This window comes from Notechis scutatus, chromosome 8 (assembly GCF_049901735.1).
Source record: "Notechis scutatus isolate UNSWTSFEM ecotype Mainland chromosome 8, rNotScu1.2, whole genome shotgun sequence".
In the NCBI taxonomy this organism is placed as follows: domain Eukaryota; kingdom Metazoa; phylum Chordata; class Lepidosauria; order Squamata; family Elapidae; genus Notechis; species Notechis scutatus.
The window spans coordinates 10,753,581-10,825,419 of record NC_142016.1 but is presented as its reverse complement, the minus strand read 5'-3'; the positions used below and the strand labels follow the sequence as shown (position 1 = coordinate 10,825,419).

Below are 71,839 nucleotides of genomic sequence, written 5' to 3'. Positions count from 1 at the left end.
AAAACCAACCGAAGTTCAAAGTCCACACAGAGCTTCAAGGATTAATCTGAATGGAACGAACTACTTTGCTTCCTGCGAAGGTTTCTTCACCTTTGCCTGTCCTTTATATCTTATGGGAGGGGCAATCACCTCCCAGCCTTACTCCCGAGTTGCCCCTTTTGTCTTAGCTGCTCTTGCCTTCTAGCAGCTCTGTGCATAAGCGCACTAGGAACAGGCTCCCCTTATTCCTCGGCCTCACTGCTGCCAGACTCCAGGGGCTCCGGAGGCAGCACCCCACTCCCAGATAGTCCTGGCCCCATCTCTGCATCAGACGCAGGAAACTCGTCCGAGTCCACCCCAGACTCCTGGACTGGTCTCCATTCTTCCCCACTGTCCAATTCCTCTGCAGTCTGCACAGGCTGCCGGCAAATCACAGCAGGTTGTCCCAAAGGTGATTTTCCAAAAGACAACTGGACTTCCTTGGCTTTTTCCTTGAAAACGTTTTGCTTCTGATCCAAGAAGTTTCTTCAGTTCTTCTTCAGTTCTCAGATGAACTGAAGAAGCCTCTTGGATGAGAAGCGAAACGTTTTCAAGGAAAAAGCCAAGGAAGTCCAGTTGCCTTTTGGAAAAAGCATTTGGGGGACAGGCATCCAACTCTTTACCCAATCGGATTGATTTCTAGTCGCACTTCAGTACAGGTTGTCCTCGACGTACGACCCCAAGTGAGCCCAGGTTGGGTGTGTGGAACTTGCTGCTTGACGTCCTGGCTAGGCACAAACAAGGAAGCAGCCTGAAACACTTTGAGTCAAGGACTCCTTGTGTTCGTCAGCCTGCCATTGCACTGTTTATTTTTGGGCATGACGGATTTGTAGCTCTTTTCTAGAACGGCCCCAATAAAGCTTTTCTTTGTTTAAAGGTGAGGCTCAGGTTTGGAGTGCGGCTACTGTAATTTAAAACTCCGGTCAAGCCCACAGAAACCCAACTATACTACAGCAGTTTGATCCTCTTTTAAGGACGGGATCTGGGGGCAGACACCCCTCCTCACTCCTCACCCACCCCAAGTGCAGCCCTTCCAGAACAGCCTCTCCCACAATCAGCTCTTTTTCTAAGCTGCTTTTTAAAAAGGTCAATTGTGGGATGCTGTTGCCAGTCAAAGAATGAATACTGGTAGGCCTCGATTTACAACAGTTCATTGAGTGACCAAAGTTACAGCAGCACAGAAAAAAAGTGACTTCTGGCCGTTTTTCACACTTACGACTGTTGTAGCATCTCCATAGTCAACAAGATCAAAATTCGGATGCCTGGCAATGGATTCGTGTTTATGATGGCTGCAGTGTGGCTCCAGGGATCATGGGATCCCCCTTTGCGACCTTTTGACAAGCAGTCAACGGGGAAACCAGATTCACTTAACAACGGTGTTACTAATTTAACAGCTGCAGTGATTTGCTTAATAACTGTGACCACGGAGCAAAACTCACTTAGCAAATGTTTCACTCGGCAACTTTTAACACCTGGGAACTCCACTCCCACAATTCCCCAGCCAGCAACAAGGGTCGTAAGGTCAGATTGGTCCCGTGGGTGACTTTATGACCATCATGACATAACCATTATGGGGTAAGCTCCATTATAGTCATAAATCAAGGACTACCTGCGGTGGATAAGGCAGGGGAACAACACTTACCAATGTTGCCAACTTTAAGATGTGTGGACTTCCAACTCCCAGAATTCCTCAGCCAACATGATGGTTAATATCACGACCTCAAATCCAGGCTGCACGATGCAAGCAGATCGGATTCCACTTGGCTCTGCACCAGAGATGGTATTCAGCAGGTTCTGACCAGTTCTGGAGACCTGGTAGCGGAAATTTTGAGTAGTTCAGAGAACCGGCAAATGCCACCTCCCTGCCAACCCCATCTATTCTCTGCCTCCCAAGTCCCAGCTGATTGGCTGGGTCTTCTTTGGTTGCCCTGCACAGGAGAACGGAGCTGGAAAGCAGGTTAGTGGGACGGGGAGGGAATGGGTATTTTGCAGTATCCTTCCCCTGCTATGCCCACCAATCCATGCCACGCCCACTGAGCCACGCCCACAGAACCGGTAGTAAAAAAATTTGAATCCCACCACTGCTCTGCACCTATTGATTAAGCAGCCACAGAGTCCAACACTGATACCTCTCGGGTCCCTCCTCAGCCAGCACAGATTCTTTAGCCAACACGGATGCCAAGAAGCAGAGGAACCAATCTCCTGACTTGTGCATCTTTTTTTTTTTTTATAAAATTTTATTAATTTTCAATAAACAAACATACACAAACAAAACACAAAACTTGAAAACATAAAACTTCTTTTTGGAAAGCGGCTTAGTCCCGGGTTACATCTTTTTGTACAGACATAAATCAAATTCATGCTCACTTTGTATACCATTTCATATCTTACTTACCATTCTATATTTTCTATATGGCTTCTCCCCTCTTTTCACTCTCTTAATTCTATTTTATTTATTTCATCTCGATTTAAATCATTATACTTGTATCTTTTGTCCGTTCTGTTTCAATTATCTATTTATCTTTTCTCTTTAACACAAAATTTCTCCTGCAATCACTGATTGAAGTATGACGCTTTTATATCTTTCCCCAAAATTTAACACTTAAAATAATCCATTCTGATTCTGCTTAGTACATTCTAAAGCTACATACTACATTTTAAAATAAGAAAATAATAAGTTGTGCATCTTACACCCCCATCAAAGTAAGAGCATTGTGAACAAGCAGTAAGATGCTGATTGTGCAAGCAAGCCCAATGCCTCCTTACTGGCAACCGCTGAGCCTTTCATAAAATCCTCCTTCGTTTCGACCTTGGTGTTGTGGTTCGCCAGCAGCAGGTGCAGACGGTTGAGGTCTCGGAGAGTAAGGACTCAGATGAGGGACCTGCGTGTGATACAGGGATGGGGCCAGGACCATCAGGGAGTGGAATGCTGCCTTCGGAGATTGTGGAGGCTGGCAGCAGTGATGAAGAGGCCCCCGAGGAGCCTGTGCCCAGTGCGCGTGCATGCAGGGCTACTCGAAGGAAAGAGCAGCTGCAGCAGCTCGGGCGACTCTGAGTAAGGCTGCAAGGTGATGGCCCCTCCCATAAGGGATAAACGCCAGCTGAGAAACCAGAGTTCTTTGCAGGAAGCAAAGACGTTTTTGCACTCAAGCCTTGTGGACGTTCGAAGTATTTTGGTTGGTGTTCGGAGACTCTTTATGTTTAAAATCTTTCTTAGTAACTTTATCTAGTGTTCTTGGCAGCCTTGCACCACCTTGACAGGCTCATTCTTATCAGAGACAATTAATTTGAAACAGCCTTTTAACTGTGAAGGAACGGAATTCATAAAGAATCATTAAAAGGTTTTTCTGTTACCTCTGTTTCGTATTTGTTTCCTTGGAACAAGGTTTGGGTCAGAACACTGTTCAGAACGCGTGTTCCTGACCGAGACTCTGGCTCATCCCTCCCTACTGTATTAGGGTGACATTTGACTGAAGCAGCCTTTCTCAACCTTAGCAGCGTTAAGATGTGTGAACTTCAACTCCCAGAATTCCCCCAGCCAGTATGTGGAAAGTTAATAGAACAAACAGTTATCTGAATGTTCTTTATTGGTTCCTTGGACACACAAGGAATTTGTCTCTGGTGCCAAAACTCTCAGTACACATGCAACAAAATAATAAAATCATAAAACACCAATAGGAGAAAGTAGTAGGAAGGATGAGAAGGACAATAGTAATACAGCTCTACTATATGATTAAATATCACTAGGCATAAGACAGTGCTGGGGGGATTACTCATGAAGTCACATGGAGTTGATTTTGATTCGAAGGAGAATCAAAGTGGTCACGGTGATGGTCTCCAGAAGCTGCTTTCAGAAGCTGCTGATGCTTCAGGTGATGTACTAGTAATTACGCTGGTTCTTATAGTAATAGCAATAGCACTTAGACTTATATACCGCTTCACAGTGCTTTCCAGCCCTCTGTAAGCGGTTTACAGCAGGGGTGGGATTCTACCAGTTCGCACCTATTCACTAGAACCTGTTGTTAACATTCTAAGCAGTTCGGAGAACTGTTGTTAGAAAGAAATTACTGGTCTAATCCTGTAAGAGGCAGGAAGGAAACATTCTGGTGTTGCTTACAGAAACTGCCTCTCCGTTAATCCTTATTACATTCTTGGCAGGACTAGACTTCCTGTCTCAGGAACGTCTCTGGAGTTTTCCCCCTCCTTTGCTGGTCCTTTGCTTGTGTGGAGTGACCATTCAAAGTTACAATGGCACTGAAAAAGTGACTTATGGCCATTTCTCACACTTACGACTGTTGCAGCATCCCCACAGTCACGAGAGGCCAGGCGAGGAGATGCGTGCCTCGATGTGAGTGATATCCCCATCTTCAAAAGGGAGACCCAAGCCTAGTTGAAAATTACAGACCAATCTCCTTATGCTCGTCACCTGTAAAGTCATGGAATCAATTATTAACAAAATCAATTAACCAATCCATCATCCTCCACTTAGAGACAAACAACCTACTCTCCAATAAACAATTTGGTTTCAGAAAAAACTATCCTGTAATCTGCAACTCTTACACTGCAAAAACATGGACGACACAACTCGACCAGGGCAAAGCAATAGACGCAATCTACATAGACTTCTGTAAAGCCTTTGATTCAGTGGTACATGACAAACTACTCCTAAAAATAAAATCCTATGGTATCTCTGGACAACTGAATAACTGGATAGAAGCATTCCTGGCAAACAGATAACAAATGGTCAAAATTGTGAGCGTCCTATCAAATTCTGTACCTGTCAATAGTGGTGTCCCCCAAGGCAGTGTTCTAGGACCAACTCTCTTCATACTCTACATAAATGACCTCTGTGATCATATTAAGAGCAATTGCGTTCTTTCGCTGATGATGTAAAGCTGTTCAATACCACAGACAATACTGCTACCCTACAAAAAGATCTTGACTATGTATCAGAATGGTCAAACAAATGGCAACTTCAAATCTCAACAAATAAATGCTCTGTCTTACATATTGGCAAAAAAATCAGAAAATAAAATACAAGCTGAATAGTCAAGATCTTGTTGATGACCCAAGCTCTGTAAAGGACCTTGGAATACTCACCTCTAATGATCTAAGTGCTAGAGCCCACTGCAACTACATAGCCAAAAAGGCATTAAGAGTTGTTAACCTAATCCTACGTAGCTTTTTCTCTGGTAATATCACACTACTAACCAGAGCATACAAAACATTTGCTAGACCAATACTCGAATACAGTTCATCAGTCTGGAACCCACATTACGTATCTGATATTAGCACAATTGAGAAAGTCCAGAAATATTTCACAAGAAGAGTTCTCCACTCCTCTACTCGTTGTAGAATACCTTATGCCACCAGACTTGAAATTCTAGAACTAGAAAACCTTGAATTATGCCGTCTTCGGTCTGATTTAAGCATGGTATATAAAATCATACATTGCAATGTCCTACCTGTCAATGAATACTTCAGCTTCAACCATAACAACACAAGAGCACACAATAGATACAAACTCAAAGTTAACCGCACCAAACTTGATTGCAGGAAATACGACTTCAGCAATAGAGTGGTCAATGTCTGGAATACTCTACCCGACTCTGTAGTTTCTTCCCCAAACCCCAAAAATTTTAACCTTAGACTGTCTACTATTGACCTCACCCCTTTCCTAAGAGGTCTGTAGGGGGTGTGCATAAAGCGCACCAACGTGCCTACCGTCCCTGTCCTATTGTTTCTCTTATTCTTCTTTTATTTTTCTTATATGTACCCATTTCATGTATTCACAACTATGTATACACTTATACTTATTATCTTGTAAACAATTGGCAAATCAAATAAATAAATAAAAATAAATATTGAGTTGGCCACACCCAGCCAATAACATGACCACCAAGCCATGACCACCCAGTCACATGACCACCAAGCCACGCCCACCTCCTAAGCCATGCCCACAGAAGTAGTTGTTAAAAATTTGAATCCCGCCCCTGGTTTACAGAGTGAACATTAGTGGTGGTTTGCTACCAGTTCTGCCCGGTTCTGCCAAGCCGGTAGCAGCGATGATCTGCAGAGACCAAACAGGTTCTTCCTTGCTGTTCTGCTGTGAAGCACAGTTGGTTTGTGCGGCGCAGAAGAGTGTTGCGCAGCAGCTACTGAAGCAACTGGGAGAGTAGCAGGAAGTGAGGTGGAATGCCTCTCTGCCTACGCAAGGTGTGTGTTTGGCGTGCGCATGCACACAAAGCATGTGCGCACGCGCAAAGTGCTCCCACCAAGCCACGCCCACCAAACCGGTGGTCAAAGTTTTAGAATCCCACCAATGGTCAACCTATTTCCCCCAACAATCTGGGTCCTCATTTCACCGACCTCGGAAGGATGGAAGGCTGAGTCAACCTTGAGCCGGTAAGAATCAAACTGCCTAACTGGTAGTCAGCAGAAGTAGCCTGCTGTACCGCACGCTAACCACTGTGCCATATTAATATTACCATTATACTGGTAACAATGGAGTGGTGCGATGGTCTACAGGTGGGTCTCTTGCCTCACAATCAATAGGCTGTGAGTTCGATCCTAGGTGGAGGCAAATATTTCTCTCTCTCGGCACAATGAGAATATACCTGCTGAACAAAACTCTGCATTGGTGACAGGAAGGGCATCCGGCCATTAAAAACACTCTGCTAGCTCCATTCAGTTACCCAGACTCCACCCCGCAAGGGATTATGGGGTCGTTAAAGGAAGATGGTGATTATATTGGTAACAATCTTTGCTTGCTTGCTTGCTTGCTTGCTTGCTTGCTTGCTTGCTTGCTTGCTTGCTTGCTTGCTTGCTTGCTTGCACCAGGTCCTTGTAAGAAAGACCTTCACAAGTCTTTCCTTCTGCAGGACAAATTGTCCTGATGATGTATAGAGGCTGTCATGGGAACACATCACAGACTCCTTTCCCCCCACCAAGCTCAACTGGGAAAGCCTAATAAATACGTGAAAAGCTACCGAGGCTGATTTAATCAGGAGCAAAACAGAGAGACGGCTACACTGGGATCGGCTGTTGAGCGAGAGAAGTCATTTATTTATTTTTCTGCGCAGAAGAGAAAGACAAGGCCTTGGACCCAAATCTGCAACATTTTCAATCATCTCTTTTTCCCTGCCCCGCAATTCCCCTTTCCCGGGCACTAAGCTCATTTCAGTCTGCCAGCTTTTACGGCTGTGGGGATGATCTATGGAGGGACAGCCATCCCTTCGGTCTGCGCCAACCACATCGATACTCCCAGCCAAGGCATAAAAAGGAGGGAAAGCTCTACTTTGGGAAAGAAACAATAACAGGAAGATATTATATGGGATGGGATTTATTCTGTCAATGGTTAAATAATGAAAATGGAAGTTAGAAATAGGTTGCTGCTAGGTCCCCTAATCCCAAAAAAGGTTCTCTAGGGTGACTGAAAGCCAATCAACTTCAGATGGGGCAAAATGGCCTTGGTGAACCGTTTTCTACCCCAGTGAATAGTTGATAGTTTGGAATAATGACTTAATGTTTCTTTCGGTGGAACCCTGGGGTCTTCTCTGTCTCTGGTTTGGATTGAGACGGCAATAGCACTTAGACTTATACACCACTTCATTGTGCTTTATAGCCCTCTCTGAGCTGTTTACAAATTCACCTATTGCCGCCTCTGCACGCCCCATTTTTGGCTTCCGCATCCACTTTTCGGCCTCCGCACACCCCATTTTCCGCCCGTTCCGATCCCCGCCACCCAGAACAGGCTGAAAATGGGGTCCCCAGGGGCCAAAAATGGGTTGTGCGGAGGCCGGAAACGGGGTGCACAGAGGCGGCAATAGGCGATGGCAATCCCAGCAGCCTGAAACAGCTGATCGTCTGGAGGCTGATCCAAGCGACAATCACCTGCTCGTGCTAAATCAGGCTGTGATGAAGCTGACCAGGCTGTTTGCTGCAAGGAGGCAAATTGCTGGGAGGCAGAGGCAATTTTTGTTCTTATTTTCCTCCCCAAAAGCTAGGTGCTGTTGTGGTTCGTCAGCAGCAGGTGCAGAGGACTGAGATCTTGGAGAGCGAGGACTCAGATGAGGGACCTGCATGTGATGCAGGGATGGGGCCAGGACCATCAGGGAGTGGAATGCTGCCTTTGGAGATTGTGGAGGCTGGCAGTGATGAAGAGGTCCCCGAGGAGCCTGTGCCCAGTGCGTGTGCACACAGGGCTGCTCGAAGGAAAGAGCAGCTGCAGCAGCATGGGCGACTCGGGAGTAAGGCTGCAAGGTAATGACCCCACCCTGAGAAGATAAAAGCCAGCTGAGAAACCGGAGTTCTTTGCAGGAAGCAAAGAAGTTTTTGCACTCAAGCCTTGTGGACGTTTGGACTCTCTTAGTTTGTGTTTGGAGATTCTGTGTTTGAAATATTTTTAATAACTTTATCTTGTGTTCTTGGCAGCCTTTCACCACCTTGGCAAGGCTCGTTCTTATCAGAGACAATTAATTTGAAACAGACTTTTAACCGTGAAGGAACGGAATTCATAAAGAATCATTAAAAGGTTTTTCTGTTACCTCTGTTTCGTGTTTGTTTCCTTGGAACAAGGTTTGGGTCAGAACAGGTGCGTCTTATACTTCGAGGTGTCTTATACTCCAAAAAATACGTTAATTAAGATTGAAAGTTTCTCCTCCTTTCCCAAACAATCAGTCACATGGTCCAATCAAGGTGTCCGGTTTCCTGGTAACTTCACACCTCCTCCCTCTGGCCACCTGTGGGAATGACCTTGGTTCACAGGAGAAAGTATTTTGTTTTGACTACAAAACCCCAGCTATTCCTATTCCCCCCTCCCTATCTCTAGCTCCAGTGTGCCAACACTGAAACTTCAAAAGGGCTTCGGTCAGGCCAGCTTCAAGGTTGACACTATAGGGTCCTGAGGGAGTCTCTAATGCTGGGAAAGATGGATGGAAAGAGAAGGGGATAATCAGCAGTGAGGGGGATTGTCTTGGTTTCACTGGTGAAGGATGCATCACCCATCACCAATGCATGGGTGCCCCATTGGAAGACCTGAAGGCAGGGGCGGGTTGCTGAGGGATTCAGGAGAGCCCCTAGCTAAGATTCTGTGCACCCAAATCCCACTCCTGGCTGGCCCCACCCCTACCCTCCCAGGAGTCCCCATAAGGCCCATTTTGGATGCAGATAAGTGCAGGGCATGCGCGGAGGCTCTGGGAAGGCGAAAAACAGGCCTCCAGGAAGTTCGGAAAGGCCGGGAATGGGTCCATTTCCGGCTTTTAGAGAGCCTCCGGAGCCCAGGGTGGCCGTTTTCGGTCACTTGGAGGCTAAAGGAAAGCCTTCGGAACCTGAGGAGGGCAAAAAGGTAACACCCACCCACCCTGCCGTGGTGCAGGAGGCCGACTAGGCCACGCCCACCACAGCCACGCCCATGCAGCAACTGGGCAGAGAACCCTTTGCTACAATTTTTGAAGCCCACCCCTGCCTCAATGGTCAGGTTAGGGAGAGAGAGTCATGGAGAAAAAAATGTTTCTGTGTGGTTACTAAGAGCTGACACTGACTTAACAGCACATGGTCATGCTGGGAAGAGAATTCTCTGTCCTCACCAGACCTCTGTTTTTCTTTCTGTCTCCGTGAGGCTGACTGGAGAAAGAAACTCAAATGCCCGGAACCATAGTGAGCAGAAAAACAAGGGGAAACGACAGCCAATGATTTATTTTTATTATTCTGAAAAGGTCAGAAAAAAAGTGAATGTTTAGGTGGGAAAGTCAAGGTTGGAGGAGAATAATTGATGGTGGTAGTCATCCGAAATGGCCAGAACAGCCCAGGTCACTATTGAGTGGGTTTTCAATAGGAAGTAAAATACTTTTAAGAATGAAAAGGTGGCAGTCTGTAAGTACTTCCGATTCATTTTAGATCTGATCCTTTGAAATCAACAGGGGAAATGATTCATGAGTCTTGAGTCTTTCCATGGATCTAGTCTACTTAGAACTACATTTCTGATGGATCTAGTCTACTTACAACTACATTTTGATCCAATTTGGGGCTGCATTGGTAACACAGGTAGTCCTCGACTTACAACAGTTCATTTAGTGATCGTTCAAAGTTACAACAGCACTGAAAAAATGACTTGTGACTATTTTTCACACTTACAACCCTTATGGCAGCCGCGTGATCATGGGATCAGAATTCAGATGCTTGCCAACTTGTGCATACTTACGACCGTTGCAGTGTCCCAAGGTCATGTATTCCCCTTTTGTGGCCACCTGACAAGCCAAATCAATGGGGAAGCCAGATTCACTTAAACAACCGGGTTTCTAACTTATCAACTGTGGCAAGAAAAGGTCATAAAATGGGATAAAACTCACTTAACAAATGTCTCATTTTTATTTATTTTATTTAGTATTGTGTATTTTATAATACCTCATAACCTAATAAAATGTATTTTTTTAAAAACCCAAATGTCTCATTTAATAACAGAAATTTTGGGCTCAGTTGTGGTTGTAAGTAGAGGTGGCCCAGTGGTTAGAGTGCAGTACTGCAGGCTACTTCTGCTGCCTGTTGGCTGCTTGCAATTCGGCAGTTCAAATCCCACCAGGGTCAAGGTTGACTCATCCTTCCATCCTTCTGAGGTGGGTAAAATGAGGACCCAGATTGTTGGGGGCAATATGCTGACTCTGTAAACCGCTTAGAGGGGGCTGTTAAGCACAGTAAAGCGGTATATAAGTCTAAGTGCTATTGCTATTCCCTGTACATGCTTTGCTTAGCCACTGTGGAAGACACTGGTACAGAAACTTGCTGAAAATCTACTAATTATACCGCTTTTATTCTTGCAAAACAAACTACACAAGATAGTTTGTCAAGAATCCAGGGAATGTGTCTTAAGTGTGAAGTCTCTTTGTTAGTGTTTGATTCCAGTTCTTCAACTGCAGGCACATTCTTTCATGAGGGTTAGTTAAAGTCATTTCATTTCATTCCTTTGTTTAATGTACACCCACACAAAAACCATACTCTGGGGAATGTGCGGTAGAAGGAAAAACTCAGGCCAAATTTGCATGACACAGCCACCAAGCAAACTTACTTTAGCCACAAGACTTTTGGCAACTCCTTTCAAAGTTTATTTTCCAACAGCCAATGACTACCACTGCAGTGGTGGGATTCAAAAATTTTACTACCGGTTCTGTGGACGTGGCTTGGGCATGGCGTGGCTTGGTGGGGGTGGCTTGGTGAGCCTGGCAGGGGAGGGTTACTGCAAAATCCCTATTCCCTCCCCACCCCACTAACCCACTTTCCAGCTCCGTTCTCCTGTTCAGGGCAACCAAAGAAGACCCAGCCAATCAGCTGGGACTCGGGAGGCAGAGAATAGTTGGGGGCGGGGCCAATCAGAGGTGGTTCTCCGAACTACTCAAAATTTCTGCTACCGGTTCTCCAGAACTGGTCCGAACCTGCTGAATATCACCTCCATTATTTTATTTATTATCCTTTTAAGATTCTGAAATCAGCCCTTAAAACAGTTAAATGGAACAGTGAAAGACTAAATATAATCAATAAAATACAACGCTGCTCCTTTTAACTAGGAAAAGCGGAATTTATTTGTAATGGAAATTTCCAACACCACCCAACTCAAAAGCAACTCTCGAGATACCAGTTAAAAATGAAAGCATAGTATGTTGAGCTTAAAAAAGAGAGATGATAATAGGGAGATACCACAAACTAACCCAACCAGGGGTGGGATTCAAATTTTTTAACAACGGGTTCTGTGGGCGTGGCTTAGTTGGTGGGCATGGCTTGGTGGTCATGTGACTGGGTGGACGTGGCTTGGTGGTCATGTTATTGGCTGGGTGTGGCCAACTCAATATCACTCACATCAAGGCACGCATCTCCTCACCTGGCCTCTCATGACTGTGGGGATGCTGCAACAGTCGTAAGTGTGAAAAATGGTCATAAGTCACTTTTTTCAGTGCCATTGTAACTTTGAATGGTCACTCCACACAAGCAAAGTACAGCAAAGGAGGGGAAAAAAACTCCAGAGAGGTTCCTGAGACAGGAAGTCTAGTCCTGCCAAGAATGTAATAAGGGTCAATGGAGAGGCAGTTTCTGTAAGCAACACCAGAATGTTTCCTTCCTGCCTTCCTTACAGGATTAGGCCAGTAATTTCTTCTAACAACCGGTTCTCCGAACTGCTTAGAATGTTAACAACCTGTTCTAGCGAATAGGTGCGAACTGGAAGAATACCATCCCTGCTGGCACTTTGAGATGTTGGAAAAACCACGGCATTGCAAACAATGGGTTCATTTAACAACTGTGGCATTCACTTAATGACCACCCAAAAAATTCTAAAATTTTACAATTGTTACAACTTACAACCGTTATGGGCAGACTTCATTCCAGTCGTAACTCGAGGACTACCTATATAGGCAATCAAATTATGGTTGGTTGTGCCTGTTTCTCATGAATTTGCCCTTAATCTACTGCCATGTGTATTTCAATGCAATAAGCCAAAACCTATAGTTTACTGAACGAGCCACAAGAGCAAAGTTCGTAGACTTTCCCTAAGTAGAATTTTTTCCATTTAAGAAAAAAAGGCAGATTAAAAGAGGCATGAGAGATGTGAAAAATAGTTATGTCTAGTCCCAATTTCAATGTGATAGAAAATGTTTTAGAAGATAATTTTAGTAAGATTTTCAAGGATAAATATATTTCCGTCCATATTTAATGGCAGGGTGGCTATACAGCAAAGGTGAACGTTTTGTTAACATTATACAACTGACATTTCTAATAGATTGAATTATATCTGTGCTTTAATTAAACCCAAATCGAGTTTCTGCCATGGAGCTATTTCAGTTTGCAAATGTGGACAGCCAAGGATTCTTCAGAGCGGTGGAACACTCTATAACAATGACAGCAAAAGAAAAATAATAATCAGCAATAGCACCATCTGTCATCTCTAATGATAAAAAAAAAAAAGCCTCCAAGGGCCAAAGCAGAACTTGGAAAGAAAAGATAAAATACCCTAAGGAGGTGAGGCGGAAGAAATGAAAAACATGGAACACAGAAAAGCTTTTTTTTCCAAAGGGACATAGGAAAACGTTCAGGCACTTTTGGTATGGCCTTAACAATTGTATCCTTGCAGGATATACGTTTTATAAATAAGTAAGGGGAGAGTTTCCTTCCTCTTTTACAATACCAGAAAACGGAGCCAAGATGGTGAGCAGTGCAAGGTTCGGGTCCCTGAAAAGGAATCCTTTCACCCAGTGCATAATTGAACAGTCGGCCTTGGGAGAACTGACTGTTGTGTCTCGCCGGCAGCATGTGCGGATGGCTGAGGTCTCAGAGAGCGAGGACTCAGATGAGGGGCCTGCGTGTGGTGCAGGGATGGGGCCAGGACCATCAGGGAGTGGAATGCTGCCTTCGGAGGTTGTGGAGGCTGGCAGCAGTGATGAAGAGGTCCCCGAGGAGCCTGTGCCCAGGGCGCATGCGCGCAGGGCTGCTCGAAGGAAAGAGCAGCTGCAGCAGCACGGGTGACTCGGAAGTAAGGCTGCAAGGTAATGGCCCCTCCCTTAAGAGATAAAAGCCAGCTGAGAAATCGGAGTTCTTTGCAGGAAGCAAAGAAGTTTTTGCACTGAAGCCTTGTGGATGTTCAGAATATCTTGATTGGTGTTTGGAGACTCTTTGTGTTTGAAATATTTCTTAGTAACTTTATCTAGAGTTCTTGGCAGCCTTGTACCACCTTGGGAAGGCTCGTTCTTATCAGAGACAGTTAGTTTGAAACAGCCTTTTAACTGTGAAGGACCAGAATTCGTAAAGAATCATTTTTTCTGTTTTTCTGTTTCGTGTTTGTTTCCTTGGAACAAGGTTTGGGTCAGAACACCGACCCATGCCATGGCTTCTGGCACAGAACAAGGGGCTGCGGCATACAGGTAGTTCTCGACTTAACAGCCACATTTGAGCCCAACATTTCTGTTGCTAAGCAAGTCGGTTAAGTGAGTTTTGCCCCATTTTACAACTTTTCTTGCCACAGTTGTTAAGCGAATCACTGCAGTTGCTAAGATAGTAACACGGTTGTTAAGTGAATCTGGCTTCCCTGCTGACTTTGCTTGTCAGAAGGTCACAAAATGTGATCTTATAACTCCGGGACATTGCAACCATCATACATGCATGCCAGTTGCCGAGCCTCCTAATTTTGATCACGTGACCCTGAGGATGCTACAATGATCATTAAGTGTGAAAAATGGTCATAAGTCACTTTTTGTGATGACCCAGAGTGTAACACAAAAGTAACAAAACCCAACATGTAACTAAATGCCTCCAACTCGGCCCCACTGTTCAATAATTCTCAGTTGGAGATAAAATGTACTCAAAAATATTCTTCAAAGGAAAGCAATACAGTCCGAACTTAATGAGAAGATAGAGGCGAAATAAAAAACCAAACAGACTACAATGACGAAATTTCCACAACTGGAGAGAGTATTTACCAACTTCAAGGAGATAACAAGGCACAGTCTGTTGGAAGGATGCCAACCGAGATAACTTCAGACCAAAATAAAACACACTTTGTTTCCAGCGTTTGCCAGTACGCGGTATTCAGTTGTCACGCCTGCATCCCATGAAGAGGATCAAGGCCCTCTCCTCCCGAGTAGACCACGCTTTCCCCTGATCCTCTCCTCCCTGCGTGCCCTAGGATGGGTAGGGGATGGGCCTGGGTCCTCCTCTGACTGCTCAGTCGGCCTCTGCCCTTCCCCAGCCTCCTCTACCACCTCTGGAGTCACACTTCCACTCCCTGTCAGCTGTTCCTCCTCTCCCTCAGAATCAGACTCCACCACTTCTTTTCAGCACTATTGTAACCAAACAGTCACTAAATGAAAGGTTGTAACCTGAGGACTACCTGCATGTGGAGTTCTGCACTAAAACAGGGTTTCTCAACTGGTGTGCCACAGAATCCTAGAGTTCTGTGAGAAGTCACTAGAGTTCCTTGGGAGATCCTGAATTATTTTTAAAAAGCAGGGACTGGAAAAAACCCTCCCACCTCAACAATAGGTTGCCCCATGGAGGAGACTGGTGCATCCACGTGCAAGCCCAGTGATGACCAAAGTGTGAACTGAGTGAACAGTGAGCTGACCCGAGGAATGAGAAATGACAGAGAGGAGGGAGGAGTAGCAGGTGGTGAGAAAGAGATGCGGTTGGGACCTCGGTGCCAGGTTTCTCCTTGCTGGCATGTGCCTATTATTCTGCAGCTGCAGCAGTTTTGGGGTCCCCATTTCAGGGACATCAGGAGCCACCCACCAAAGGGAGGAGGAGGTGGAGGAGGAGGAGGAGGAGGAGGAGGAAGAGGAGGAGGAGGCAGCTCAGATGGGAGAAAAGAAAAAGTTTCATTATTTTTAGTTTAAGAACTTTTGAGAAACTCCCAGTCAGCAGGAGGAGGGGTCAAGCAGGGAAGTAGCCTTGAGTCCTTACACAACCACAAGAGACAGGCCTTAAGACACAAACACACACCCAAGTTTTATGGGACCTTATCTGTTTGTTCCCAAGGGAAGGCAGGCAGACTGGGAAGATTCTTGTAATAGAAGAAGATTCTAATATAGTAGCTGATTTAAACCTTCCATGAGTGAATCTGGTTGGTTGTGACTGAAAAGAATGTTGGTAATGCTTACATGTAGGCATACACATGAAACACACAATTTTGTTACTTCCGGCCTGTATTTGAGCCTGAATGTGTCGGGGTTCCCCAAGGCCTGAAAAATATTTCAGGGGCTCCTTCGGCCTCAAAAGTTTGAAAAACACTATTAAATGCTCATGGGCCACCCCACAAGTACTATGGGTTTTTACAGCCAAGAAATCAGTTTCTCTTTTTAAAGTGTGAATCAAAGAGCGCCAGGATTCTCCCGAGACCTTCTCAGAGGTCAGCAAAATCAAAATTATTTGCCCGATATTGAATATATTTCCAAACACTTAGAACAAGGTCGCTCTTCTCATCATTGCTTTCTGTTTATTAAAAAAAAAATACAGGGTTGTTTTCATGAAAAACTATTGATATTAATAATGGGTTTCATACTGTTCTTTTTGCACGATGCGATAAGCATTCTATGGGGGTATCGATTGTAATTTTTCATAATGGTGAATATTGAAAAATTTAACCCCATGCAAACAAAAACTCTTTGGGGATCCTCCATAATTTTTAAAAGGGCTCCCCAGAGCAAAAAAGTTGAAGTGGGACTGGTTTAAATCCGTGGTGTAAATAGGGTATTTTGTTTTTATTTTTAGAATGGAGTCTGTAGTTCTGGTGGGATTGCCTTGCCAGATTATCCTCCCCCCCCCCCCCAGATCCTTTTCCGGGGTTTGTATCCCAAGCTCAGCATCTAAGCCCACTTCCTTTTCCCACAACCCCACATTTATGGTTCGCCCTCCCTTTCAACCGCATCTGAGTTTCCACCCTTTAGCATTTCACCGCTGCTGTGAAGGCTATCATTTGTGATCTGGCAGCCTCAGCCAACTTTGGGGTGTGGGGGGAGCAGAGACAGAGGAGGGCCCCAGGGGTTTCAGGCTCTCGCCAACAGAAACAAGAGGCAAGAAGAAGCCAGCCGTCTTGCAACTCCGGTCTGCTGCTCTGAGCCGCCATTCCAGATTGCTTCAGGTGGTCTACCAGCTGTTGGGGAATTCTGGGAATCCCAGACCTAGAATAGCTGAAGGACATCTGTGGCAGGGGGCTGCTTTAGTCCCTAGCTGTAGAGCTTAGAGCCAAGGTTGGGATGGACTATAAGAGCGGGGAGATCCGTGGAGAAGCATGGAAGCTTCCTGCAAACTTTTGGGCTATGATAGACCTTCTCAGCCCAAGACAGAGGTGGTATTCAGCAGGTTCTGGCCAGTTCTGGAAAACTGGAAATTTTGAGTAGTTCGGAGAACCCGAAAATCCCACCTCTGACTGGCCCTGCCCCCCATCTATTCTCCGCCTCCCGAGTTCCAGCTGATCGGCTGGGTCTTCTTTTGCTGCCCTGCACAGGAGAACGGAGCTGGAAAGCAGGTTAGTGGGGTGGGGAGGAAAGGGGGATTTTGCAGTAACCTTCCCCTGCCACAGCCACCAAGCCACGCCACGCCCACCAAGCCACACCCATAGCTGGCTGGAGAATTCTGGGAGTTGAAGTCCACAAGTCATAAAGCTGCCAAGTTTGGAGAGCTCTGAGCTAGATTGTTCCTTCTTTTCGATACTTATCCACCTAAAGCAAAGCAAGGTACAGCTCATGCGGTAAGAGATTATACGAAGAGATAATTCCCAAAGCTGTTCCCAAAAATTTCGGAGTAGCGCTTGGAAAACATAATTATGGAAAGAGCCTTAAGGTACATTTGGCCCAACCTACCACCTATTCACCCGGCTACAATCTTGTCTGGCATTATCATACCCCTAGTTTGGGTAACGTAATGTCTGCAAGAAAACAGCCAAGCTCAGAGAGCACCAAGGACCCCCTTGTTCATCATTTTTGTCTGCTGTGTATTCACTGGCTGAGTTCATGCGTTATGCTAAGCCACAGTGAGACTCAATTTGATTTAGGCTTATCATGCTATATTAACCCAGTCGCTGTGATTTATACAGGGGTGGGCTTCAAATTTTTTAGCAAGGGGCTCTCTGCCCTAATGACTGGATGGGTAGGCATGGCTGGGTGGTCATGTGACTGGGTGGGTGTGGCCAACTCGACTTCGCTTCTTTGCCCTAATTCCCTAAAAAAAGATAATATACCAAAAAGTTGATTATGATTTTGTTGCATTTAATACTTAAATAGAAGACTGGGTGAAGCCAGGCTTAATAGCAGTGACTGTGAGAGGAATCTTGGAGTCTTAGTGGAATTTCTGGTGAGTTACGTGATTCTTATTATTTGGGAATTAATCCCCTCGGAGGCTAGTGGCTATGTTATCTGATTTTCTCAATGGCTCTCCCTCGCAAGCGCTGAGTGGATTGTTTATCTAGCTTGCAACACTTTTAAGAGGTGTGAAATGATCTTGGCTGAACGCCCAGAAGTTCAATTAAGCCTAATAAGAGCTTTCCCTTGCTGCTTGCCTTTCTGAAGTTATTGGGGTCCTCCGAGCCCTGCAGACTCTTAGCCAGGGGCTCTCCCGAGCCCGTGCGAGCTACCAGCAGCCCACCCCTGGATTTATGCCTGATGATGGGTCATGATTTAGCATCTTGTGAAGCCTCAGCCCATTATGACTTATCGAACAAAATTATGGCTAAACAAACCAGAGCTCAGCCTGGTAGGTAAACCTCCATCTCTAGATGATCTTTGGCCCAATGCAGGTACAGTAACGTGTAAGAAGCATACTCATGATTTATAAAGACAAATAGGCGCTGAGGTCTTTCATTAAGTAGGAGCCTGGATGCACTTTTCCTCCTACAATGGCACAATCGGGACATTTTCCTCTCTTCCTCCCCTCCTATTTATGCCAAAGGAGAATCTGTATTGGCACCGGTGCTAGATTTTCTCCAAAGCCAAAACTGCCAGAGGGAAGGAAAAGTTTAAATGTGTGTTCCATGCTTGCTCTTGCTCTGTTAATTATTCTGCCGCTTTCAAGTTAGTGCAATTAAAAAAGAAAAGAAAGCATTATAAAGATGAAATTTGGACCCTCAGATAAGGCAAGCTGCCCTTTGAACACCTTAAAAGTACCACCTGGAATGTTATATTCAGAGCGTTCTGTGTGTGTACATCGTTCCAATATTTGGGTGTCCTTGTAATTCATCTACAATTTGTACAACATGCTAACCTTGCTGTCGTCGGTTTAGTGTTTCGTGCAAGGACAACATCTGTTGCTGTTGGTCCTGCTATTAATTGTCAAAAGTTGTTTTTTGACTAATGGCTGCTTCAATAGGGCACGTTTTCAGCAAGAAGAATGCCAAAAGGGAGGGTTAAAATAGACTAGAATATTCGTGATTGGCCAAGTGTGATTAAGACACCCAAGGAATTTGTCTCCGGTGAATAAGCTCTCAGCGTAGATACAAACAACAACGTGATAAATCACAGATCATACATCATAAGATAGAAATAACAAGTCATAAGTCATAAGATACTAATGGGAGAAGGTAGTAGGAAAGATGAGAAGATGAGGAAGATGAGAAGGATAATAGCGATACTATCCTACTACATGGGTAAATATCTAATGTATAAGACAATCCTGTGGGAAATTATTATTATCAATTTTAATAATATTATTAATAATAATATATTTATTTGTCAAGCATGTATTAGATTACAGATATAATTAGAACATGAGGGAACACTGTCTCTGTGTCTAGTTGTTTTGGCATGCAGTGCCTTATAATGGTGTTCGAAGGGAGAAGTCCATGGAGTGAGGGGTCTGTTGATATTTTCTCAGTCCTCCTCCTGCCTTGTGCAGCAGAGGTCTCCAACCTTGGCAACTTTAAGATTTGTGGACTTCAACTCCCAGAATTCTCCAGCCAGCATAGCTGGCTGGAGAATTCTGGGAGTTGAAGTCCACAAGTCTTAAAGTTGCCAAGGTTGGAGACCTCTGTTGTGCAGGATTCAGTGGAAGGCACGCTGGTTGCAATTGTTCTTTCTGCAGTCCTAACTATCCCTTTGAAGTCTGTGCTTGTCCTATTTCGCCGCTGCACCAAACCAGACAGTTATAGAGGTACAAATGACATGAAAACGACATGAAAAGAGAGAGAGAAAGAAATACCTCCTTTTATACTTTAATTTAAAAACAAACACAACTAGGGACATCTGGGGAAGAGCAAAGGGTGTGTCAAAAATTCAAGACTGTGGCCAAGACCACACAAAACTATTTTTTTACAAGTGTCACACGCAAAATAGGAACAAGACTTTCAAAAACCTGGTCCCAACTTTGAATGGACCTTTTTGACAGTGCCCTCCAACCCCGTAAATACAGATCGTCCTCGAATTAAGACCATAATTGGGACCAGAACTTTTGCTGTTAAGTGGGGTGGTCATTAAGTGAGTCACACTCAATTTTTTAAAAATATATTTTTATTAATTTTCTTTTGTTACATCGTAAAACATCATGGTATTAACAACGTTCTTGGCATCTACACAGGTTTTTGGTTTAAATATCACAATACATTATATTACATTTGTCTACTACTAAATAATAGCTTTAACTATGATTACTATTCTTATATCTTTATATAATTTACAAAATTTTATTTTACTTTCTTAAGGATTGTTTCATAGTCACACTCAATTTTAATGACTTTTTTTTTGCATTGATTGTTAGGTGAATCACCACGGTTGTTCAGTGAATCACAGGGTCATTAATCAAATCCAACTTTTCCCATTTACTTCGTTGGAAGTGGGTTGGGAAAGTCACAAATGTCACCCTTGTGACTCCAGGATGCTTGAAAACACTGTAAATGTGTTGAATCATGATCATGCGAGTGTGGAGACACGCAACTGTCATAAGCACAAGGACTAGTCATAAGTTGCTTTTTTCAGCACGGTCATAACTTTGAATGGTTGTTAAACAAATGATCACAAGTCAAGGACTACCTATAACTGAGGAATGAAAACATGATTAAGATGCCATTGACTGATCTCTTATTTTTCCAAGACTGTCAAGAAGGGAGAGTTAGCTTTAATATTTTTCAGTTGTGATTACCTCTTAACACCTCAAAATGTAGCACAAGATGTGCATAACTTATCCCCTACACACACACATATACACACACAAACAGAGATCCTAGCTGAATTGCCTTATAAGGACATGCAATGTTTTCCAGCCTGCATTTGGATGCCAGTTTGAAACCTGGAGATCAGCTCTCTTATCTTTTTAATTTCCTGAAATGTCTTCGCTCCCTGCAAGTTCTTACCCACATCAGCTTTTCCACTGCCTTTCTCAAAATTGCTACTGGGTTGTAATTTTTAACATTACTTCATGCACGATGAGTAATCATCACATTAATTGCCTGGCATTGTACATCTTTGAAAAACAATCACACAGATCATTTTGGTTTCATTAGGAAATAAAAACTCACCGGCTGAAATGGAAAAACGAGAGTATGGTATTTGGGTTTTTTCCATGCCACTCCATTCACAGGGGCGTCAATGGGTGAGATGGAGGAAAGGAAGGGAAAACGCACTGAGATTGAAGGCAGGAAGAAGAGATGGGCAGCTCGCCTGTGAAAGGAGTTGGCTAATGAAGATCTAGAGATGTTCTCCAAGGGAACACAGACAGGCCAAAAAGGCATTAAGATGGATCCTGTTGACGGTGGAGGAACTCAAAGGACAAGATCAGAGAAAGGGTATCTCAAAATTCACCTGGCTGAGTCGTGGCTTCTTCCAAACGTCGCATAATGGCCCAGCATCAAACCTTGTTTTGACATTCAACAAAACAGAGACGGAGCAGCTGAAAGCTCCGGAAAAGCCCCATAAATACTTGCACGGAAAGGGCCGTTATTCTTTCTGCCTCCCCGTAAATGTCCCAAAAGGAAGGGAGTTGTAATTAACAGCCTGTTCTCCAAAGCAAGGACGGCGTGATTTATTTTTCATAAACTGGTCCCCAGAGGACCTGGCAGCTCTCATTAGTAAACATTAATTTCAGTTTATCCTTCTGCTCTGTTACGGCATTTGTATCCTCATGCTGTGTCTGTTCCAGGCAAGAATCGGACTAGTTGGAAGGGGGGACGACAAGTACAGCTTCTCTCAAAAGGAGTTTCCAGTTATCCAGGGCAGTCTGTTAAGGTGTGATCCAAAACAACAAGGGGCAGCCATGATGGAATCATCAAAAGCTCTGCCTTTTTTTTTATGTGCATCACCTAGAAAACAAATGTAGCTTTGATGGCACCATGGTGGTTTCATCTTTTGGACCATGTCCTGCAGGGAGTACAGGGAAAAAGAGAAAAGAGTCGATTGATTAAAACAAGAAATGAAAAACTTAAGGACTGGATGGGGACCCATCCAAAGGTGATATTCAGCAGGTTCTGAGCAGTTCTGGAGAACCGGAAGCGGAAATTTTGAGTAGTTCGGAGAACCGGCAAATACCACCTCTGACTGGACCCGCCTCCATTTATTCTCTGTCTCCTGAGTCCCAGCTGATCGGTTGGGTCTCCTTTGGTTGCCCTGCACAGGAGAACGGAGCTGGAAAGCAGGTTAGTGGGGTGGGGAGGGAATGGGGACTCTGCAGTAACCTTCCCCCTGGAGTGGGGAGGGAATGGGGATTTTAGAAGTATCCTTCCCTTGCCACACCCACCAAGCCACGCCCACACAACGGGTAGTAAAATAATTTGAATCCCACCACTGGACCCATCATTAAATGTTCCTATGCATTTCTGCTGTTAAAGCCCTTGAGGGGTTTCCATTTGAGGGTCTTATCTTGGGGAAAACAATTCAGATTAAGGTACAGTGCAAAAGGTATCAGTTTTCCTTTTCTGAGAATCCACCCACCCCTGAAAGAAAAAGGAAACGAGGGAAAATTGATGAAGTAACAGAAAGATTTCAAGGGACAAAATAAGTGTCTTATGCAGTACTTTCACTCCATTAAAAAAAATCCCAGTATAAATCAAATAAGAAATTGGGGCCATTTTAGGTTCTGCTCCTGTTCTCTTTTAGACTTCAATCCTTGATCAGTCATTCAAAATCCTGGGCAGCCCTCAAGCCAACTTGGCTGCACCTATCTCAGTTATAGAAATGTGTGCTTTTATGTGTGCATGTATTTTCTTGTTCCAGTTATGTCCTGCAGGTATTGGGGGAAGAAGTACGTGCTTCTCTCTTCAGCCTCTGTTGTATCCTCCCATCCACCCACCAAGATTGGTTAGGCTGAGAGACAGTGGCTGAGTTTCACTATCTCTTGTCTTAGAAATGACAAAGCCGAAACTGATGAATCCTACTAAGCCATGAACTTAGATGAACATACGTTTTACAATTCAAAATGGCTGCTTTTGTACAGCATGAGAGGCAATCCACCTCATGGCTTAGCCTAAATCAGGGGTCTCAAACTCAATTTACCTGGGGGCCGCTGGAGGCAGAGTCTGGGTGAGGCTGGGCCACATAAGGGATTCCACAAAAAATGTTGTTAAAAAAATATCCTCAAATGTTATACTTTCATATCACGGTGGGGGCCACAGCATATCGTCCTGCGGGCTGCAATTGGCCCGCGGGCCGCGAGAATGAGACCTCTGGCCTAAATGAATAAACCGTGACTGACCCTAGACTAGACTGTCCAATGAATCCCCTCCTACTTGTAAGATCACCCTGGAGATAAGTTTAGCACATTTTTTTCCAATCGGTTTCCTCCATTAGTCCAATCTAAGCAGGGTTGCAGCTACATTTGAATTTTTTAGATTTTGAGGGGATGTTATAGAAAGCAGAATGACTCGCCTTTCTGTTCTCTCTCTCTTGTCTTTTGGAAAAGAACTGAAGATAATACTTTTTATGTAATATATAAACATCCTACAGGGTTGCTTCTAATCCCATCCTTGAGGTAGATAATAGATAGATAGATAGATAGATAGATAGATAGATAGATGATAGATAGTAGATGATAGAAAGATAGATATGCAGCCATAGATAGATAGATAGATAGATAGATAGATAGATAGATAGATAGATAGATAGATTTGGATCAGAGTGCTTCTAAGATTGCTTGGACATTCTCTTCATATTTATAATAGGTAAAATATATATCTTAGACTACAAACCAATTCAGCCTGTAATCAGGATGACTGATGTTCATAAGAATTGTAGTTTAGGATTAGGATCCAGATTGGGAAAAATTGATTAGAATATCTCCAGCTTCTTGACAATTCCTAGGAAGTGTTAGGGAAGAGAATTCTCAATAATGCTCCTATCATTAAGCCGATTGTGGTCATTGCTTCCTGTTCAGATGTTCATGGGTGGTAGAACACTCTCGGAGGAGAAAACCATTCTGGTCATGACCTTCCTACCTTCAGAAATGGTCAAAGTTGCTACCCCGTTACCAGAGTTGAAGAAAGGTTTTCATTATCAGCCCAACTGGATTTTCTATACGGAATGGCGGTAGTCCCAACAGGTCAGCCTTCAGAATTTCGTACCAATTTCTTTAGTTTTTTTCATCTTCCGAACTATCTCTTAGAGCAAAGGTGGGCACCTATGGTGACTTTACACCCTGTGGACAGCTCAGGAATTCTAGGGGTTGAAATCCACAGGTGGTAAAGTTGCCATCATTTCTCTTAGAGAAACCTTGTCCACAGAAAGGGAGTGCAAAACTACCAAGCAGAATCTTTTTATATTTCACCCTGGACATGCTCCTGTCTATTTATCCAATGAGTGATAAAGTGAAGGAGGTCAGGATATATAGCTAGACTGAGCCAAGCCCATCAGGAAAGGACCCCAAACAAAAATTCTATCCCAAACATTTGCAGCTTGCAGATGTCAGTGGCATTGGGCATAAACCCCTTTCCCCCCAAAATGGGAATGTGTCCATCTCGGAACAATTTTCTTCTCCTCCGGCTCATTTTGAGCGATTTCTGCCTGTTTGCAGAAAACACGTGAGTTCTTTCCCTCAACAAAGTTCAAAACAGAAGCCCCGCTTAATAAATAAATAAAGGGAGAAAGCGGTTCTATTTAAAAGGTGCCTCTTTCAACATAATCCCATTGTGTATTTAATGAAAATCAGAAGCCGCTGGTGATACAGCTTCAAATGAAAGGGAGAGCCGGTTTTTCTTGCTAATTAAGAGCTTTAATTGTGCTGCTTTGAGATGAGCTCGAAGCATTAAGAACAAAACAGGCTTGAGTTTAAAAGTGAGGCTGCTGCGCTGCCCTTCAGCTGTAGATAATATTAAATAGCTCCGATAGCCATTTGTTTTCTGCTCAGTGAATGTATTTAGGTACAGGTGGTTCTTGACTTACAACCACTTGAGTCCCAAATTCCTGTTGCTTAGCAAGACACTTAAGTGAATTTTGCTCCATTTATAACCTTTCTTGCCATACTTGTTAAGTAAATCACCGAGTTGCTAAATTAGTAATACAATCGTTCAGTGAATCTGGCTTCCCCATTGATTTTGCTTGTCGGGAGTTTGCAAAAAGTGATCACATGACCTCAGGACACTGCAACCATCATAGCAGTGGCAATAGCACTTAGACTTACCATATATGCCGCTTTATAGTGCTTTTACAGCCCTCTCTAAGCGGTTTACAGAGTCAGCCTATTGCCCCCAACAATCATTTTACCTACCTTGGAAGGATGGAAGGCTGAGTGAACCTTGAGCCTGGTGAGATTCAAATTGCCAAATTGCAGTCAGCCAACAGTCAGCAGAAGTAGCCTGTAGTACTGCATTCTAACCACTGCGCCACTGTGGTTCTTTAATGAAGAACCAAGCATCCTAATTTTGTTCACATGACCATGCAGTGGTCGTAAGAGTGAAAAATTGTCCTAAGCAGAAGTGGTATTCAGCAGGTTCTGACCAGTTCTGGAGAACCGGTAGTGGAAATTTTGAGTAAATCGGAGAACCGGTAGTAACCTTCCCCCTGGAGTGGAGTGGGAATGGAGATTTTGCAGTATCCTTCCCCTGCCACGCCCACCAAGCTATGCCACGCCCACCAAGCCACACCCACAGAACCGGTAGTAAAAAAAATTTGAATCCCACCACTGGTCATACGCCACTTTCATCAATGTTGTTGTAACTTCAAATGGTCACTAAATGAATGGTTGTAAGTAGAGGAGTACCTTCTATTCCCCCTTTTGTTATTTTTACATGCTGGTTAGGGAATTCTGGGAGTTGAAGTCCACCCGTTTTAAACTTGTCAAGGCTGAGAAACACCTATCTGGGTAAGCCAAGAATCTTTGAGATCATGGTAGAGATGGAGGGGCTTTAAACATGTTTTTGCCTGTCCACAGGTATCCAGCCGCACCCCACCTTCAAAAGGGGGACAAATGAACTGAATGCCAGTCATGGCAGCTGATGAAAGACAGTAATCTAATAACTTTTAAAAAAATAATGTGGATTTGTGTACCATTTCTGGGCATCAATGCGATGTTTTAGTGCATATGACCAGAAGGGAGGAGCGAGATTCCTTGGTCTCAAAGTGGGAAGTTTTTCAGATTTGTTTTTCTCTGCAGATTCGTCCCATTTTCAAACATTTTGGGCAGTGAGGGGTCCTTAGTGCTCTTTGAGCTGGCTTGTTTTCTTGCAGACATTTCATTACCCAAACTACGTAACATCATCAGTGCTAGTAAGGAGTGCTGTTTGCTGTCATTTATATTCTGGTGCAGAGGTGGTATTCAGCACGTTTTGGCCAGTTCTGGAGAACAGGTAGCAGAAATTTTGAGTAGTTCGGAGAACCGGCAAATCCCACCTCTGACTGGCCCCACCCCCATCTATTCTCCGCCTCCTGAGTCCCAGCTGATTGGCTGGGTCTTCTTTTGTTGCCCTGCACAGGAGAACGGAGCTGGAAAGCAGGTTAGTGCGGTGGGGGGGGAATGGAGATTTTGCAGTATCTTTCCCCTGCCACGCTCACCAAGCCACGGCCACCAAACCACGCCCACAAAACTGGTAGTAAAATTTTTTGAATCCCACCACTGTTCTGTCTGTCTGTCTGTGTGGATGGGAATCTTAGGGATTCTTTGGTTGGGGGCTGTTTACTGATGGCTCTTTGGCAGTTTCTTGATTGGGGTATTGCTTACTGGATTGTTGGTCTGAAGTTGACCTTTGAGTTAATCTATGCTGATCTGGGTGCTGATTGTTGGTGGAGAGGTGCTGGAATCTTTTTTGTTCTCCTTTAGGCTGATTGATTGTCTCTTTTGCATAGTCTATAGATGTTGTTAATGTCTCTAGACGCTATTGAATACCATTTCAACCCTGAGCTACAAAAATTCCCCTTTATTGGTACTTTGGACAGTTTCTCCCCTCCTGCTAAAGTAGGCTCATTTCTGATCTGTTTGCAAAGATAGTTTGCTGACAGATGTCAGAAGCAGATGGACAGAGTGAGGAACGCTTTGATATAGTTGATGTCCAATATCAGATTGCAAAGAATGAAAGCCTTTGGCAGCCGAATGGTTATGGTTAGGGCTCCCCCTGGCGGATTTTAATGTTCTGTTCTGTTCTCAATGTTCTGTTGGCAAAAAAATAAAATAAAAATTAGAACCAGGGCTGGCAGATAGGAATGGTTTAATTCAGTGAGTCACCACTGAATTGGATTCCACCCTGAGTGAGTACATGTTCAAATCTTGCCATTGAAACCTCTCTCTAGTAGTGACTAACTACACTGCTATCGTTTCAGTCTCTCTCTAAGTAATGACTAAGTCAGTGGTGGGATTCAAATTTTTTTTTACTACTGGTTCTGTGGGCATGGCTTGGTGGGCGTGGCAGGGGAAGGTTACTGCAAAATCTTCATTCCCTCCCCATCTCACTAACCTGCTTTCCAGCTCCGTTCTCCTGTGCAGGGCAACCAAAGGAGACCCAGCCGATCACCTAGGGCTGGGGAGGCAGAGAATAGGTGGGGGCGGAGCCGGTCAGAGGTGGTATTTGCTGGTTCTCCAAACTACTCAAAATGTCTGCTACCGGTTCTCCAGAACTGGTCAGAACCTGCTGAAGACCACCACCTCTGGAGTAAGTGCATTCCATCCATCTACACCACGAGGGTCACACTCAATTCCATTGAGGGCCGCATAAGGGTTGTGTTTGTCCTTTGGTGGGTAGGGGAGCGTGGCCGGGGGGGGGGCATTGCCAGTCTGACGTCACTTGTGTCAGGGCTGCCTCTGGTGGCCTGAGCATTCCCGCCAGCGATAACGGGCTCCCGAGCTCTGTTTTCGGCTGCAACGGCTTCTTGCAACCCTCTGCCATCAAAAACGGAGCTAAGGAAGGCCGCGGGTGGCCCCATCCCCAAGCGCCCTTTCCCCTGGCAGAAGCACCACAGGACGGTCCTTTGCTGTTTCCACGGTGGCCCGGCAGGCCAGATCTAAGCACCTTGCGGGCCAGATCCAGCCCCCGGGCTTTGAGTTTTGACACTCCTGATCTATACCAATCTTTTTTAAAATTGGGAACTATAGATGGGCAGACTTCAACTCCCAGAATCCCCCAGTCAGAATGCAGGCTAGGGAATTCTGGGAGTTGAAGTCCACATATCGTAAAGTTGCCCCAGTTTAACAACATTGCTCAACATTATACAATCCACCATCTGCTCAACTGCATGTCTAAGATACAGGACTTTCTATGTGCTGATTATCTTAGTCTAATGCAGGGCTGTCAAACTCGCAGCCGGCGGGCCGGATGCGTCACACACTGGCCACACCCACACCAGTTAGCAAAGGGGGGGAAGTCCCAATATGTCACATGACGCTGCCATGACCATGTGTGTTTGACACCCCTGGTCTAGTGGTTAATGTACCAGGCTAGGAACCAGGAGACTGAGTTTTAGTCCTGTTTTAGGCACGAAAACTGGTTGAGTAACTTTGGGCCAATCACCAGGAGTCAGTGAGTCCTACCTTAGTCATAGGTGACTTTAGGCCAGTCACTCTCTCCCAAGGCTGCTGATAGCTCCATTTTGAGCTTCTTGGATTACATGAGTGTTGCCTATCTTGCATTTCACACTGTATGCATACACACAATATAACGCAAGGGGGAAGTAGAAGCTCATACAACTCCATTACTTCGTTACATAGAAGGTAGGAACATTTCCTATAACCTTTACATGTTTTCCTTCCCTTGTTTTTTGTAAAGTTTCCTGCTGCACCCATTTCCACCCCCCCTTTTTTTTTATCACGTCTGAATCTCAGAGACTGCCTGCCCGTTTTCTTGGCAAGGTTTTTCAGAAGTGGTTTGTCATTGCTTCCTTCCAAGGGCTCACAGAAAGTGACTGGCCCAAGGTCACCCAGCTGGCTTTGTGCCCACGCCAGGACTAGAACTCGCTGACTCCTGAGGCTTCTAGCCTGACGCCTTAATCCTTGCATTGTGGTTAATGATCTTTTCCAATCTCTAGGAAACACAGATTTGTTCCATGTTTTTGACACAGAACAGTGAACATTTCAACTGCTTCATCTCCCACAGCTTTAAAGACTTTAGTGTTTTTCATCTGTGCCTCCTGGTCTCAGATCTGACAGCTAGCCCATTGGCTATCCTACTTCCCTTTCTTATGGATTGGTTCCATAGATAGATAGATAGATAGATAGATGATAGATAGATAGATAGATAGATAGATAGATAGATAGATAGATAGATAGATAGATAGATAGTAGGTAGGTAGGTAGGTAGGTAGGTAGGTAGATAGATAGATAGATAGATAGATAGATAGATAGATAGATAGATAGATAGATAGATAGATAGAGGGAGTAGGTAGATAGATAGATAGATAGATAGATGTAGGTATGTAGGTAGGTAGATAGATAGATAGATAGATAGATAGATAGATAGATAGATAGATAGATAGATAGATAGATAGATAGATAGATAGATAGATGTAGGTAGGTAGGTAGATAGATAGATAGATAGATGTAGGTATGTAGGTAGGTAGATAGATAGATAGATAGATAGATAGATAGATAGATAGATAGATAGATAGATATAAAGACAGGTAAGTAGATAGTAGATAGATATATAGATATTCTCTCTTTGGAAGTGTTTTTATTATTGCATACTAGTTTGCAAAAGGATTGGTTATAGCCCTCCCATCTTCTTTTAACCCCAATTATCAGATCTCTTCTGTGATTATGTATTCCTTGGTGATAAATTTTCCTGTTGTTTCTCCTAGCTCATTTTTCCATTTCTTTTCCCTCTGTTTGTTGCATTCTTGGGCTACGTTTTCTTGTTTGATGTTGTAAATCTGCATCCAGTTCTTCTTCGTCCCTTTTGTTGTCCAAAGCTTTGTCTTCCTTCATATATCCTGACAGCTATTCTCAAAGCCACTTGGATCTTTTCTTCTTTGAAATGTTGGGAAAATATTTTTGTCTTCTGCTTTGATTTCTATTAAGCCTCTCTCCTCTCCACCCACACCTCTCGCACATCCAACACATCAGAGTCTCTTTTGCATACACATACTGAATCTATTGCTTACATTATTTATATATACCTTCTTTATCTCCTTCAGATCAAATCTTGCTGCCACGTCTGGCATATTTGGCACCAATAATTAATGATCCGTTCCACAATCTGCACTCGGATGTGCTCTGGCTCACTAGATTCTACCTGTTTCCTATTATATAATAGATCTGATTCGGTTGGGCGTTGATGGGGATCCAAGGGTAGAATGTGTTTCTCTTTGCTTGAATCAGATGTTGGCAATAGTACTCCAGGAATTATCTTTGCAAAACTTTATCGACTGTTATCTCCTGTTAATCCAGTCCAACTCCCCTTCCTATTTGAAATTCCTCCCTTTTATTCAGCTTTTACTCTCCAGTCAACCATTATTGGTCTTCCTCAGTTGACTTGTTCCATTCAATCTGATACATTTTTTGTCCTTGTTAACAATTCCATGTTTTTTTTTTCATTCATGCCTCTCACATTCTGTGCACCAAATAAGAGGTGGTATTCAGCAGGTTCTGACCAGTTCAGGAGAACCGGTAGCAGACATTTTGAGTAGTTCGGAGAACTGGCAAATCCCGCCTCTGACTGGCCCCACCCCCATCTATTCTCTGCCTCCCATTGAGTCCCAGCTGATTGGCTGAGTCTTCTTTGGTTGCCCTGCACAGGAGAACAGAGCTGGAAAGCAGGTTAGTGGGGTGGGGAGGGAATGGGGATTTTGCAGTAACCTTCCCCTGCCATGCCCACTAAGCCACACCCACCAAGCCATGCCCACAGAACCAGTAGTAAAAAAAATTGAGTCCCACCACTGCTCCAAATACGCATGTCTCCTGGTAAAATGAAGATCTTCTTTTGGGAGCACGAGCAAAATGCCGTTGTTAAAATGCTGAAGCCCTAGAAGAGCAACAAAGAAAATAAAGGGCCTTGGAGGTTGAAATACTGTACAATGAACTGCTAGGGGATATCTAGCCTAAGGAAGAGGAGGCTTAGGGGAGACGTGATAACCATCTTCCATACTTGAAGGGCCCTCAAAGAGAAGAGGATCAGTTTGTTCTCCATAGCACCTGAGGGTAGAACAAGAAGCACCGAATGGAAGCTCGTCAGATCCAACCTGGAATTAAGGAGAAATTTCCTGACAGCGAGAAGAATGAATCAATGGAACAACTTACCTCCCAGAGTTATGGGTGCTCCATCACTGGGGGCTTTCAAGAAAAGTTTGGGTAGCTACTTGTCTGGCACAACAGGAGGACTTCTGCCTTGGGCCGGGGGTTGGACTAGAAGCTTTGATCTGGTCCCATCATCTCCTCCAGATCCGGTCACAAAAGTCCGATATTCTTCCTCAGTAGCTGGAAGAACAAAATTAAATATTTTTGCTCTTTGTAGATTGAGAACAAAACAATTTGTGTAGATTGCACGAGGATATGGCCTTCAATTCACTAAATTAGTTTAACGCAGACAAGGGTTTTTAGAGTTCAGAAGAAGCCATTCGTGACAGTTCCAGGCAGGGAAAGCCAATGCAGAACAATGCTAACATTTTAGCTGGAACTATTATTTGCAAAATAAGCAAATAATCTTTGGTTTCCTGCACTGTAGTTTTCAAACCACAATGGGATCTGCTCAGCATTCAACAGCCTAACCGATTATTAAAGGGAAGGTGCTATGTCATCATGGCTACAGCAAAGGGCAGCCTGCTGAACAGACAACAGCTGGAAAACATACCACCAAGGTGGGGGTAAGCTTATATAATAATTATTGTAATATATAGGTTTGTGAAAATTGTGTCAGATTCATGAAATCCAGCAAACACATTCTCTGCCAACTAGAAAAACCTCATTTTTTTACACCAATAAACCACAGTGATGTACATTTTTCCAATGTTGTGTGCAAATTTAACTCATGGGTCTTAACCACCAGAACCAAACCTTACAGACTACAGCAATGTTTCTCCATTTCCAATATTTTTCAGATGGGTGAATTGCAACACCTAGAATGCTGGCTGGGGAATTCTGGGAGTTCAAATCCATCCATCTTATTCTGACCCAAGCCTTGTTCAAATCAAATAAACACAGAGTATATATAAAAGCAAACCTTTTTAATGCGTCTCTGTGAATTCTGTTCATTCACAGCAAAGAATCATTAAAACTAATTGTCCCAAATAAGAGCAAGCCCTTTCAGGTTGTGAAAAGCTGCCAAGAACACAAGATAAATTGCAGGTTGGGGTGGAATTCTACTGGTTCTGTCCGGCTCTGTAGAACCGGTAGCTCTGAAGAGCAGCAGACAAAGAACCGGTTCTATGTCTGCTGCTGTTTTGGCCCGCCCACCCGGGCTCTTACCTGACCTTTATTTCCTGGTTTTATAACCTCAGCTGCTTTGTGCGCAAATCGTAAAGCACTGAACCAGTAGTTACACCAGTCAGATCCCACCCCTGATTGCAGGGAAATATCCAAAACCAAAAGTCTCCAAACACAAACCAGAATAGACAGAACTTCCACAAGAACTTGGAGTTGAAAGAACTTCTTTGCTTCCTGCAAAGAACCCAACCCCTGAGGGCTGGCTTTTATCCCTTATGGGAGGGGCCATCACCTTGCAGCCTTACTTCCCGAGTTGCCCATGCTGCTGCAGCTGCTCTTTCCTTTGAGCAGCCCTGCATGCACGTGCACTGGGCACAGGCTCCTCGGGGACCTCTTCATCACTGCTGCCAGCCTCCACAATCTCCAAAGGCAGCATTCCACTCCCTGATGGTCCTGGCCCCATCCTTGCATCACACGCAGGCCCCTCATTTGAGTCCTCGCTCTCCGAGACCTCAGCCGTCTGTACCTGCTGGTGGTGGACCACAACATATCTTAAAGTTGTGAAGATTGAGAAACACCCAGACTGTACAGGTAGTCCTCAACTTATGACCACAATTGAGCCCCAAATTTCTGTTGTTAAGTGAAACATTTGTTAAGTGAGTTTTGCCCCATCTTGCAACTTTTCTTGCCACAGCAGTTAAAGTGAATCACTGCAATTGATAAGTTGACAACCCAGTGATTTAAGTGAATCTGGCTTCCCCATTGATTTTGCTTGTCAAAAAGTTGCAAACAGCGCCTTGGTTCATTCTTACAACCACGACCTTGGGACACAGCGATGGTCATTCAAAATCCAAGAAAGAAAACCTTAAACTCCATCGTTGTAGAGGAAAGGGCTTTTACTGGAAATCAAAGTGGTAGCATCAAAAGAATTCAAGATCTGAGGCATTAGGCGCGAAAATCACATCTACAAAGTTATGGCAACATTTCCACCCACAAGAGTTCCAACTGGCCATCCAATCTGATGTCATGTGGGGCATCTTCAGGTGGTGTTTCAGACATCTGGCCATTGACCTTGGCCTGGATAGATAAGATGCTGCAGCTGCGCAATAAGCAAGTCAGAAAGTTTTCCCAAGTTTTACAATTCACCATCTCAAGCCTCCAGCACTCTTCCCCCACCCCCACAAAGCCCAATTAATCTTCCCTCCCCCGTTTCCATGGCAGCCAGAAAGACAAGCAGAAGAAGGATTCTTGAAGGCTGACAATGAACCAACTGCCAAGCATCTGAATTCTGATCACATGATCATGAAGATGTTACAAAGGTTGTAACTATGAAAAATGGTCATAAGTCACCTTTTTTCATAAGTCCCTTTTTTTGAGGATCATCTGTAGTCTTCTTTGACTCCTAGTAACTCCCAATACAAAATTCACATGGCTTCTAGGGTAGTAGAGAAGTTTTCTGTTGCCATCGTTCACATTTTTTTCAACTTCTTAGTGTAGTTAGCCTGAGGATTTCCTGGTTCATATTCCATCCTTGTATTAACTAGGTCTGACCATTCAAGAATGCTTAATTCAGTGAGGTGCAATCTTGCCTGGGAATCTTTTCCATTGAAAATTGTAAGTTGGCTACCACAATTGGGCAGGGAAAAAAATATATAGATGACCAACAGAAGGCAGCAGAGAGCTATCTCTCTGTTGCTATTCTTTTAATTGTTCAATCTATAAAATAGAGAGATAGGCCATTAACATTTCCAGGATGGCATAAAAATCCCTAACACTCCAAAAGCTACGACCAAACTGTAATTTGTAAAAGGTTAGAAGGAAAAGTTAATACAGTGGAATCATATTGTTTACTGCCTTAAATGCAGCAAATTTAATTAAATCACCTGCACTTGAGACATTGGAAGGAAATGAAGTTCCTTCGGTGTAAGATTGTGGGCTGGCCTAATTCCTTTGATTTGATTTTCTGAAGCTCTAACCGACTAGCCAGAATGAGTCCAGCCTACATCTCAGGAGACATGAATAGGTAATTCCCCGTCACTGCTTGTTGTTAGTTGCAAAGTCGTGTCCGATCCATCGCGACCCCATGGAAAATATTCCTCCAGCCCTTCCTGTCCTCTACTATTTTCTGGAGTCCATTTAAGCTCACACCTACTACTTCAGTGACTCCATCCAGCTGTTGTGGTTCGCCGGCAGCAGGTGCGAACAGCTGAGGTCTTGGAGAGCGAGGACTCAGATGAGGGGCCTGCGTGTGATGCAGGGATGGGGCCAGGACCATCAGGGAGTGGAATGCTGCCTTCGGAGATTGTGGAGGCTGGCAGCAGTGATGAAGAGGTTCCCGAGGAGCCTGTGCCCAGTGCGCATGCGCGCAGGGCTGCTCGAAGGAAAGAGCAGCTGCAGCAGCATGGGCAACTCGGGAGTAAGGCTGCAAGGTAATGGCCCCTCCCTTAAGAGATAAAAGCCAGCTGAGAAACCGGAGTTCTTTGAAGGAAGCAAAGAAGTTTTTGCACTGAAGCCTTGTGGATGTTTGGATTATCTGGGTTGGTGTTTGGAGACTCTTTGTGTTTGAAATATTTCTTAGTAACTTTATCTAGTATTCTTGGCAGCCTTGCACCACCTTGGCAAGGCTCGTTCTTATCAGAAATAATTAATTTGAAACAGCCTTTTAACCGTGAAGGAACAGAATTCGTAAAGAATCATTAAAAGGTTTTTCTGTTACCTCTGTTTCGTGTTTGTTTCCTTGGAACAAGTTTGGGTCAGAACACCAGCCACCTCATTCTCTGTCATCCCTTTCTTCTTTTCCTCTCAATCATTCCCAGCATTAGGCTCTTCTCCAATGAGTCCTTCCTTCTCATTAGGTGGCCAAAGTCTTTGAGTTTCCTCTTCAGGATCTGGCCTTCTAAAGAGCAGTCAGGTTTGATCTCCTCTAGGACTGACCGATTTGTTCACCTTGCAGTCCAAGGGACTCGCAGGAGTCTTCTCCAGCACCAGAGTTCAAAGGCCTCCATTCTTTGGCGCTCATTCGCTGCTATTGGGCTTAAAAATCCCAACCTGCATATTTCTTCTAAAAACTAAAATGGAACCAGGTTGCTGAAAATTCAAATAGACCAGGGGTGTCAAACACAAGGCCCAGACCCTGGATCCGGCCTGTGGGGTTCTTAGATTTGGCCCACAGGGCCACCCTAGAAGCAGCAAAGGATCAGCCTGTGGGGTCTGTGCCAGTGAAAACAGAGCCCACCTGAGCTCTGTCTTCGCTGGCAGAGGGTTGCAGGAGGCCATCACAGCTGAAAACGGAGCTCGGGAGTCGATTTTCTCTGACAGAACACTTGGGCTACCACAGACGCCCCCGACACAAGTGACGAGCTGGCCACGCCCCCCCAGCCGTGCCCCCCAAGGTCAAACACAACCCTGATGCGGCCCTCAATGAAATCGAGTTTGACGCCCCTGGAATAAACCCTTAAACTTGATCAGTTACAGAACAAGTAGGTCACCAGCGGTAAGAGCGATCCAGTTCTCTTCGTTGCAAAACGTCTATTGGAGAGAGAATAGGGAAATGACCTTGTAGGACAGGAGGAAAAGGCACGATCAAGGCAACGGTTAGATAAGCGGGGCTTGAGCCCAAACCAAGAAATGTGGGGGGAAAAAAGGTTTAGACAAGCCCCTCCCTCTTCCAAAGGGGAAGCACACTGAGACCGGCAAAATTCTATTTCTGTAGCTTTGCAGGTAGTAAGGCTTGCCTGTACTTGACTTATGTCCCATCTGAAAAAGGAGTCTTATAAAGTTAAACCACATTCCAAGTTTGGATGGTTGGAAAAAAAAACAAACAAACCCCACACACCCTGTGGTCATACGGGGAACTTGGTAGCATGGCTGCATTTATGCCATTTGCAGCACCCTGTGGTCATTGGCTGCACTTTTACCAAAAACCAGCACTTCCAGTTTCCAGCATATCTGTATCATAGCGAACAATGGGTTTGCTTAATGGCCACTGTGTACGCTTTACGACTGCTACAAAAAAGGTTGCAAAATCGGGTCGGTTATGTGACCAACCTGTTTTACAACAGCCACAACATACAGTGGTGCCTCGGTCCTCATCTTTCATTGGTTCCGGGAGATGCAATACCGATGAATACCCAAACATTTTTTTTCTATAAGGAATACAGGTAGTCCTCGACTTACGACCACAATTGAGCCCAAATGTTATGTTGCTAAGTGAGAAATTTGCTAAGTGAGTCTTGCCCCATTTTAGAGACCTGTGATGACCCAAAGGGGTGTGACACAAAAATAACCAAGTCACAAAAATAGAAAGAACAGGGGCATGACAGGACCTTTCTTGCCACATTTGATAAGTCATTGCAGTTGTTAAATGAGTAACACGGTTGTTAAGTGAATCTGGCTTCCTCGTTGACTTTGCTTGTCAGAAGGTCGCAAAAAGGGGATCCCATGACTGCAATGGTCATCAATATGAGTCAGTTGTCAAGCATCTGCATGTAAATCACGTGAGCGTGGGGATGCTGCAAGAGCCATAAGTGTCAAAAATGGTCACAAGTCACTTCTTCCACTGTCGTTGTAACTTCGAACTAAGCGAATTGTTGTAAGTCAAGGACCACCCATAATGTAGTGAGTCACAAGGCAGCCGACACTGACAAGTTCTAGCTTATGCATCGAGTACCAAACAAACGATAAGTACCGGGGCAAAATTTTCGCATCAAAATGCATTGAGTACCAAATTTGATGAGTTTCAAAGCAACTGAGCACTAAGGTTTCAATGTATGTACAACTGTAATGGACAGGCTCCATTAAGGTCATATGTCATATGACTGTCTGTACAATAACTGTATTGTCTTTCTTTCTTTCTTTCTTTCTTTCTTTTTCTTTCTTTCTTTCTTTCTTTCTTTCTTTCTTTCTTTCTTTCTTTCTTTCTTTCTTTCTTTCCTTCCTTCCTTCCTTCCTTCCTTCCTTCCTTCCTTCCTCCCTCCCTCCCTCCCTCTTTTCTTTCCTTTTTTTTCTTCTCTTTCTCTCTCTCTCCTTCCTTCCTCCCTCCCTTTTTCTTTCTTTCCTTCCTTCTTTCTTTCTTTCTTTCTTTCTTTCTCTCTCTCTCTCCTTCCTTCCTCCCTCCCTCTTCCTTCCTTTCTTTTTCTTTCCTTCCTTCCTTTCTCTCTCTCTCTCCTTCCTTCCTCCCTCCCACCCTTTTTCTTTCTTCCTTCCTTCCTTCCTTTCTCTCTCTCTCTCCCTTCCTTCCTCTTTCTTTCTTTCTTTCTTTCTTTCTTTCTTTCTTTCTTTCTTTCTTTCTTTCTTTCTTTCTTTCTTTCTTTCTTTCTTTCTTTCTTTCTTTCTTTCTTGTGCTGCCCATCTGCCCTACAAGGTGACTCTGGGCTGACAGAAAGATTTCTGCATTACAACTGTTCCCACCCACCCTCTCAATAGGGACATCTTAATCATGACTGTGTAATATTTATAGCATTTTCATACCATTTATTTTAAGAAGACACTTTACCAGCATCGGTGTGAAAATTCTATTAAGCCATTTCAGGGGGATATAAGTAAATCAGACAGCAGTCCCCATCATATTCAGAAGTTCAGCATTATAGCCAGTAATAACGTTGTATATGTAAGATTTTTGCACACTCCTTTTATGACCACAATTGCCACAAATCTCTATAAAAAGGAAGAAATAAGAGCCATCGACATCAATCATCTGTTAAAAGCCTTGGAGAATAAAAATGGCTTGGAATGTTGACTGAGTAATAAAAATGTTGGTCTTTTGATTTATTTTAAAACCTTCCTTTTAGGTCTGTCTAATCTTAAATGGCCTCAGTGATTGAAGGTGTAAGGAAGGAGGGAGAAAAAATAGTAAATTAAAGAGGCTAGAGAAACACCCTTGCACATATTTTTTGTAGTTTACAAAAAGCAGCAATAAACAAAAGGGGATTTGTCCCTGATAAAACCTGAAAAAGCATCTTCCAGGAATGCTTTCTTGGGGAACTGAGGCCTTAAATCTGCACAGGGCATTTTTAAGACTCCTGAAAATACACTGAATCGTCAACAATTTTTATCTCTTCTACCAATTTAATTTTTTTTCTTCCACTTTGTTTCTTTTCCTTTTTTGTAAAAAGTTTTTTATTTTTTAAATTTTATACATCTTTTCATGTGAGCAACATGTTTCCAGATTATAACACTTATACACAGTCATATTTTCATTTCCATTAATCTTATATAATATTAACTCATATTATTATCCATTTCACTCATCTTTAAATAAATTTGCAATTCATATATCAGTTCATTAATTCAATATCAATATCATTTCACCCATACATAAGTTTTCAATTCTTTATCCCCTATTATTTCCATTTTCAGCTTACCACCTATTTTATTTTATATTACACGTCATTATTTTCCTTAATTTCCTCTAGGCCAATATATAATAAACAATCTAAAAACAGTAAAAATATAATAAAACCAATATATTTAGGATCCACATGGTATTTTCCATTCCCCTACTTTAATCATAATAAAATATTCTCGTTATACAATTCTAGTATCTATTAAATAATCAACTGTATATATAGTCAACTGTATATATCCCCTCCAGTAAATCACTAAAATAACTTCTTAATATCTCTCCTTTTATCTTCACTTTACTTATAATCATTAATAATCATATTTTTAATTCATTTCCATTCCCTTATTTTAATCCTCGAAGAAAAGGATTCATAACAACCCGTTTTATATACAGTTCATAGTCATATATATATGTAATTATACATTCCTAAGGTGTTTCCCAACAAGTTTTAAACTAAATACTAATATATATTCCATGTGGTATCCCCCTTATAGAATCCCTAACCCTTATCTCTGAATTTTTTGGATTTATTATTTCTTTTAATTTTAGCCAACTTTCCCTTTTCTAAATTTCCCTGATCTTCCTTCTTTCATGCTAACATTTCACCCATCTTCTCCCCCCCACTTTCCTGTTCTCTTTTTTGAAGTTTCTTCTTGTATAATTTTTCTTCTTCTTTTGTTTAATCCTGGGAGCATTTTCTCTTTTATTTATTGACTCTGTCATCAATGTCATAGTTTTAATTCCTTTAGTGTCTTTTGGCAGTGTTTCTTGTTCTCCATGTCTATCTGAGCCTCTTTCTTCTTCCTTTAACTCTGCCTCACTGGAATTTCTTTGTCCTTCTGCCATCACCATTATTTTCTTTTCCAATATTTCCAATAATTCCCTTCTTTCTTTCAGCATTCCTCTTACAGTTTGCAGTTCCAACTTAAAGTCTTTGCTTATTTATTCCATTTTTTTATAATCAGTTATTAATATTCAAAGTCTTTTATTGCAATCCTTGCCAAAAGTCTCCTTTTATATTTGTTTCTCTTGTTAATCCTTCTGTCTCTTTCACAATCAACACCCAACAGTCCCAGGAAATTGCATTTGTATATCCTCTTAGTAGAGTTTCTCCCTCTTTTTTTTTTTTAAAAAAAATTCCGGGGTCCTTATTTTATTTATCTTTTGTTTCATAACAGTTATGAGTCCAGTAAATTTCCATAAGATTTTGTAGGAAAAAAAGCCTTTGACCATTAGATGGCGCTCTGTATCACTTTCCACTTTTCAAAGTTCTTTTCTTTACTCTTTTAAGTATGTTAAAAATTAATTTCCAACCATTTCCACGGTTAATTTCCTTAATAATAACCAATTCCAGGCAAGTCCAGCATTTTATCAAATGCCTAATTAATGCCAATTTATATTATTTAAAATTTAGTCTCTAATTTCGTTGTAACTTTTTATACTCCAATTTTGTTTACCTTGTATTTTCCTCTTATTTTCTGTTTGCTGCTGTGATACTCTTGTGTGAGGGCACTTTCTTGCTACTTCTAGGAGTTGTTAAGAAAAAAATCAGTTCTTTTATCTGGTTACACGTCGCTCACCATTTCTCCCCTCCAGCACAAAACTTTGGGTCCCGGCAGCTTTTCGTCTTCAGGGCAGCCATTTTAGACTGCCGTTTCTCCCTGTCTTCCAGGGGAGTAATACCCAGCTAGGGAGGGGAGATGTGGCTCCCCTCGACCCAGTTGGCAGTCTCCCCCTCTTCTCCCACCCCTCCAAGGTGGGTCAGATGACTCCGGTCCTGTAGGGACTCTTCCAACAAGGGAAACACAGATCAAAACCTCACATGATCACGGTCTCTGATCCATCATCATCGGAAATGCCACCGGAAGTCCTTCCACTTTGTTTCTTATCCATTGAAGTTAACACCCAATAAAAAAGGGCAAGTAGAGAATTCCAAAGTACTGACAATGCAGGTGTCAGGATTCTAGCAGTTGCCCTAATTAAATCAGGATCCTCAAGCCAAGCTTCGAAAACTTCAAAGAATTAGGAGCGAATATATCGGCACGACCTGTATGAAGCCAATTTTGGGACACCTAATGGAATGCACTTTTGGTTTTAAACTGCCACACTGCTCCTTCTCCCCCCACCCCCTTGTCCATGGCAGCTCTAAAACAGGCATAGAAATGTTTTATGAGTTGACAGCAAGATTTATATGCAGGCTGCTTGTTTTCTTGCCTTGAATGAAAAATATGAGTCTGTCTGAAAATTGGAGTGAATTCCACCCTCCCCTGGGGCTGTGGGTGGTCTTCATTAAACTTCAATATCTTCCTGCTTCTGGACTGTGAAAATCTGGATGAGCAGCAGAGGGCAGCAGTGAAGTGTCCATCTAAGAGTTTGCTGCCCTCTACTGTTCATCTGTAATTTCGCAGTTCATCTATGTCCATCCTTTTACAGTCTTTTGAAATACCTTGCTTAGCCATCAAAATATGGCAGATTTCTTTTGCATAAGGATATTTTTAAAATGAGTAAAACCAGGAGAGGAACCTGTGATTCTGCATTTCTGGGCACAAGCCATTTTACCTTTCCAGGGGAGTGGAAATAGCAGTGGCATGTGTATTTACACAGGCTCATGCACACATGCACGCAAGCAGAGCCAGAGAAGGAACCCAGCTGGAGCCCAGTGGCAAAGGAGGACTTACAATATGGAGCCAGGGGCATGTAGAGTAAAGCTGGAATTTGGTGTAGTGGGTAAGGGGCTGGCTAGGAGACCGTGAGTTCTAGTCCTGCCTTTAGGCATGAAAGCCAGCTGGGTGACCTTGGGCCAATCATCCTCTCACACCCAACCCATTTCAAGGGGTTCTTGTGGGGAAGATAGGAGGAGGAGGAAGAAGGAATTGAATTGAATTGTACTTTATTTAGCCAAGTGTAATTCAACTCACACGGAACTTCTCTCTGGTACGGAAGCACTCAGCATACACGCAGAGCAACAGATTAATAAATAACAAATGCAAGTAGAAAAATAGGGGCCACTTTGGTGGGAAGGTAACAGCATTCCGTGCACCTTCGGTGTTTAGTCCTGCCGGCCACATGACCACGGAGACGTCTTCGGACAGCGCTGGCTCTTCGGCTTTGTAATGAAGATGAGCACTGCCCCCTAGAGCCGGAAATGACTAGCAGGTATGTGCGAGGGGAACCTTTACCTTTAAAAGATAAGGATAAATAATGGGTAAATTATAGATAGATCGATAGAGACAGACAGACAGACAGACAGACAGACAGACAAACAGACAGAACTGTAAGAATTAAGTGTTCAGCAGAGTGATGAGGTGGGCTGAGTGGAAAACTGGAGGAGTAGGAATGTTCGCTGCCTTGAATTAGAAAGGAAAGGAAAAGGGAAGGAAAAAGAAAAGGGGATGGAAGAAAGAGGATAGATAGATAGATAGATAGATAGATAGATAGATAGATAGATAGATAGATAGATAGATGGATAGAGGGATAGATGGATGGATGGATGGATGGATGGATGGATGGATAGATAGATAGATTTATTTATTTATTTATTTATTTGATTTGTCAGTTGCTTACAAGATAACAGGTATAAGATAACATACTGTAGTTATGAATACATGAAATGGGTACATACAAGAAAAATAAAAGAAACAATAGGACAGGGACGATAGGCACGTTGGTGCGCTTATCTACAGACCTCTTAGGAAAGGGGTGAGGTCAATAGTAGACAGTCTTAAGGTTAAAGTTTTTGGGGTCTGGGGAAGAAACCACAGAATCAGGTAGAGTATTCCAGACATTGACCACTCTGTTGCTGAAGTCATATTTCCTGAAATCAAGTTTGGTGCGATTAACCTTGAGTTTGTATCTATTGTGTGCTCTTGTGTTGTTATGGTTGAAGCTGAAGTATTCATTGACTGGTAGGACGTTGCAATGTATGATTTTATATACTATACTTAGATCGGACCGAAGATAGATAGATACATAAGATACATATATATACATACATATGTACATACATATACATACACACACACAAATACATATAGAGGTTTTTTTTTAAGTAAGTTGTGACCCAACAGTGCTGTTTTCTGAAGCTGCCTTTGTGCAGCGGTGCTGAATTCCAACTTCCTCCCGAACCAACCGAGCAAAGGTGGAAACCTTTGGCTTTTTTGGCTGCGCGCCCTGGACACGCGATCCAGAGTCCTGAAACAAACCCTTGTTTGCCTCCGAGATTAGCTCTCTCTCGTCTTCGGAGCTTCCTCCTTTCGGTCCCTCCCGGCTCCTCCTTCCCTCCCCCGGGCCGGGCCGCAGACGGCTCCCTCCGCCGGCAGCCAATGGCCGGGGAGAGGGCGAGAGGAGGAAGCGAAACGGCGCTCGGCCCCTTTTTTCTCTTCTCCCAGCCTCGGAGAGCCGTCAGACCGCTGTCCTTTCAGGCCGCCTCGGGCTTTCCGCGGGAGGCGACGAACGAAGCTTCCAGGATGGGGGTAACGCAGTCCCTCGGCTTGCCCCACGGGAAGGGCGCCTATCCGGTCGGCTGCACCGACGTGATGGTGGGCCAGACTCCCAAGGTAGGGGCACAACGGGCGCCGCGGGACGGGAAGTGGGGAAAGCTGCCCCGGTGGAACCGACGGGGCTTGGGGATCGGGCCTCTCGTTTCAACAAGAACGTGAGAAAGAGGGCTGGCTCCGTTATCCCAGGGCTGGAAAGTCGCTCCTTGGATGCGCACCTTGCAGAAAATTGGCTTAGAAAATCTTGTGTGAACATTGACTCCTGTGTGTGTGTGTACCTTAGTTTACGTGTGGGTTTATCCATAAGCCATGGTTAACTCCTGGCTAAGCACAAGTTGTAATCTCAGGTAGACACTAAGAGGTCAAGATATTGCTACTTAAGATTAGACCAGGGGTCCCCAAACTTGGCAACTTTAAGACTTGTGGAGTTCAACTCCCATAATTCTCCAGCCAGCTGGGAGTTGAAGTAGGGATAAATGGTACCCCTTGTCTTGTATACCTGGTTGACAAGGTTCCCAGCAAAGAAGGTGAAATCAGTGTGATTCTGGTGGATGGTACCCCTAGGAGGAAAAATATATCAGTGTCAAAAGCGAATCACTGAGAAGAACAGTGGATCCCCAGGTCCACAGATTGGACATCTCCCAGATTTAGCAATTCAACATCTGCTGAGAAAGTCTACATCCAAACCTGGCAACATTAAGACTTGTGGACGTCAACTCCCAGAATTCTGTGGACGTCAACTCCCAATTCTATATGGTCCTGTGGCCAGCATGAAATCCACAGGTCTCCTGCTTGGGCAGGGCGTTGGGCTAGATGACCTACAAGGTCCCTCCCAACTCTGATTATCTATTATCTATTATCTGTTCATCTGTTTTCAGTTCTACTGCATCGAGCAAATGCACTCAATGAAATAGTGATTTAATTCATCCATGTGGCTAAACGTAAAACCAAATAAACTAATAGTGCTTGTTGAACCATCTCTTCTTCTCAAGCCACTCCCTGATGACTTATATAGATTTGGTGTGCTGTGTGAACACCACTGAAACTTGTTGAACACAGTGTTTCCCAACCATGGCAGTTTTAAGGTGTGTGGGCTTTAACTCCCAAAATTCCCCAGCCAGCATGCTGGCTGGAGAATTCTGGGAGTTGAAGTTCACCCGTTTGAAAGTTGCCAAGGCTGAGAAAACACTGCTCTAATATTTTAGGTCCAGGGATCCAGGATTCTCATAACATGTAAGAGATTTGCTCACTTTTGTCAACCTGGGCATAATTTTACACATTTCAGTTGCTACCATCATTTGCCTTTTGTTTTACAAAACTCTCAAATTTTTCTTGTGTGATGTCAACTCCGAGCTTCCTCTCTTATCTTTGAGAACAGTTGTTGGATGTTAGTATTCCTGTGTTTCAGAAATGAATATGCTGATTTGGTTTAAGTTTGCTGGTCTAAAGAAAGGGCCATGTGAAGTATTAATACCACTTTCTAATGCCTTGGCAAGGCCACTACATCCAGTTTTGGTCGCCATGATGTAAAAAAGATGTTGAGACTCTAGAAAGAGTACAGAGAAGATGATTAGGGGACTGGACGCTAAAACATATAAAGAATGGTTGCTGGAATTGGGTATGTCTAGTTTAATGAAAAGAAGGACTAGGGGGGACATGATAGCAATGTTCCACTATCTCAGGGGCTGCCAGAAAGAAGAGGGGGTCAAGTTATTCTCCAAAGCATCTGTGGGCAGGATAAGAAGCAATGGGTGGAAACTAATCAAGGAGAGAAGCAATTTAGAACTAAGGAGAAATTTCCTGACACTTAGAACAATTAATCAGTGGAACAACTTGCCTCTAGAGCAGTGGTTCCCAACCTTTTTTTCGCCCCGCACTCCTAAAGAAATTTCACTCGAACCTCGCACCCCCTGAAATTTAGACTTTAGGAACTACTGAACGCGTTAAATATATGGTAGGATTTAATCTTTTCAGCTATGTATGTGACGGCCACTAAATAATGATACTTAACTCTAAAATGAAAACAAGGTTAATCCATTGCATAATAAATAAAAATGCCAACATATAGCCAATATCCTATTATTTACCTGGACTTTTCTCACACCCCCTGGAATATTCCAGGTTGGGAACCCCTGCTCTAGAGGTTGTGAATGCTCCAACACTGAAAGTGGTGTTCCAGATATTTTGGGATTGTACTCAAGGTGCCCATTACTATTTATTAATGTTATAAATTATATTTTAATTACATTTAATTTAACTACATTTTAGAGAATAATAATTACATAATTTAATTTAATTCCTTTGAGTTTGATGAATCATGATTCTAAGTGTGAGGCTTTATTTAGAATTGAACCTGTTGAGTTTGATGGGATACAACTCTTAGAAGTGTATGTATTAGAATTAAAACCTTAACTGATAGTTAGGTCCACCAAACCAGAGACTATTTCTAAAAGATATTCTTTTAAATGCCATCCATATAATCAAAGAAATGAGAATTTTTTTTAAAAAAGCCTTGTCCACAGTCAACATGACAGAAGGGAGAAAAAGGATCACAAAGAAAGAAAGAAAATATAAGGACTTATTTTAGAGTTAATAATGTGTGACTTCTGCCTGTCCAAATGGCTGCTTTGGGTTAAAGTTGAAGAAAGAATTGCATAGTGTTGGTTCCAGACTGTGTTTGAATTCTGAATTTGCAATTATTTCAGATTACCTGTGTAGGTAAAAGGGCTGTGGACTTGTACATTTATCTTGACATTGTTTGTTTGGTTGACTCATAGTTACTAAGAAGGCCAGGTGACTTTGTTCCATGCAAAGCAAACCCTGGAGGGACAACGTGCCATGAGTGAGCCTTCTGTGAATCCTGCCCTGCCAGTGAATTCATTCTCTATCCCTTCAAGCAATAGCTCAAAGCACTTCAATGGGGATTAGCAGTTTGGCCCCTGTGGAGCACAGTGGGCTGTTGAAAGCAGCTGTAAACTCCTGTCTTGCTGGACGTGGTCTGAACTGCAATTATGTCTTTAATTGGCATGACTGGTCAATCAATTCAATTTAGTACAATCAGAGACCAGCACAAATAAAAACACTCGGTAAATTAATAATTCTAGAATAAAATAATAAATAACAGATAAAATCCAGTCTGTTGATTACACATGGTCTACTATATTAAAATTCAGGAGTGGGATTCAAATTTTTTAACAACCGGTTCTGTGGGCGTGGCTAGGTGGTCATGGCCATGTGACTGGGTGGGCATGGCTTTTTTGCAGCAGCAGCCCCCATTTTGGGGCCTTCTGAGCCTCAGGGAAGCCTCCTGGGGGAGGCATTTTTGCTCCCAGAAGGCTTCCCCTGGGGCCCAGGAAGGCAAAAAATGGAGCACGGGGGGACATATAGCTCCCCCCTGTGCTCCATTTTTGAGCCTCCTGGGCCTCAGGGGAGCCTTTGGGGGGGAATTTTTGCTTCCAGGAATGCAAAAAAATGGAGCACGGGGAGGGGTGCTGTGCCCTCCTCCATTTTTTGCCTTTCTGGGCCTCATGGAAGCTTCCAAGATGAAGCAGTAAGACAGTGAGGGGAATCCCAGGACAGCTGATCATAGGAACAGCTGATTGTCGGGAGGAGGGAAAACAAAGTACTACCTTAAGGAGTGACTGGGCAGGGAAGAGCGCAGTCAGCGATGTCAGACATGCGTGCAATGTTGCCCTGCATGATAAGGACTGACTGGGCGGGCAGTGGAGGGGCGTGCGGACAGGGGCAGGGCCCGGCCGGGGGCATGATTTGCCAGTTCTCCGAATCATAAGAACTGGTTCTATAGAGCCGGTCTGAACAGATAGAATCCCACCCCTGCTAAAACTACAATCCATAAACTGTGAGGCTCCTAATCGGTTTTATACTAAAAGGGAAAAGAATAAGCAGTTTGTCATATTTGTTGTATAAAACAGCTATGGGGGATTAGATGTGTGTTTCTGACGAATCCCCAGTGATGCTATGCAAAATCTAGCCACCTGCGCTGTAGTTATGGACTATGAACTGCAAATGGAACAAAGAATCACGATCCAGATCCTGCGCCATTGTTTCCTGCCCCCAAATGGGGTGGCTTTTTATAACCTAAGGTAAAAGTAAAGATTTCCCTTGTCCAGTCGTGTCTGACTCCAGGGGACCGGTACTGATCTCCATTTCCTAGCTGAGGGAACCAGCATTATCCGAAGATACTTCTGTGGTCCTGTGGCCAGCATAACTATATGCTGAGGCGCACGGAACACTGTTACATTCCCACCAAAGTGGTACCTATTTATCTACTTGCATTTGCATGCTTTCCAACTGCTGGATGGGCAGGAGCTGAGGCAAGAATGCGAGCTCACCCCATCGCACGGTACTTGGGTCTCAAAGTGCCAACCTTCCAGTTGACAGTCTAAACTTCTTAACCGCTAGGCCCGTAATGGCGAACCTATGGCACGTGTGCCACAAGTGGCATGCAGAGCCATTTGTGCGGGCATGCGAGCCCCAGCCAAACTTACCTGCACTGCTCATGCACGCGCCTCCCAGCTGATTTTCGGCCCGTTTGAGGCCGTTTTTGCCCTCCTGGAGGCTTGAGGGAAGCTTCTGCAGCCTCAGGAGGCCAAAAAACAGGTCTTCCGGAAATACCGGCAGTGCCTGTTTCAACCTCCAGAAGGCCTCTGGAGGTCGGGGGAAGCCGTTTTCACCTTCCCGGAGACTCGAGGGAAGCCTCTGCAGCCTCGGGAGGCCAAAAACCGGCCCTTCTGGAAATACCGGAAGTGGTGAAACGGGCCTGTTTTCAGCCTCCTGAGGCTGCAGAGGCTTCCCTCGAGCCTCTGAGAGGGTGAAAACAACCTCAAATGGTCCTAAAATCAGCTGGGAGACGCACATATGCACAGTGCAGGTAAGGAGGCAGGGTGGGGGTGTTGCGCGCGCATGCGCAGGCGGGGCAGGGTGCATTGCATTGTGGGTGCCAGCACCCCCGCGCTTTTAGCATACCACAAAAAGGTTCGCCATCACTGCGCTAGGCCAACGTGCCTCTTTTTGTAACCTAAAAACCCTCAGTTGAAAACAATTACAGACTTACAACCATTCGTTTAGTGACAGTTCAAAGTACAGCATTCCAGCAAACCTCCATTCCAATCACTAACTCCAAGACAAACATATCTCAAAAGTACCTTTATTAGAATAGCACTTGGCACATCTGTGGAATCTCGAATCTAAAAGTTTTTTCGGGCTTCCCGCAATTTCCCAAACTACAAATCCATCTCCCCTTGGCCGTCATCACATCACATGGCCCAATCACCATCCGTCCAAAAGTAAGATCCTTATTTCATCCTGCGCCACACTCAATGACCTTGAACTAACAAAAGAATTTTATTACTTAGAGCTACTCAATTGAAATCACCCCCCTCCCACTTTCTCAGGCTATGTGGCAGCGTGGAATATGGCTTCCAGAGCTGACAGTGGCACTGAAATAAGTGACTTATGACTGTTTTTCACTCTGATGACGGTTTGCAGCATCTCCACGGTCTCGTGATCAAAATTCAGACCCTTGGCAACTGACTCATATTTATGACGATTGTCCCGGGGGTCACATGATCCCCATTTGTGACCATCTGACAAGTGAAGTCAATGGGGAAGCCAAATTCATTTAACAACTGTGTAACTAACTGAACAATTGTAGTGATTCACTTAACAACTATGGCCAAAAAAAGATCTATAAAACGGGGCAAAGCTCATTGAACAACTATCTCTCTTAGCAACAGAACTGTTGGGCTCAGTTGTGACTGTAAGTCGTGGACTCTCTGTATTCAAAGAGGAAGGGCAGAGTCCTTTTGTTTTGGATCAGAGCTCTTCCCACAGTAAAACTGCTTGGCCTTTTCCTTTTTCCTAAAGTCTTAAATGCCGAAAGAGCTCACATGTTGGGTGTTTTCCTTGAGTTTTTTCCTTTGTCCCTTTTTCCTTTGCTAATTGCCATAATAAATTAAATTAGCAATCCTTGAGGTCAGGAATGGAAATTTTCTTTCAGTTCAGCAATGCACTCTGGGAGACTGAGAAAGGAGATGGTTGTAAGTGAATAATAATTAAAAACAAAGGGATGGAAACAAATGCAATCTGTATTGTAAAACATTCTAAGACCAAAATAGAAAGCAAGATAAAATAAAGAGAGTCAAGGATAACCCTTTATCTGCATCAGTGGTTGGATTCAAATTTTTTTACTATCGGTTCTGTGGACGTGTAGGGGAAGGATATTGTAAAATCTCTAGTCAGAAGTGGTATTTGCTGGTTCTCCAAACTACTCAAAATTTCTGCTACTGGTTCTCCAGAACTGGTTAGAACCTGCTGAATGCCACCTCTGAACCGCATGCTTTGGGTTTATTTTTCTCTTTTTATAGAGGAAATGATTGACTTACAATCATTCATTTAGCGACTTTACAAAGGCACTGAGAAAGGATTGTTCCTGGCACTTATGACCTTTGCACGATTTCCCCACAGCGCCACATGATCAAACTGATCCCACTGATTCCCTTAGAGTTCAAACCAGGAGCTCCAACATCAACCCCTACATTAATTTAGCACTTATTATAAGCAATGTTGATTTATCTGAGTTTGCAATCCCCCCCCCAATTTAAATGATATCATACATTTTGGAAATGGTGTGAGGTTTGTTTTTTTTTAAAAAATACTTTTATTTAAAGTTTTTGCTTGTCGGTGCATTTTAACACTGAACTGACGCAGTGTTTCCCTTTTCTTTCTTCTGCTTTTTAGTGATTGCACAATTGTACAGGATAATAGTTCTAACACTAGTAACATTCTTTGTGTGTATAATAAGTGCGTCATTTGCTTGTTCTGATTTTTATCTGTCTGTGTTTAAGAAATTGGGGGTGAGTAATGTAGCTAACATTGTGCTGTAGAGCAGGGGTTGAACTCCACAAGTCTTAAAGTTGCCAAGGTTGGAGAGCCCTGCTGTAGAGATTGCCTCGCGAAAGAAAGGGCCAATCTGTGCTGACATCTTGCTTTCTGTCTCTCTCTCCCTCCCTCCCTCCCTCCCTCTTTCTTTCTTTCTTTCTTTCTTTCTTTCTTTCTTTCTTTCTTTCTTTCTTTCTTTCTTTCTTTCTTTCTTTCTTTCTTTCTTTCACTTCACACTTACTCATTGGCTTTGTTAGAAAATAAAAATACAGGGGAAGCACCAGACACCTACAGGAATAAAGATAAGAATATGTATGAGTGAGAAGTGGTTTTGTGGAAAATAAATGGTTTATGACCTATTGTTCATTGTTCCTTTGGTCAATAAGGAAGTGCCTTTTTTTTTTTTTTTTTTGGAGAAGGCTCGCGGCATGTTCTCAAAACAGTAATGTTATTTATGTATTACATTTGTAGACCACTGACTTGCTAAGGATTCACAATGCAGTACAATAGAGTTGAAACATCCATGAATCCATCAGAATAAACAACAATAAAATATTGTCATTGTATAATAAATATTGTCATTATAAGTACAGCACTAACTTGTTGGAAACTTCATTCTATGCATCCAACAGGAGTAATAGTCTTAAAGAAGTAGAGGTGATGATTAACTAAGAAGTGCTCTCTGGAAATGTTCCATCTTGAGTATCTTCTAGGACAGCGGTCCATAATCCCCAGTCAGTGAACCGGCACCAGTCTGCGGCATTCCAGAAACCGGTCCACAGATCCGAGCAAAGCCCCATCCATGGTATACAGGCAGCACACAAAACCAGGCCCCTTCCAGTCCATGGAAAAAAACTCTCTCCACAGAACTGGTCCCTGGTGCCCAAAAAGTTGGGAACTACAGTTCTAGGACAAGGTGTCAGTTTAGGAAGCCATATTAGCACCAGAAGCTTCCACGCTACCATATTCCTATGCCTGAAAAATTGGGAGCGGGATTTCTTAGAGTGTATTGTAGTTAGACATAATAGCATTCTTCTTTACAGTTAAGGTCATGTCATCCTGCCCTTGGACAAGGAATGGTTGGAGGATGTCTCAAGCTAAAACGGATGGTGATTGGGTCAAGTGATGGACTGAGGGGTGCAGTGGGATGGATCTTTGATTTTCAATTACGGAACACTCAGATTCAGGTTTTCCCAGATGTGACAGTATGACAACTCTAATAAAATGGAACTTTGAGAAAATGTCTGTCTCGGAGTTTTGGTGGTGGAGTTTGTTTTTCTGGAACGCTAACACACAAGGCTCTCCAGACTCGACAACTTTGATTGTGGACTTCAACTTACAGAATTCCCCAGCTAGCCTCCCTCCCTTCATCCATCCTTCTTGTTCTCTGTGTGCTTAAGATTCTCATGTCTTTGAGAATGGAGAAGTACAGGCAGTCCTCAACTTACAACAGTTCGCTTAGTGACTTTTTGAAGTTACGCCACTGAAAAAGCAACTTATGACCATTTTTGACACTTATGACCGTGGCAGCATCCCCATGGTCACATGATTTACAGTTGGATGCATGACAACTGATTCATATTTATGACGGTTGCAGTGTCCCCGGGGGTCATGGGATCCTCTTTTGCGACCTTCTGACAAGCAAAGTCAATGGGGAAAGCAGATTCATTTAACAACCATGTTACTGATTTAACAACTGCAGTGATTCACTTAACAACTGTGCCAAGAAAAGTCCTAAAATGGGGCAAAACTCACTTAACAAATATCTCAGCAACAGAAATGTTGGGCTCAATTGTGGTCATAAGCTGAGGACTACCTGTATATGAACATAAATACAGAAACATGTTTACTGCCACTTTTCTACAGGGAAATACAATGAATTTCTCTGCAGCATGGATTCCATGAAAAGTAATCTTCCAAATCAAATTCACGGTAAATTCGTCACTGTGACGCTGAGAATCGAACTGATTCTGATCTGACATATTGTGGCCTCTCCTGGTCATATCATTACTCAGCCTTGATAAAGCCTTAATTGAAGTTAAACATTTTCAATTTAGATCTAGAAAATGACAGAGCCAAAATTACCACACTAGTCTGGTGCAATTGGATATGTTCTCTGGACAATTTTTAGCTTCCCAATTCTCTATAATATCTTCCATATTCCACAGGAGATATTTTATCTTGGCTCAAGTCAAATTGGCACATGACCTATTATGGAAACCACAGGTAGTCCTCAGTTAACAATGACCATAGAGATGGAATTTCAGTCGCTAATCAATGCAGTTGTGGACTGCAGCACTTAATGATGGCAATTCCAGCCTTTCCAGTTGCTGTTGTTAAATGAATCCCGCAAAATTGTTAAGTGCGATGTCACACAGTCACCATTTACAATCTCTTGCTGGATTCCCCATTGACTTCGCTTCTTGGAAGCTAGCAGCGAAGGTTTCAAATGGCAATCACATTCCCTGTGGGCGCTCTGATGTCATAATTGGGAGCGGGACACTGAGCATTCAGATTGTGATCACATAATTTTCGGGATGCTGCGATGGCCACAACTATAAGGATGGGTCATAAGTAGTACTCGTTCAGCACCATTGTAAGTTCAAATGGTTGCTGAACAAGGGTCCATTAAGCAAGGACAACCTGCATAAACAAATATATTAGTCTCCCATACAACAGTTATATGAGTATCTGCTCAGATAGAGATGAATCAGTGGACAACAAATATATAGTTTTTGTCAGGCCTCAAAACCAAGAATGACATATGGTGATTCTTCCAAGCTGAATTCTTGGTAGTTTCCACACCTATTGACAAAATCTTGCCAGACTAAGCACTTTACTATCTACAACTACCATATATTCTGGGAACAACAAGTACATCATTTTTGTCAGGCCCTAAAACCAAGAATGACATGGTGATTCTTCCAAGCTAAATTCTTTGTTGTTTTCACACGTATAGATAGAATCTTGCCAGACTAAGCACTTTACTATCTACAACTACCATATACTCTGGGAACTGTTAGGGAGGGACTCTCCTCACTCTCTTTCTTTCTCACAAAATATCTGGACTGGGTTGTCTCTTAGTTCATTTGGAATGTACTCCTCCCTCCTAGGAATCCACACTACGTTCCATCACAGCTGTTCAATGTTTGAAGAAGTCTTACACTACAGAGTGTGAACAACATTGTTCTAGGAATGGAGAGACCCAAATGCCAATCTTTGCTCAGCCATAGAAACTCCCTATAGCTTTGGGCCAGTCCCTTCCTCTCAGTCCAAGAACCTGGCGATTTAGTGGGGAAGGGGCTGGACTAGGAGTGGGAAGATCCAAGTTCTGGTTCCCCATCAACCCCAGAAGTTTCTTGGGGGGGATTTCGGCCAGTTCCTTCCTCTTCACCCAAGATGTTACCCATGAAATACGTTGTCTCTCCGATAGCTGAAGAATTCCAGGAATTGCAGTCCACATCATACTGAGGAAGGCAGGTATGAATGATATCATGGAGAAGAGTTGAATCATTGCAATTGATGAGAAACCCGTTGGCATATAAATGAGGAAGTACAGGAAGCTGGAAAAGCTTCTTTATGCTTTCCAGAAAGAGCCATCATGGGGAAAGGGTGTGTCAGTCCACTCCTTGTGTAAAGCCTGGCCTACATAATGGAAAGAATGACAACAAATATAACCATCCAATGAATGAGGCACTTATCAGCTGGAAAATTGAAAGTTCCTCAAATAAATATCCCAGAAATGTTGAGCTGGCCAAACCTTAGACCTGAGGCCAGACTTTTCTCTTTTAATGTTTGAATTTCATTTACTATTTCAAGGGTCTCTAAGCTACTCTATATCGGCCTGTTCTAGACTATGAGGGATGGTGGTCATCTCCATTTCTTAGCCAAGGGAGCCAGCAGGGTCTGAAGACATTTCCTTGGTCATTTGGACAGCATGACGATATGCCTATTCTACTTCTATGATAAGCATGTGTGATTGTCTACAATGAAAACACTGCATCTGATATAAAATGTTTTACAGGTGGCATTTGCCACCCGCAAGATTAGCAAAAAATGTTTAACAACATGTCCGCCAAATGTTGGAAATGTAATCAGATACTGGGTACCTATTATCATATGTGGCAGACATGCATAAAAGCAAGAAAATATTGGATGAAAATACATGCATGGCTGGAAAAGATGATAAAGAAGCATATAGATTTAAAGCCAGAATTTTTTTTGTTAGGTATAATACCAGAATCATAAGTATAAAGGGACTATATACAATGTTAAATTTATTGACAGCAGCAAGAATTGTATTTGCACAATATTGGAAAAATGAGAATACACAACCAGGTGAAAATATAATTTGGAAAATATTGGACTGTGCAGAGATGGATAGATTGACATTGAAAATAAAAGATAAAGGTGATATATACTTTTCAACGTGGAATAGAGCTTATCAATGGTTAGAGATAAAAGGCAGAAATTAGATGACAAAAGATTATTGTTATCTAAGTAAAATATGAATGTTGTTCATAATTATATGTATGCTAGTATGATTAATATCAATAAGCTAACATAATTATAAATATGGTTATAATTATTAACGTGTATGATCATTATTACTATCAGTATATCTGTTTTTTTCTTTTGTAAAATGAAATGCCCGGACAATGTGCTGTATTCAAAATACTTATATATAAATAAAAAACTTGACTTAAAAAAAGAAAATAAAACACTGCATCGGGCAATATTTCCTGGGCTCATCTGCAGAAATATTGGAGTGGCAGTGGGGCAGGGGAAAATGAAGGGCTAGGGCAAGGAATTCACAGAAAAGAGGCATTAAAAAGGGAATTGAGAGGCATAAGGGAGGTGATGGAGTATGTTCTGAGAGGTAGTTCTAAGGTACCAAAAGGGAGATGGTTGAAGTCTGTCAAAGATGGACTGTATAGGAAAAGAGTAGGCTCAGCTGGAAGGTGGAGTCAAAACATGTCATTGGTTTAGAATCACTGTGTTGCCACAAGAGACCCAAATCCAGCCTTCTTCCTGTGAATTCTGTTGACCCTTATCTACTAGTGTCAATTTAGTGTTGACTGTTAGTTGACTAGATTCTTATACAGTATATAGATGGCTGGTAATAAACTCTTCTGCTGTTTGAAATCAACAGTTGGGGTTCTAAACTAACTTGACCCTTCTTTGCTATAGGGCCTCTTCTTCCGCCTCTTCTACCCCTGTGTCCCTCAGAGTGAAGCTGAGGAGCCGTCCTGGATTCCCCGCTATGAATATTACTCTGGACTAGCTGACTACATGAACTTGAATAGGAAATGGTTTGCGCCACTTCTCAGTGTCACATTTGGTAAGATAACTGCTTCTTGTGAATTACTGAGTGAAAACCTGTGTGGACAGCTGTTCTTCTGCCTAATCCACTGTTTTTCAACCATGGTGGCTTTAAGATCTTTGGATCAACTCCCAAAATTCCCCAGCCAGCATGTTGAAGTCCTCAGGTCTCAAACCAGGGGTCCCCAAACTTGGCAACTTTAAGACGGTGTGGACTTCAACTCCCAGAAGTCCACATGTCTTAAAGCTGCCAAGTTTGGAGATCTCTATCTTAAAGCCACCATAGTTGAGAAACACGAGTCTAACCAAGCTTGAGATTGGGACGTTTCTTCAAACAACACAGATATGATCTATGATCTACTGTCCTGCAATGTAAAACCTTTAGCTGATTGCAAAATATCATATGAGATCATAATAAATCATGTTTATATTTTTTCATTGTTAAATGTTATCTATTGTCCCATAAATGTGGTATGATGATCTTGATATCTCCTCCAAATAATAATTCATCCACATAAAGCATATTTTTAAAAATCATCAGGCAACCAAAAGTAGGTATTTGATTTTTTTAAAAAAATGCTTTAAATAAGTGAATTGAATTAGCTAATTAGCTTAATTCCCTGCCATGTTTACTATTTAAATTTAAAGGACATCTATATATGTATATACCTAACGTTTCTCTTCTGGACATGTGTTTCAAACTAGTTTGCCAAGTAATAGGATAATATTTTTGGTTTCCAATATTACAGTTTTACAAGTCTTCATCTTTTCACTGTACAATTCAATTTGTTCATACTGAACTAGAGTCCTCCTTTCTAATTGTACTTTCCAGGCCTTGTTCAACGGAAAAAACAATGTTTTCTTAAAACATGTTTATCATCTTTAGGGAAGTGGGTTAGAAATTTCTCAATAACTGCCTGGATAAAGTCATATTTTTATAATGCAAGGGAACACACAATATCTTAGGTAATCTTTGTCGAGAGAGATGGGCAGTTAAGAAATATACAAGTAGATATATACATATACAAGTAGTCCTGGACTTACAACAGTTCATTTTGTGACAGTTCAAAGTTATGACGGCACTGAACAAACTCACATTTATGACAATTGCACTGACCCTGGGTCATGTGGTCCCCTTTTGCGACCTTCTGACAAGCAAAGTCTACAGCAGGGGTCCCCAAACTTGGCATTCTGGGAGTTGAAGTCCACAAGTCTTAAAGTTGCCAAGTTTGGAGACTTCTGGTCTATGGGGGAGCCAGATTCATTTAACAACCATTTGACTCACTTAACAACTGCAGTGATCCGCTTAACAAATGTGGCAAGAAAGGTCCCTAAAATGGTGTACGACTCACTTAACAAATTTCTCACTTAACAACATAAATTTGGTCCTAAGTCAAGGCTACCTGTATATATAAACAAATATTCTCTTCATTTTTGCAGGATCGTGTAAGATCCCTGTAAGCTGGGATGCGCCTTTCCGACCCTGTTCGCACAAGTACCCATTGATCATATTCTCCCACGGACTAGGAGCCTTTCGGTGAGTTGTATAGGTAGGGTGGAAAACCAACTCGTCCAGAAAGGCCGAGGATGAGGATGCTGGTGTTGATACACGAGTCTGAGATTCTTGAATGATAGTCATGGAAATCTAGTAGATCCTATATGCCTCTTGTCTGCTTTATAGCAGAACCCTTGATCTCCTTCTCTCTGTCTCAGTAGATATCAGCAGAATAATCAGCGGGGTCCAGATGTCTTTTTTTGCCATTTTCAAACCTCCTTTCTGATTGTGTCACTAAATTTGGGCAGCAGCAGAGGTGGTATTCAGCAGGTTTGGACCAGTTCTGGAGAACCGGTAGCGGAAATTTTAAGTAGTTCAGAGAACCGGCAAATGCCACCTTTGACTGGCCCCGCCAACCCCATCTATTCTCTGCCTCCCATTGAGTCCCAGCTGATCGGCTGGGTCTTCTTTGGTTGTCCTGCACAGGAGAATGGAACTGGAAAGCAGGTTAGTGGGGTGGGGAGGAATGGGATTTTGTAGTATCCTTCCCCAGGTGCCAGGCAGTATCCTTCCAAGCCACGCCCACCAAGCCATAGTAAAGAACTGAATCCACCACTGTAATTATCTCCGATCTAAAAAGGCTGATCCAAACTGTCTAGGAAACAAAGTTCTTTCCAGAGGATGCAGAAAATTGAACGTGCAACAGGCTGTATGCAAAGCAGGAGGACCGCTCACTATCTAAAAATCCTTGCCAAGTCTTCTCTCGGGAGGACCCACCTTCCTCGGGAGTGTTGAGTCAGATACGACACAGACACATATTTATAGACCGAGCTCATGTGATCTGCCCCGAGTGTCGCTGCCTCTCCCACGTTTTACACAGGAATGTTTCCTCAGCCCTTTCCAGGGCCAATTTCCTCCTGCACATGCCCCTCCGCTGAGCTCTGAGGTAGACTTCACTTGGCTCAGGTGATTCTCCCCTAAGCTGGTGTAGAAGGCTAGCATCCAAGAATGAAATATTCTAGGAAATATTTAAAAAGGTAGAATATTATATTTCCTTGGATGAGAAAAGGAGAAACATGTTTTAAGGACAAAGAGCAGCTCCCTGCCCTCCTCCCTTCAGGTCCAGGGTGATGGGATTAAGACCTGGCCCTCAGGACATGATAGGATTAGCCCTCTACCCATCTCACCACGTGACACCTGGGAAGATTACATCACCCGGCAGGATTCAACCAAGGTACCCCAGCATCGCCCCATGGGAGTCTGACAAGCAATCAGGATACTCTTCCTGTGCCTCAGGAAGTTCAAATCCCAACAGAGGGCATAAAACCCAGGGACTCCCAGCATCTCTTCCCTTTTCTTCGCCCAGGATCTCTAAGGCATGTGATCCTGTTCATCAGTAAACCTTCTTTGCAAGCAACTTCCATGAATCCAGTGTCTTTTCCCCCACTTGGAGCTGAACCCAGAAGGGTATTTCTTCCAAACCTGGCTCCAAGCCAGGAATGACAGAAACTCAAGTTTATTTTAGCAGAAGTGGTATTCAGCAGGTTCTGATTGATGACGTTTTTGATGTTAGGTGTCCATTTTAAGTCATGTGATATAGTAGAACCTAGAAATTTGAAGGTCTACTGTTGATACTGTGTTGTCTAGTATTGTAAGAGGTGGTGGTATGTGGGGGGGTCTGTAAAGCACTGTGAAGCAGTATATAAGTCTAAGTGCTATTAACTTGTAGTTTCATTTTGCTTAGAGGTAAAATAGTGTTTTCCAAACTTGGCAACTTCAAGGAATTCTGGGAGTTGAAGTCCACATATCTGAAAGTTGTCAAGTTTGAAAAAGCCAGTGCTAGAGAATACCTAATTAAGGAAACATCTGCAAGAAACAGCTGAAACACTGGAACTGGTTGAACAATCGTCCTCTTAAAATCCATGTGGTACTTCCATTGTGCCATCACAATCACCATGTTGATTTTTGCAGACACTACTACTCCCTTATTTTGTCTTCATCTTTGCTGATGTGCTTGTTTCAGTACCAAATAATTTAAAAGAAGCAGCATTCTTCAGTTTTAATTATCTGCTTTCTTCTTCAATTTTCAGAACCGCATACTCGGCCATCTGTATTGAGATGGCTTCTCGGGGTTTTTTGGTGATGGCTCTTGAGCACAGGTGAGACTGAATCCCTTTAGAGAAGACATTTTAAGATTAGATTCGTGTATTTATGGGGTTTTTTTTTTAATAAAAAATATGCCTTTGATGCGTCTATCCTAAAATTTCATTTCTTGATACTAGTGGCCATTATCTTCAAGAAATTGTTCGTGCAGTTTCGTAAGAAGAAGAAATATTACATATGTTCATTGCCTCGAGTTACTTTTACAGTAATAAAGGCAGAATAAAAATCAAATCAATCAATAATTGAGGAAAGGGAGAGCTGGGACCAATCAGTTATGAAGTTCAACGCCTTTAATGTCAGTAATTTAATGATTTGCCCTACCTACAGATACTAGGACTGACGCAAGTTCCAGAAACCCTTTCTTGAAGTGTTCTTTGATTTCAGAATTATAGCGCCACGAAGCTAAGATTAGATCATCCCTCCTTTCCAGGAAAGTGTTGTCACATAGAGCCCGAGGAAAACTGAGTTAGAGATTGTAATGACACACTGGAAAACTTTTGACTTCAGGCAGGAGCTTAGAAAAAGTAGAGGAACTGAAGATTTCCTTTTCTTCTTTGTTTTCCTGTCTGTTCTTGCTGATGCTCAAAATACCTGCCCTTTCCAGGGACCGGTCAGCTTCTGCTACTTATTTTTGCAAGCTGGATCCAGAAGCACCAGATCTACACGAGGCTCCGATTCATGAAGAATGGCTCACTTACCGCAGGGTACCCACAGATCAGAAGGAGTTTCCATTCCGGAACCCGCAGGTATTTCATCTTGACTATCTCAGACAGTAAACTTAAGGAACTTAAGGCCAGAGGGGGTATTCAGCAGGTTCTGACTAGTTCTGGAGAACCAGTAGTGGAAATTTTGAGTAGTTCGGAGAACCAGCAAATACCACCTCTGATTGTCCCCGCCCCCATCTATTCTCCGCCTCCCAAGTCCCAACTGACTGGCTGGGTCTTCTTTGGTTGCCCTGCACAGGAGAACGGAGCTAGAAATCAGGTTAGTGGGGTGGGGAAGGGGGAAGGGAGATTTTGCAGTACCCTTCCCCTGCCACGCCTACCACACCATGCCCACCATGCCACACCCACCAAGCCACGCCCCCAGAACCGGTAGTAAAAAAAAAATTTGAATCCCACCACTGCTTAAAGCAGTCTTGAATATCATCCATTCATCTGATCTCTCTGTCAACCCTGAAGCTGACCTGACCGGAGCCATCTTGGAGCTTCAGTGTCGCAACGCTGGACTTGAGGGACAGGGAGGGGATATTTGAGGTAGCTGGGACTTTGTAGCCAAAATAAAATACTTTCTCTTGGGAACCAAGGACATTCTCACACCAGGTCAGAGGAAGGAGGAGGGATGTCACCAGGAAACCAGACAGAGCCGTGATTGGACCATGTGACTGACTGTTTTGAGGAAGTAACAAACTTTTACTTAGGTGAAAACCGCAGGAACTTTCAGAGTCGGTTTTCCCCAGATCTGTGCCAATATGATATATCCCATAAAGCTATTCTTTGAGGAATCTACCTGCCTCAGAGTTTTGCTTGCTGTGGATCTATGACTTGGAAACCTGACACTCTCTCTGCATCCTGCTGTATTCTTGGGCTTAACCCTGTGTGTGTGTGAGAGAGAGAGGGTTGAGGAACCAAAGGGTAATTTTAAACCTTTTTTCACTGCAGCTCCATCAAAGAGCAAACGAGTGCAAACGGGCATACAGGCTGATGCAAAGCATCAACAGTGGCAAGGTCGTTGCAAACCTTCTGCGCACGGATTTTGACCTCTCTGTACTGAAGGTAAACATGCTGAGCTCTACAGGCTCCAATCCTTTAGAACACATGCACAATATTTAGATGGATTTAGGAAAGAGGTGAGAGACTCATGTGACCAGGGTGCGATGCTATTTTTGTCAGGTGGGCTCGTTGGACTTCCCATCCATCCCCCAACCCCCACTGACGCAGTGGAGATCTTCCTAATGGGAAAGAATTTTAGAAAACATCTATCAAGGTTAAGCACTATTGTATGAAGGTCTCTGGCGGAGGTCTCCAAACTTGGCAACTTTAAGACTTGTTCTGGAAGTTGAAGACCACGTCTTAAAGTTTCCAAGTTTGGAGATCCCTGGTCTATGGAGATTCTCAGTTATCCAGGTCCTGTCCCAAAGGTGCTTTTTTCAGGAGGCAACTGGACTTCCTGTTTTTTTTCTTTGAAGATGTTTTGCTTCTCATCCAAGAAGCTTCTTCAGTTCTGACTGGATGATGAGGAATGGAAGGATTTATATTCCTTGAAGACAGCTGGCCATTTGCATCCTTTTAGAGGACTGTTGAGTCTACCTGGAGGTTAATGTGTGTCCTCAGAGTCACCCTAGTAGTGCAAATGGGTGAAGCCTTTTTGGAACTGCTGAAAGGACTGTGTTGTAGACAAGAGGTAGACAATGTTGTATCCCCCCCCCTCTCTTGGGAGAGGGCTGTTCAATTTTGACATAGGTGGCCTCTTGACCCCTCTTTCAAACCAGTGGGCCTCTCTGTCCAAAATGTGGATTTTGCTGTCTTCAAAAGAGTGGCTCGTGTCTTTTATTGTATCAATGCTTTTTCTGTCTTGTATCTGAAACTTGTTTTCCTGGATATTTGAGACATTTTGCTTTTGTTTTAAAGCTGACTTGCCCACCTTTTTGGCAGAGAAGGAGCTTGCATCTTTTTATAGCCTTACCTCCCCCTTCCGGGGCAGTTCCCCCAAGTTTATACATCCAAACCGGAGGTTGCAACTGCTCCTTGTGTCTCAATCCCAAAGGAATCCTGTGATTTCAGCCAGCCACCAGGGGGCGCCAGGACCTGTTCTTCTCATAGAAAGTGAACCCATCTGTGCACATGGAAAGTATATGACAACACAACCAGAAAAGAAATGAGACGTTGAGGATGAGCATAGAAGAGGATATCTGTAGCTCAGGGTTGAACTGAGTTTGGTAGTTTGCTTGCAGGTGTTTCCTTATCCAACTAGGTAAGTGATGATGTTATCTAGTTAGAGATAGATAGATAATCAGAGTTGGAAGGGACCTTGTAGGTCATCTAGTCCAACCCCCCACCCAAGCGGGAGACCCTACACCATTTCTGACAAATGGCAGTCCAACCTCTTCTTGAAAGTCTCAAGTGATGGCGCTCCCACAACTTCCGAGGGCAACTTCTGTTCTATTGGTTGATTGTTCTCCCTGTCAGAAAGTTTCTTCTTATTTCCAGGTTAAATCTCTCCTTGTTCAGTTTCCATCCATGATTCCTTGTCTGGCCTATAGGAGCTTTAGAAAATAGCTTGACCCCTTCCTCCTCCCTGTGGCAGCCCCTCAAATATTGGAAGACTGCTATCATGTCTCCCCTGGTCCTTCTCTTTACTAGACTAGCCAAGCCCAGTTCCTGCAACTGTTCATCGTATGTTTTAGCCTCCAGTCCCCTAATCATTCTGGTTGCTCTTCTCTGCACTTTTTCTAGAGTCTCAACACCTTTTTTATAATGTGGTGACCAAAACTGGATGCAGTATTCTTACTAAGGCTTTATAGAGTGGTATTAGTACTTCCCTTGATCTTGACTGTATCCCTCTGTTAAACTTAGGATTGCATTAGCTTTTTTGGCGGCTGCTGCACACTGCTGGCTCCTATTTAGCTGGTTATCCACTAAGACTCCAAGATCCCTCTCACAGTTCCTGCTATTGAGCCTGGTTTCACCCAGTCTATAGGTGTACTTTTGGTTTTTCTTGCCTAGGTGTAGGACTTTACTTTTCTCTACATTGAATTTCATTTTGTTAGATACGGCCCAGTGTTCTAGTCTGTCAAGATCTATCTGGATCTTGAGCCTATCTTCTTGGGTGTTAGCTATTCCTGCCAGCTTAGTATTGTCTGCAAATTTGGTAAGTTCCCCTTCTATTCCCTCATCTAAGTCATTAATGAAGATATTGAAGAGTACTGGGCCTAAGACGGAACCTTGTGGCACCCCACTGCTTACTTCTCTCCATGTAGACTTAGACCCATGAAGGACTACTCGTTGAGTACGGTTTGCCAGTTATGAAACATCTGCAAGTAAACCAACAAGTTCAGAGGGCACCAAGAACTCCACAGTATTATTATTATTGTTGTTGTTGGTTGCACAGCCAGCCAGATGCTTAGATTTGGCACTTTTATCCACCTGTTGAATCCTTCCCAAGTATCTGGGATAGACAAATGTTGTTTGGTGATGTTAAAGGTATCATCTCAGAATGTAAGCTGTTCCAAGTAAAGCTGCCTTTTGCAATTGACCGATGGGGATTTTGTCAATGCCTTGGTAACTATAATTTCTAAGAGAAAGGATGAAGATTAAAAGGAATTTAGAGACAGCTTTTTGAACTTTCGCTTGGAATGTATAGACTTGTATTTATGTGCATGTAAATGTGCATAAAGACATTGTGTAAACCACCAATTATTAGTACAATATTGACAGCTGGCAGATGAGCTTCAGCCTTCACAGACCTGATGCTTTACAGAATTGTTGTAGTATAATTCTCTGGATTTTTTCCTATGGAAAATTTGAAATGGGTTGGGGATATAATGGTTCTCTCTTTTCCATAAAAATGAGAGATCCTATTATTGATAGAATCCTAGATCTCCCCTTGTTCTTGTAAATGGATGGCCATTAATTGAGGTTTTCCCTAAGTACGGTTCCCAACATTCCTCACTATAGGTCGTCCTTATTACAACTGTAATAGAGCCTAAGTCATAAGGGTCATAAAACAGGGTTTTATGTTGGTCAAATCGATTTTTTGTAAGACATTTTTTGCAGCACTCAGGCAAACACAGCAATTAAGTGAACCAATGATTCACTATGGTCATGCTTTTTGCAGAAAACAGGAAGTAAGTTCAGGTTTTTGAGAAAACGGTAGTAAGAGTCACGTAACTGTGGGATACTACAAATACCACCATGCAATTCTGTTGCTGAGCACTGAATACAGTCGCATGACTGGGGTGGGCAACTGTTGGGACATCGGATCTGGGCCTTAAGTTCCCTTTTCAGGCAGATGGTAGCTGCAAACAGTTGCTAAGCAACCTGTTGTAAGTTGAGGACTATCTGTAACGGACAGCTGGCTGGGCTTCTTGGGAGCTGCAGTTCCCAGTAGCAGAATGGCAAATTTGGTCACCATCCCTGGAGCCTTCCAGCATCGTCCAGTTTGGAGATTCTTGGGCCGTGATATTAATGAGCTGGCTTCCTAAAAGTGTTCTCACCCTACCCCTTGCAGGATAATGTGGATCTGACCAAAGCCGTTGTCATGGGTCACTCTTTTGGAGGCGCCACAGCAGTGCTAGCTCTGGTCAAAGAAGCCCAATTTAAGTGAGTATCTTCCACAATTTCTTCTTTTTAAAAGAGAATTGCAAACTCAAAAGATCACCAGGCTTGAGATTTTGGGCTTGGACAACCTTGACTACGCCGCCTACGGTTGGACTTAAGCGTAATAGACAAAGTTATCTGCTACAATGACCTACCAGTCAATGATTACTTCAGCTTCAACCGCAACAATACAAAAGCACACAACAGATACAAACTCAATGTAAACTGCTCCAAACTCGATTGCAGAAAGTACTACTTCAGCAACGGAGTGGTCAATGCCTGGAATGCCCTACCTGACTCTGTGGTTACATCTGCTAACCCCCCACTCCTTTAACCATAAACTATCCGCTATTGACCTCACCCCATTCCTAAGAGGTCTGTAAGGGGCGTGCATAAGTGTACCATCGTGCCTAACTGTCCCTGTCCTATTGTCCCCATTTATTCGTATTTATTTCCTGTATTCTTACTCATGTTTATACTTATACCTATTACCTGGTAAGCGATTGACAAATCAAATCAAATCAAATCAAATCAAATCAAATCAAAAAAATAAATGACAAACAAAGGAGCCATGGTGGCGCAGTGGTTAGAATGCAGTATTGCAGGATATCTCACTGTCAGGAGTTCAATTCTGAGTGGCTCAGGGTTGACTCAGCCTTCCGTCCTTCCGAGGTGGGTAAAATGAGGACCCAGATTGATGGGGGGAACAGGCTGACTATCTTAGAGAGGGCTGGAAAACACTGTGAAGCAGTATATAAGTCTATTGCTATGTGGGAAGCCGAGATGTTGGACTCCTGCTTCACTAGGTGCCCTGTGCTTATTTTTGTCCGGTAGATGCGCTGTTGCCCTTGATGCATGGATGTTCCCTTTGGAGAATTCTGTTTACCCAAAAGTGACCAAGCCGGTGCTGTTTATCAACACAGAGTCGTTCCAGACTGCAGAGAGCGTGGCCAAGATGAAAAAAATCAACGCCACCAGCAGTGAAAGCAAGATCATTACAATCCTGTGAGTCTGCCTGGGCTCCAACTGTGATCAACGCCTTTGTCGTAGTAGTAGAGAATACCCAATCAGAGAAGGTGTCATTCACAGATTGGAGACACACACACACACACACACACACACACACACAGCCTTTCCCTGCAGGCTTGCAGTCTAAGAAGATGTGACACAAGGAATGAGTGGGGGGGGGGAAGGGGGAGGTTAAAAATAAGGTGGTATCTGGAATGAGAAGTGGAAGGGACCATTTAGGGGAATAAAAGGGGAGAAATCAGGAAGAAAAAGATGGTAAGCAACAAAGAACAGCATGGATTAGCAAAGCCAACAGGGTCGTGTCCTTGTAAGATTGCCTCTTTTTTGATAAGTTGCATAAAATTAATTTGGGATTTGGCATAGCCCAAAACCAGAGAATCCTTTTGACTCGGGAGGTGAAATGAATGCAAACCAGCCCCTTAAAACTGAGAGCTTTCGAAAGGGAGATGTTACCAGATGGGTGTGTCTGTGTGGTTTGTGTGTGTGTGTGTGTGTGTTTCCCCCCTCCCCGTGCTAGTATTGAAGAATGACACTCTTGTAGAATGGCTTTGACGCTCATTTCAGACAGGGATGCAAAGGCAGCATCAGGTCTGCGTCTTAAAATAGCACTGGCAAAGCTTTTTTGGATGAATTTTGAAGAAGGAAGGAAGGGAAAATAAATCTCTGTCATCTTGCTAAATAGTCAGAATCCCTGGTCCAGAAATCCCTTATAGAGTTGCTTTTATCTGCAGACAATGGATGATTGTGTGAAGATGAGAAAAACAGACCGCTTTATCTTTCTCTCTTTTTTTTCCTTTAAGCTCTGCTAAATCAGACCCAGTGTTTTGTCTAATCTCTCCCGCCGTTCCCAAAGAACTCTACCACTAGCATTGGCGAAAGGGGTGTCTGTTACTGCTGAGGTGTTTTCTTTTGTTTCACAAAGCACCAGAAATGGACATAAGGCAGTTTCCCTCCATTGCTCTCCAAGGCAAATGCTTGGAAGCTAGGCTGCCTTCAAACCTGGGAGTTTCATGCTGAGAGTTGAGAAAAGTTGGACATTTCCAATCGTTAAGTCCTCTTTCAAGGCACTGGATTTCACAGTATCTTCTGAAACTCCAAATTGCCTACTGGGTGTTCTTTTATTGCATAGATCAGGGGTCCCCAAACCTGGCAACTTTAAGACTTGTAGACTTCAACTCCCAGATTTCTCCAGCCAGCATAGCCCATCCCCTCTTCATCCTAGGGCACACAGGGAGGAGTGGATAAGGGAGAAATGTGAATGGCATGGTCTACGGGGGAGGAAAGGGCCTTGATCCCCTTCATGGGCTGCAGCTATGAGGACTGTTTAAAAGGACAAACTGCGCATGGGCTAGTGCTGGAAGCAAAGCGTGAAAATATTTCTAGTTTGTCAGTTCTTACCTGAGTTCTGGCGTCCTTCCCAGTGTGTGTATTACAATGTCTGTGGATGTCTTCAAGCCCTTATCCTGCCTTGTCTCATTAATTTCTTCAGTGTGGTTTGTGTTGTTTTTTTCTATTTATAATTTATATGTATTTTGAGTTTGAACAGAAGGTCTTCCTTTTCGCAACTGTTTGTGGGGGAGTTTTTTTCTCCAGTCAATGATAATTGGACCTTTTGAAGCCAAGTTGAAGGAATTAAAGGGACTTCATCTGTTGTTGTGACTTTGTTGCTTTTGTATCCCACCCTGGGTCATCACACCTCGGATGTAGACTTTCACGGCAGATGTTGAATTGCTGAATCTGGGAGATGTCCAATCTTTGGACATGGGGATCCATTTTGGACCCTGTTCTTCTCAGTGATTCACTTTTGACACTGATACGTTTTTCCTCCTAGGGGTACCATCCACCAGAGCCACACTGATTTCACCTTCTTTGCCGGGAACCTTGTCAACCGGCTCTACAAGACAAGGGGTACCATTGATCCCTACGAAGGCCTGAATATCACCAACCAGGCTGCTCTCGCTTTCTTGCAAAAGCATCTCCGTAAGTCAATAGCGTGAAAGTTGTTTCTTCCTCTAAAGGAGACATCATCATCCTATAAAGAACAAGACACCCGTCAGATAAAAGGCAAAATCAAACTAGGTTAGTGGGCAGCATTCAGGGTGGGGTCTGAGAAGAGCCAATAACAGAATAACAGAGTTTGAAGGTACCTTGGAGGTCTTCTAGTCCAACCCCTGCACAAGCAGGAAACCCTACACCATTTCAGATAATAGCCATCCAATCTCTTCTTAAAAACTTCCAGCGTTGGAGCATTTACAACTTCTGGAGGGAAGTCATTCCATGGATTAATTGTTATAACTATCAGGAAATTCCTCCTTAGTTCCAGGTTGCTTCTCTCCTTGATTAATTTCCAGCCATTGCTTCTTGTCCTGCCTTTAGGTGCTTTGGAGAATAGCTTGACTCCCTCTTCTTTGGGGCAGCTGCTTAGATGTTGGAAGACTGCTATCATGTCTCCCCTAGTCCTTCTTTTCATTAGGGTTAGACATGCCCAATTCCTGCAACCGTTCTTCGTATGGTTTAGCCTCCAGTCCCCAAATCGTCTTTGTTGCTCTTCTCTGCCTCTTTCTAGAGCAGGTGTCCACCTGGCAACTTTAGACTTGTGACTTCACCCAGAGTTCCTCAGCCAGCAAAGCTGGCTGAGGAACTCTGGGAGTTGAAGTCCACAAGTCTTAAAGTTGCCAAGGTTGGACACCCCTGCTCTAGAGTCTCAACATCAGTGGTGGTATTCGACCGGTTCTGGCCAGTTGTGGTGAGCCAGTAGGAGCAATGAACAGTGGAGACCAAACAGATTCTCTCCACCGCTCTGCTGTTGGGCCCACCCACCCGCCCAGGCTCCTATACTCCCTTTTATCTGCTGAATTTGAAGCGCAGCTGCCACAGAAGAGTGCCACGCAGCAGCTGCTGAAGCGACCAGGACAGTGCAGGCTTGCGGGAGGCAAAGTTAGAACGCCTCTGCGCAAATGCCTCTGCGCCTGCGCAAAATGCGCATTTGGCGTGCGCCAAGTGTGTGCACGCACGCAACGCGTGTCCACAAAGCCACGCCCACCGAACCGGTGGCAACAATATTTGAATCTCACCACAGCTCAACATCTTTTTATAGCGTGCTGACCAAAACTGTATGTAGAGTAGTGTTACAAGTGTGGTCTTACTAAGGCGTTATAAAGTGGTACTAACACTTCTCAGTGGTGGTATTCAATTTTTTTTACTACCAGTTATGTGGCCGTGGCTTGGGCGTGGCGTGACTTGGGTGTGGCATGGCTTGGTGGGTGTGGCTTGGTGGACGTAGCAGGGGAAGGATATTGCAAAATCTCTATTCCCTTCCCACTCCTGAGGGAAGGTTACTGCAAAATCCCATTCCCTCCCACCCCACTAACCTGCTTTCCAGCTCTGTTCTCCTGTGCAGGGCAACAAAAGAAAACCCAGCCGATCAGCTGGGATTTGGGAGGCGGAGAATAGATGGGGGCGTGGCCAGTCAGAAGTAGGATTTGCCGGTTCTCCAAACCACTCAAAATTTCCGCTACTGGTTCTCCAGAACTGGTCAGAACCTGCTGAGTACCACCTTTGCACTTCACGTGTTCTTCATTCTATCCCTCTGTTAATGCAGCCTAGGACTGCATTGGCTTTTTTTTGCAGCTGCAGCACACTAGTGGCTCATGTTTAAGGGATTGTCCACTGGGACTTCCAAGATCCTTCTCACAGTTATTGCTGTTGAGCCAGGTACCACCATTTCACCAGTTTGCCTTCTCCTAAGTGTATCTGCTTCAGTAGTGGGATTCAAATTTTTTTGCTACCAGTTCTGTGGGCGTGGCTTGGTGGGCGTGGCAGGGGAAGGATACTGTAAAATCTCCAGTCAGAGGTGGTATTTGCCGGATCTCTGAACTACTCAAAATTTCCGCTACCAGTTCTCCAGAACTGGTCAGAACCTGCTGAATACCACCTCTGGTCTGCTTACTCTGCATGGCACAGCAACTCTTTTATGAATGGGCAAACCCTTCCATGCTATTTCTAGAAAGTACAACAAGATGCCTTTAAATTTCCAAAGAGGTCACCTGATGGGAAAGGTGCTCTTATCCCCTACTGAATTTCACAGCATAATGTACTCAAAGACTCAAAAATGGTGAGGATGACAACAGTTAGACTTTAGAGCTTCGCACCATAGCCTCTTGATGCAATAACACTTTGCTTTCTCCATCTAGAACTCAAAGAAGATTTTGACCAGTGGGATAATCTTCTGGAAGGCATAGGCAGCTCGGTGGTCCCGGATAGCCCCTTGGCAAAGTCTAGCCTCTAAGCAAGAAATATCTCTTCCCAATTGTTTTGGGGCATCTTCTGGATTTGTTTTTTTTCCCCTTCCTTTGAAGGGATGGAAAGCATCTTTGATATAAAATTGCTCTCCAGATGTTGGACATTCTGCAGAATTGCTCTTCATGATGATGGACATGTTCCTGAGATCTCCTGCTATGAAGGCTTCACTTCTTTAAGAAGCATCTGCGGCTTAGAAACAGTTGCCTTAAATGTGCCTTAAATGTGCTTCTCCTTCTACCAGGACTACAGCAAGAGCTTAAGAAAAAGATGGATCGCAGTTTCGGTTTGTCGGCTTCGCGAGCGGTAGGGATTCGCGGCTGCGCGATCCCTGCCGCGCTAGCCGTTTGGGGCTTCGACCCGGACGGGTGCGGAGCAAGGCTGCCCTGCAGGGGTAGCTGAAGGTAAGGGGATCCGGAGGAAGGGTTTGGGGTGTTGCAGACCCCCCCTGGCCGGCAGAACCCCCTGTTACCAGGACGGTGCAGCGGCGGTCCGTAATGGCCGCCACAAAGAAGTTGACAGTGGGCAAGTATGCGCAGGAGGAAGAAGAGAAAGTTATTGAAAGTAAAAGTTCTTCTTGGTCGACCCAGGGCTTTGAGATTTATTTAATTTAACTCCTGGAAAAGATGGTTTTCTGATGATTTCTTCCACAAGAGAGAAAAAGCGGCTGTTTTGAGGTGCTGAAGGGAAAGTTTACTCCTCCCGACGGAATTAAGCCGGAAGGAGAGGATAAAGAAAATATATAAATTTGGATCTTGTTGGAGGAGATGCCTTGAAGACTTGAGGACAGAAATACAATCTTAATAAGGCTTTAAAATATAGACTTGGATTCTTTTTTTTTATTTGTTTGATACCACCCCTGGAAGAGGAAGGGGGAATTTTGGCTTGCTTGGATTTATTGAGGATTGTGGATTTTGGGATTGTTTTGCCTTTCTCTCGGAATATTTGGTTGGTGTAAGAAGAAAGAGGAATAAAGAAAAGAAAAGACTTATTTATAATGGCTTTCCTTTTTGAAGACCTGAGGGATGAATATGAGCAAACAAAAGCAATCTGCAAAGATGGCATGGAAAAAGCTTTTCTATTTCTAGAAATGGCGCTGGTCAATTACCAACAGACAATGGAACAGATGGAAATGGAAGAAGAACAACAAGGAAGAGACGAAGACGCCATCTTCATTGAATTCCAAAACTTATCTAAGGAAGAAGGAAGGAAGAGAGCAAGGAAAATGAAGGACTTAAGATCTAAAAACATTTGAGAAAGAGAAAATATGATGCAAAGTAAATATAATGATAACAAACAAGAGAAAAAGGGAATGCAACAGAGAAGGGATCCCAGCAAGGCAGAGGTTAGAAGAAGAAGGGGGTAGGAAGATTTGGTGGGGGAAGAAAGAAAGGGGAAAGGCGGAGAAAAGCCTCAAAGCTTTAAAATTGGATGGGAGAAGAGGATTTTTTTTAGAGATAAAGGATGAAATATAATTTTCTGTAAGAAAGATTCTGCTAAGGTACAGAAGATGGTATTGTAACATTTATATTTGAAATAGTAAATTAGAATGCTTTAAGATTTAATAAGAAATTAAAATGTTGAAGTTTTATTAATGATTGATTCTTAAAATGTAATAAAATATCGAAGGAAAGGAGGATACAATGTATTTAAACATTTTTGGAGGATAGAATGTACCAAGCAGAACCAAATTGGGTATTTGTTATGTTGAATGTTAATTTTACTAATTTAGGGGAGGATAGAAAGGCATCATACTCTGATTAGTGATTTCAGGAGAAATTTTTTTCTTTTATTATAAGAAGAGATAGAGGGATAAATGAATGGGCAAAAGATACAATTTAATGATTTAATTAAGATGGATTAAATAAGATAGAAATGTGAAGAGTGATATGTGTTATTATTTTAGCCCATGCAAAGAGAGGTAACTGGGGCCAAGGTACTTTACTAAAAGATTTTTTTATGTTTGTTTGTGTTTGTTTGTGTTTTATGAGAATATTGGGGAAATTATTGTAGAAAAACAGGGAAAGATTCAATATGTAATGATTTGTTTGTTGTTGAAACTTTTAATAAAACTTGTTTTAAAAAAAAAAAAAAAGAAAAAGATGGATCTAAATTGTGAATGAAGAAATTGAAGTAAGTGTTATCCTCAGGGAAATCTGCTTGCACTTTAAAGTAAAATGTAGCAGCGAAACTGCAACCTCACAGCCTAGAATCTGCTGCCTGCTATCCTGATGGC

General features: G+C 43.2%; 1 protein-coding gene across 2 annotated transcripts; it reads left to right on the top strand.

The window, feature by feature from the left end:
• The first annotated feature begins 42,812 nt into the window (after positions 1-42,812).
• On the top strand, positions 42,813-69,893 carry PAFAH2 (platelet activating factor acetylhydrolase 2). 2 transcript variants are annotated; one of them, XM_026676022.2, is made up of 10 exons: positions 42,813-43,137; positions 55,168-55,318; positions 56,740-56,836; positions 58,885-58,953; positions 59,562-59,703; positions 60,619-60,732; positions 64,187-64,278; positions 65,110-65,280; positions 67,136-67,284; positions 69,498-69,893. In XM_026676022.2, the coding sequence occupies exons 1-10, from the start codon at positions 42,904-42,906 to the stop codon at positions 69,590-69,592; spliced, it is 1,314 nt and encodes a 437-aa protein (XP_026531807.2). In that variant the 5' UTR covers positions 42,813-42,903; the 3' UTR covers positions 69,593-69,893. The 2 variants fall into 2 exon arrangements, with proteins under 2 accessions (XP_026531807.2, XP_087826759.1); XM_087970633.1 differs by lacking the exon at positions 65,110-65,280 and having other exon boundaries at positions 69,498-69,735.
• Positions 69,894-71,839: the final 1,946 nt, after the last annotated feature.

What these genes read in the sequence shown, in the direction of transcription:
- PAFAH2 (XM_026676022.2), top strand. Translation starts at nt 42,904, where the DNA reads ATGGCCGGGGAGAGGGCGAGAGGAGGAAGCGAAACGGCGCTCGGCCCC. An exon ending in GTGATGGCTCTTGAGCACAG is followed by an intron (nt 58,954 to 59,561) that starts GTGAGACTGAAT and finishes TGCCCTTTCCAG; the next exon opens with GGACCGGTCAGCTTCTGCTA. An exon ending in TTTCTTGCAAAAGCATCTCC is followed by an intron (nt 67,285 to 69,497) that starts GTAAGTCAATAG and finishes TTCTCCATCTAG; the next exon opens with AACTCAAAGAAGATTTTGAC.